Raw genomic sequence first — 72,089 nt, 5'->3', positions numbered from 1 at the left:
AAAAAAAAATAAAGATCAAAACAAAAATAGTATATAGTCATATATAATTTTACACTACTGTCATTATTTTTAATGTTTTCTTTACATTTTTTTGTTTATCATGACTACTTTCTTTCTTTTCATGGCCAACCTGTCAAGAAAATAATTTGGTTATCTTCAAATGTATATTTATAATAAGGTCATTTCTTACTGGGAGTCGAGTGGTAGCACAGGGGGTTAAACGCAGGTGGCGCAAAGCACAAGTACCGGCCCTTTAAGGATCCTGGTTCAAGCCTCCATCTCCCCACCTGCAGGGTAGTCACTTCACAAGGGGTGAAGCAGGTCTACAGGTGTCTATCTTTCTCTCCCTCTCTCTGTCTTCACCCCCTCTCTCCATTTCTCTCTGTCCTATCCAACAATGACATCAATAACAACAACAACAATAAAAAATGAGGACAACAAAAGGGAAAATAAATAAGTATAAAATTTTTTTAAAAGATCATTTCTTACCGATACTATGGTTACCACACTGGCTCAAAGTACCATCATTGTCTGTATGGATCATAACTATAGTATCTTCACTGGTTTACCTGCTCCATGTTCAGTAGAGTTTATGCTCTGTGAATTATTCAGAAAGATCCTGCTGAAATTTTACGCCTTTCCTATGCTCACAACCTTTCCATATCCTTTTGAACTTAGAGTAAATTATTGTCCTTAGTAGAATGTTGGATAATGCCTAATGTGACTCATTTATTACCTCTCTGACCTCTTTGCCTCACCACTCACTCATTCCACTTGTGCTACATTGGCTTCCTTCTGGATTCCTAAGTATATCCAGATTGCTTTCCCCTATTTATTTGTTAAGCTGTTTCTATTTCTAGGAAAACTCTTTTACAGTATAGTTGCATGACTAATTCTCTCACAGTGAAGAATTTTCTCAAAGAAGCATCTCCAGACTATACCCCTCTCCTTTGATCTGCTCTATTTTTTGTTCCCCCTGCAACATGCTTTTTTGTAATGTGTTGTGCAATGTAGTTGTTTTTCAAGTTTATTATTTATAATCTATTTCTCTTCTAGAAAATATAATTCATGGGACAAAGATGCCTGCATTTTGTTTTATATTTTAAAAAGATAAAAGAGCACTGTAAAAGATTGGCATAAAGAAGACACTCAAATATTTACTAAATCTATATTTTTATGCAATGAGTATTTTTATTATTAGTTATTTAGCAGTTTATGAAATTATATATCTTTTTTACCAGAGCATTACTTGTCTTTGGCTTATGGTGGTAAGGGAGATTGAACCTGGGACTTAGAAGCCTCAGGCTAAGAGTCTCTTTACATAGCCACTATGCTATCTACCCTACCCTATATATAATTTGTATCTAGCTGCTTTAATGAATACTCAGGATATGTGAAGGTACTGGGTAGCCACATCACAACAAGCTTGTTTTGTTGTTTCATAAAAATTCAAAGTAGGGTTGGAGACATAGCCCAGCCTGTTAAAGCATTAACTTGTATGCCTGATGTCCCAGGGGCCTCAGGTTCAGTCCCCAGTATATGCCAGAGCTTGACAATGTTCTGGTCCCTCTGCTCTCTCATAAATAAATGAATCATACTTTAAAATCGAGTAGTAGAATATGATTTTAAATTAAATTACAAGCCAAGGAGATAGTGGACTACAACACAAAATGAAGGACGAAAACCACATGATTGTCTCAACTGATACAGTAAAATAATTTGACAATATTTTCCCACCTTTCATGATTTAAAAAAAAACACTCAATAAACTAAAATTGAAAGACAGCTACCTCAAAATGGCAAATGCAGTGTCTGAAAAGACTGAAGCTAACATCATACCTAATAATTAAAAGCAGAAAGTATTTCCTCTAAGGTCAAGAATAAGAGAATAATGCTCACACTTGCCACTTCCATTCAACAGAGTATGACAAGACTTAGTTAGTAAGAGAAATTAGGGGAAGAAAATAAGGAAATAAATAAAAATGATGGCAGTATCCAATTTCGAATAGAAGATAACCTGATCTTATTTGTAGTAATCCTAAAATTTTCACACATGCACACACACAAAATTTGTTATCACTAATAAAATAATTCAGCAAAGCTGCAGGATACTAAATCAACACATACAAATCAGAGTATTTCTTTTTTAATTTTTTGATTAGTGATTTAATAATGATTAAAAAGATTGTAAGATGACAGGGGTACAATTCCACACAGTTTCCAAAATCAGAATTCTGTATCTCAACCATCCCCTCCACTGGAAACTTCCCTATTCCTTATCCTCTCTGGGAGTATGGACCAAAATTCTTTGTGGGGTAGAGAAGGTGCTTCTACTCTGAATATGGATGTTGGCAGGTCGATCCATACCCCCGGCCTGTTTCTATCATTCCTTAGTTAGGTAAGGCTCTGGACAGGTGAGGTTCTAGGACACACTGGTGAGGCCATCTGTCCAGGGAGGTCAAGATGGCATCACGTTAACATCTGCAACTTGGTGGCTGAAAGGCAGTAAGATAGAAAGCAATTTTTTTTAAATAAATAGGCACCTGAAGGTGGTAATAGGGCAAATAAAACTAAGGTTCTTCATGTGGGAGGAAGCTGGGAATTTGTTTTTAGACTTCCATGTGGCCCATGACTGGTAATTTTTTTCTTTTTTTCCCTTTATTGGGGGATTAAAGTTTTAATTCAACAGTAAATAAAATAGTTTTTACATGTATAACATTTCTTACTTTTCCACATAACAATACAACCCCCACTAAGTCCTCTGTCATCCTTTTTTAGGACCTGTACTTTTTCCCCCACCAGCCCCAGAGTTTTTACTCCAGTCCAGGTTCTGTTTAGAGTTTTCTCTTCTGATTTTGTTTTTCAGTTTCTGCCTGTGAGTGATATCATCCCATATTCATTCTTATGTTTCTGACTTATTGCATTTAACATGAATTCTTCAAACTCCATCCAAGATCGGCTGAAAACGATGAAATCACCATTTTTAATAGTAGTTTTCCATTGTGTATATAGATCACAACTTGCTCAGCCACTCATCTGTTGTTGGACACCTGGGTTGCTTCCAGGTTTTGGCTATTACAAATTGTGCTGCCATGAACATAAGTATACAATATCTTTTTGGATGAGTGTGGTGGGTTCCTTAGGATATATTCCCAGTAGAAGAATTGCAGGGTTGTAGGGTAGGTCCATTTCTAACCTTCTGAGAGTTCTCTCCATAGGAGTTGGACCAATTGACATTCCCACCAGCAGTGTTGTCCCCACAACCTCTCCAGCATTCATTGCTGCTGCCTTTTTTGATGTATAACATCCTCACAGGAGTAAAGTGGTATCTCATTGTTGTCTTTATTTTCGTTTCTCTCACAATCAGTGACTTGGAACATTATTTCATATGTTTCTCGGCCTTTTGGATCTCTTCTGTAGTGAATATTCTGTTCATGTCCTCTCCCCAAACTACATTATAAGGCCATCATAATAAATAAAAAAAAAAGCCTGGTACTGGAACAAAATTGGTACACAGATCAGTGGAACAGAACTGAAAACCCAGAAATAAACCCTCACACCTATGGACATCTAATTTTTGATAAGGGAGCCCGAAGTATTAAATGGAGTAAGAAGGTTCTTTTCAATAAATGGTTCTGGGAAAACTGTTGAAACATGAAGAAGAAAGAAACTGAACTATTTTATCACACCACAAACAAAAGTCAACTCCAGATGGATCAAATACCTTAATGTTAGATCAGAAACTATCAAATACTTAGAGGAAAAGATTGGTGGAACACTTTTGTACCTAAACTTCAGGAATTTTGATGATACAAAATCAACTGCAAGGAAGACTAAAATGAAAACAAATCAATAGGACTACATCAAATTGAAGAGCTTCTGTACAGCAAAAGGAACTGTTTTTAAGTATTTTTATTTACTTATCATTGGATAGAGACAGAAAGAAATTAAAGGGGAAGAAGACAGAGAGATACCTGCAGCTCTACTTCACCACTTGTGAAGCTTTCCCCCTACAGGCGGGGACCAGGGGCTTGAACCTGGAACCTTGTGCACTGTAATGTGTGCGCTTACCAGGTGTGCCACAGCATGCCCCCCCAAAAAACTATTACCCAAACAAAGAGACCCCTCACAGAATGGGAGAAGATCTTCACATGCCACACATCAGACAGGGGTCTAATAACCAAAATATATAAAGAGCTCAGCAAACTTAGCAACAAAAAAAACAAATGACTCATCCAGGAAAAGGACAGAGGATTTGAACAGAATATTCAGTACAGAAGAGCTCCAAAACGCCAAAAAACACATGAAAAATTGCTCCAGGTCACTGACTATCAGAGAAATGCAAACAAAGACAACAATGAGATACCACCTCACCCCTCTAAAAATGACATACATCAAAAATGACAAAAGCAACAATGTTGCTTTTGTTAAGTGACAAAAGTCAGAAAGATGAAGACGTATATGGGATAATCCCACTCATAAACAGAAGTTGAGAAAGAAAAACAGGAAGAGAAACTCAAAGCAGAATCTGACTGAGTTTGGAGTAGGGCACCAAAGTAAAAATCTCTGGGTGGAGGGTAAGGGTAGATGTTCAGCTTCAGTGTGGGAAGGGACACAGACCTTTGGTGGTGGGAATGCTCTTAATATAAATTCCTATTAACTTATAGTCTCACAAATCACTATTCAACTTATATGACAGGGTAAAAATGGATTGAATGTCTCAAACTTTTTGATGCATAGACCATGTTTCTTCAGTCTAAGCACTTAAGACTTCAAATTGGTAATCAGGTTGAATTTTAACAGTGGGTTCAAATTGTTAATACATTTTTAGTAATGACTTGTTCTTTGAAATATTAAATCTACTAAAAGCTTAGACCAGGGAGAACAGAAGCAACTGGTGGTGTTCCTTCATAAGATACAGCTATAAGTAAATAGCATAAAAGGACATAAATTATGGTGAGGTCTTATATGATACAGCAAATCCTAACAATGGGATTTTCAAAGTTAACCCAATTGCCAAATAATTTGAGTATAGCAATAACTATCTATTGCCTTCTTAAACCCTCAGGCCACAGGAACATTTTCCTTTCTCTATAAAGCCCACATTTCTACCAGGCCTGGAACCTCTAGGGTGGGGCTCACTTTCCTGCATGCTTCCCCCAATTCATGCAAACTGATACAGCATCTGCTGATCTCAACCCAATCAATGCAACCAGTACCACCTCAGCATGTTTCACTTCAGAATGTGTCCAGGGATTTCAGTTGTAGAATGTCAACTTTTCAGCTTCATTACTCTGGTGAGACCTTTCCTAGCTCATAGGACTCCTTAATTCCATTTCGGGTGGTGTACTTCTTAAGAGAACCTCAAAACCTAGGTATAGACCAGGGCCCATGAGATAGGGCATTTATACATGTATCCATAAGTTCAGGGAAATCATATACCTTGAAGCAAATGTGCACAATAGTTTGCAGTGAGTTAACAATTGTAGCAAGCAAGTAGAAAAACCTAAAATAGACACCATAAAGTACCTAATGAAATAGTTTCTACTTAGACCCAGATACCCTCCTCACCTACCTACTACTGCACATCCTTCAATCACTGCAAAGCTAACTGTGTCAGAAAAAGTAAGGATTACAAAAGCTGAATAAAGGCAAGAGACTGGCACACTTTATGATGACTTTTTAATCACTACCAGGCCACCCCATCACCTGGGGCTCTAGTCAGGGAATCCTGGATTTCCCACATAGACATGATGGGCTTAGACCTATAACAGATCCCTCTCAGCACTATCACTGTTCATCTCCATCAGAAACAACATAATGGACCTCTGTGTGGGCCACTATAGGACATTTCCCTCAATGTGGATCAACAATGGTAGGGAATAGTTCATTCTCTGAAGGGAAGTTGGACAACATACTCTACCTATCACCCGAGGCAGATGGGTCCTGAAATTAGTGCAGCCTGGAATGATCCTAGTCATGACCACAGAATGCCAGCTCAGATCTACAGGAATGCAGAGGTTACATAGTCTCCTAAGCTGAATATGGGCCCCAGATGAAATTGATGGGGTTTACGGTTAACAAAATTTATATACTTTTTGATTTGGGAGCTACTCTCTTCCCTGATCTAGCTTTCTGCCCTTTTTCCAACTATTTCACCATCTCCCCAGACAATAACTTAAGTCACCTGCATGATAGATATCAAAATCAGGCAAAAACTAGTAGGATCATGGGCCCCTTGGAATATAGCTAAAATAGACCTACTAACTTTTTCCAAAACAGAGACCCCAAATCTTCATCTGCACTATTCCAGTCTTTAGGTTCATGATTAGTCAACAATTTGTCCTGTTTTATATCTTAACTCTTTTCAGCCACCAGGTTCCAGATGCTACCATGATGCCACGCTGACTTCCCTGGGCAGACAACCCCACCAATGTGTCCTGGAGCCCCACCTCTGCATATCCCTGGGAATTTCCCTCACTAGGGAAAGAGAGAGACAGGCCGGGTGTATGGTTTGTTGAGTTTCTAAATAAATCCTGATCACATTTTGTCGAGTTTTCATTTCTTTTTTGTTAATAAAATTTCTTTTTATAAAACTTTTAATTAACTAACTAATTAATTAATTAATTGGATAGGGACAGAGAGAAATTGAGAGAGGAGGGTGAGACAGTGAGGGAGAGAGACAGACACCTGCAGCCATGCTTCACCACTTGTGAAGATTTCCCCCTGCAGGTGAGGACCAGGGTCTTGAATCTATGTCCTTGAGCACTGTAATGTGTGCACTTAACCAGGTCCACCATTGTCTGACCCTCTAAAATTTATTTTTAAATATATTTGTTTATTATTGAGACAGATTGAAATTGAGAGGGGAATATAGAGGAAGACACCTACAGCCCCACTTGTGAGGATTTACCCCTGCAGATGGGTACCAGGAGCTTGAACCTGGGTCCTTGTGCACTGTAATATGAGTGCTTAACACTACCTGTCCCTTTTTGTTGCACTTTCAAGTGATTTTCTTTTACCATGGAGAACAAACCTTATCTGGTGCTATTCCATAGCCACACCTCCAGAAGTCATTCTGTATGTCAGTTTTTCAATGTCTCTTCAGTTACAGTAGGTTTCATTTTTCATTAGCTAATTTCTTCCTGCATAACATCAAGTAAGTTGGCTCCAAGTGGACTGCACTCATGGTGCAGTCTCTCTGTGTCACGTCCTGCCACCTGCTGCATCCACTGGAAGCTCACTTCATAAAGTTCATGGGGCCCAGAAAGATGTAGCACCCCCAGTATTCACTTCCATATAGATTAGATAAATTTAACAAACATATTGAGAATTTTAAATTCCAAACAAAAAATAATATACATTCTTTATAAGTGCACATGAAACAATCTCAAAGATTGATCATATGTTGAAACACAAAGAAAACCTTAAAAATATGTGAATACTGAAATCATAAAATATATCTTTTAAGACCATGAGGTTGTAGAGGTTAAGAATTAGTCACACATTGAGTCAGGCAGTAGCACAGTCTGTTAAGCTCATGTGGTGCAAAGCACAGGGTCTAGTGTAAGGATCCTGGTTCAAACCCCCAGCTCCCCACCTGCAGGGAAGTCACTTCACAAGCGGTGAATCAGGTCTGCAGGTGTCTATCTTTCTCTCCCCCTCTCTTTCTTCCCCTCCTCTCTCCATTTCTGTTTGTCCTATCCAACAATGACGACATCAATAACAACAACAATAATAACTACAACAATAAAACTACTAGGGAAACAAAAGGGAATAAATAAATATTTTCAAAAAATAATTAGTCACACAAAGAAAAAAGGAAGACACCCAAAGTATAAGACTAAACAATGTACTTATGAAGAAAACCTGGTTTACCAAAGAAATTAGTAAAGAACTTAAAGTTACTTAGAGATGTTGTATTATACCAAAATAAAGGACTCTAGGGAGGGGGGAATGTTCAGGTTCTGGAATATGATAGTGGAGGAAGACCTAGATGGGGAGAGTTAGAGTGTTATATAGAGAATGAGAAATGTTACATATATCCCAGCTGCTGTATTTTACTGTTGACTATAAACCATTAATCCCTCCAGTAAAGAAAAAAAAATACTTAGAGAACAACAAAACTGAAGAAACCAACTACTAGACCTGTGGGATAAAGCAAAAGCTGTCACAATAGGGATATTTATAGCAATCAGGTTCACATTAACAAGCAGCAAAGACTTCAAATGAATTAAGAAGAGGAACAAAGAGACCCAAAAGTCAGTAGGAAATGAAACGGTCAAAATCAAAGCAAGAATTAATAGAAATAGAATGCAGAAATATGATCCAAAAGATTAATGAAAGAAGGAATTGGTTCTTTGAAAGGATAAGTAAGAATAGTGTGGATTGACCTGCCAATGCCCATGTTCAGCAGGGAAGCAATTATAGAAGCCAAACCTTCCACCTTCTGCACCCCATAATAACTTTGGGTCCATACTCCCAGAGGGTTAAAGAATAGGAAAGCTATCGGGGGAGGGGATGGGATACAGAGTTCTGGTGGTGGGAACTGTGTGGAATTGTACCTCTCTTATCCTATGGTTTTGTCAGTGTTTTCTTTTTTATAAATAAAATTTTTCAAAAAATGAATTGAGTGGTCCAGGAAATGGCGCAGTGGATAAAAGCATCGGACTCTCAAGCATGAGGTCCCGAGTTCAATCCCTGGAAGCACATGTATCAGAGTGATGTCTGGCTCTTTCTCTCTCCTCCTCTGTTTCTCATTAATAAATAAATAAAATATTTAAAAAAATGAATTGAAAATTTTAAAATTTCACAGAAAAAAATAAAATAAATAGGTAAACTACTGGCTAATCTCACAAAAACTGAAGAGAGCATGTTATGAAAAAAGCAACCAGGAATGAGAGAAGTGGAATTACAACCAAATATCTCTATGGAAATAAATTGGTCAACCTAGATGAAATGGATGCATTCCTAGTATCATACCTACCAAACTTAACTCAAGAGGAAGTAGATAGCTTGAACAGACCAATTAATAGTATATAAATTGAAACTAATAAAAATGTTCCTAAGAGTAAAAACCAGGTCTAAACAGCTCTACTATCAAATTCTGTAAGACTTTCAAAGATGAACTAACAACCATCCTCCAGAAATTCTTCCATAAAATTGAAGAGGGACATGCACTCCCAAACACATTCTAAAAGCAGAAAAAGTCTCTACCAAAAAAAAAAAAAAAAGAGAGAGAGAGAAAGAAAGAAAGAAAGAAAGAAAGAAAGGAAGAAAAAAAGAAAGAAAACTATAGGTCTATATCCCTAATGAACATTTATGCAAACATTGCCAATAAAATCTTGGCAATTTTAATACAACATATCAAGAGAATAATTTGCTAAGACCTAGTGAGAGTCATCGCTGGAAAGCAGGAATGATTCAACATTCACAAGACAATCAATGTAATTCACCATATCACATATGAACAACCACAAAAAAGATAAAATTTGTTAAGACTAGGAAAGCTATCAAGGGAGGGAATGGGATACAGAGTTCTGGTGGCGGGAATTGTGTGGAATTGTAGCCCTTTTATCCTATGGCTTTGTCAGTGTTTCCTTTTTATAAATAAAATAAAAAATAATAAAAAATGGGGAAAAACAAAATCACAAATAATTATTAAATTACTAATATATTTTATAAAATGATAAAATTTGCACAATAATATCAATTGACACTGAGAAGACATTTGACAGGATCTAACAACCATTCATAAAAAAGCTCTCCAGAAATTGGGAACAGAAGGATTATTCCTCAGCATGATGAAGACCATTTATGACAAATCCATAGCTAACGTCATTCTCAATGGAGAAGAGCTTGAAAACTTCCAGCATAAAATTGGGAACTTGACAAGGATGTCCATAATAATCACTATTATTAAAAATAGTCCTCAAGTTCCTTGATACTACAATCAGACAAGAAAAAATACATTAAAGGTATACATATTGAAAAGGAAGAAATAAAAATATCACTATTAGATGATGACATGATAATGTATCTAGAGAAGCCCAAAGACTTCACTAAAACTACTAGAAACAATAAAGTCAGTAAATATACAATAAATCAAATAAAATCACAATAAATACATATAAATTGGCAACATTTCTGTATACAAATAAGGATCTGGAGGAAATGGAAATGAAAGACTCAACCCCATTTATAATCAAACCCAAATGATAAAATACCTTTGGGTGAATCTGACAAAGGATGTGAAATACCTTTACAGGGAAAACAACAGGACATTGTTAAATAAATATAGAATGACACACAGAAATGTAAGAAAAACCTTTATTCCTGGATTAGAAGCATAAACATTAGTACAGTGACTATTCTGCTAAAAGCAATTTACAGTTTCAATGCAATTCCTTTCAAGATCCCAATGACATTTTTCAAGGAAATAGAACAACTTGTCCAAAAACTGTATGGAATAACACAAACAAACAACAACAACAACAAAAACCAAAGACTTCTACTTCTGAGAACGAAGGGGGAAAATGGAGGTGTCATACTCCCCAACTTCAGTTTATACTACAAAGCAATAATAATTAAAACAGTGTGGTACTAGAATAAAAATGGACAGTTGGGGGATTAGTAGTTTATAGTCAACAGTAAAATACAATAGTTTGTACATACATGCATAACATTTTCACATAACAATAGGTCCTCCTCTGCCATCATGTTTCAGGACCTGAAGACTCCTCCACCCCCACCCAGAGTCTTTTACTTTGGTCCAATACACCAACTCCAGTCTAGGTTCTGCTTTGTGTTTTGTCTTCTGATCTTGTTTTTCAACTTCTGTCTGTGAGTAGATCATCCCATATTCATCTTTTTGCTGCAGACTTATTTCATTTAACATGATTTCTTCAAGCTCCATCCAAGATGGGTTAAAGAAGGTGAACTCACCATTTTAATAGCTGAGTAGTATTCCATTGTGTATATACACCACAACTTGCTTAGCCACTCATCTGTTGTTAGGCATCTGCGTTTTTTTTTCTCCAGATTTTGGCTATTACAAATTGTGCTACTGTGAAAATGGGTATACACAAATCTTTTTGGATAGGTATGTTTGGTTACTTATGATATATTTCCAGGAGAGGAATTGCAGAGTCATAGGGTAGGTCCACTTCTAGCCTTCTGAGAGTTCTCTAGACTACTCTCCAGAGGGGTTGGACCAACTGATATTCCCACCAGCAGTACAGGAGGTTTCCTTTGACCCCACAACCTCTCCAGCATTTGTTGCTGCTACCTTTTCTTGTTTATGACATTCTCACAGGAATGAAGTGGTATCTCATTGTTGTTGTCTTTATTTGCATTTCTCTAACAATGATTTTTTTTCTACAGTCACATCTTCTCTTCCTTTCCAACTCACACATACACATATTACTACATCCAAATGTCCTTACCTCTTTTCTCTTCTCTCTGTGGGTCCTGATGGAGTTAGAGTTCAAAACCTTGTGTCATGTTCCCCCCCATCACTTCTCCCCCACTAGGATTATGGACCAAAATTCCTCTGGGGGCATGCAAAAAGTGGGAGCTCTGACTTCTGTAATTGCTTTTCCATTGGACACGGACACTGACAGGTCAATCAATACCCCCAGCCTTTTCCTGTCTTTTCCTAATATGGTAGGACTCTGGAGAGGTGAGGTTCCAGGACACATTGGTGAGGTCGTCTGCCCAGAGAAGTCAGGATGAAATCATGATAGCATCTGCAATTCGGTGGCTAAAGGCAGTAAGATATAAAATGGGACAAAATGATTAATGAACAGGAACCAAAAAGTAGGAATAGAGAAGATGAGGATAGAGATCTTAGGATGGAAATAAGTGTGGAAGTCTATGTTAGGCTTGTTTCTCAGGGCCCATCACTATGGTAGTTTTTCCTTGAGTTTAATAGCTAACATGGAGTTGGACAAAAATACTGTCTGAGAAGATGGTGTCAAGATAAGAAAAGGGCTAGAAAGTTATATTAGAGCAGAGAATAGCTCTCAATATTGAAGAAAATCATGAATGGAGGCAGGGTTGTAGTACACTGGGTTAAGCATACATAGTCCTGAGCTCAAGGACCCACATAAGGATCCAGGTTCAATCCCCCAACTACCCACCTGCAGGGGGGTCGCTTCATGAGCTGTGAAGCATGCCTTCAGGTGTCAATATTTATCCCCTTATCTCTACCTTCCTCACCCCCTCTCAATTTCTCTCTGTTCCATCCAATAAAATGGGAAAAAAAGGCAACCAGGAGCAGTGGATTTGTAGTGTCAGCACTAAGCCCTAGTGATAACCCTGGAGAAAAAAAAATTGTGAATAAAATGAACTGTTTATCCCATCCACCTGACTCAGGGCCCATATGTATTTATATTTAGCATGGGAGACTGTGTAATCTCTGAATCCCTGTTGGACCTGGAACTTTTGTGACAAGGAAACATTGTTTAGACCCATCACTGAGGGCAAAGAGAATCTAGAGAAAAGTAGGCCTTGTTTTGCTTACCACAGAGGGAAAAGGAATAAATGAAGCATAACCAGAATTTATAAAAGGTATGGCTTAGAAAGAAAACAAAGACAGGGACTTAGAATTAAATTAAAATGGCCATCAGCTTCCAGATAGATTCTTCTATCTTGACCCAAATGTTTCATGTGCTTCTTGTGTTCCTGATTAAATATTTAAAATATCCTTCCACCTTCTGAATCCCACAGTGACCTTGGGTCCATACTCCCAGAGAGTTAAAGAATAGGAAAGCTATCAGTGGAGGGGATGGGATACGGAGTTCTGGTTGTGGGAATTATGTGGAATTGTACCCTTCTTATCCTGTGGTCTTATCAGTGTTTCCATTTTATAAATAATTTTTTTTAAATTACCATGGTCATAGGCCCCTACGAACGTACCTACAATAGACTTCCTAGCTTCTAGCCACCCTAAAATTCCTATTCCAATATGCTCTATTCCTACTTGATGGTTCCTGTTCATTAAACATTTTGTCCTTATTTGTATCTTTACTGCATTTCAGACACCAAATTGCAGATGTTACTATGATTTCATTCTGAACTTCTTGTGCAGATGACCTCACCAGTATGTCAAAGCACCTCACCTCTCTAGAGCCCTACCCCACCAGGGAATGACAGAAACTGTCTGGGGCCTCTACAGGACCTTGCCCTCAATGTAGAACAGCAATGGTAGGGACTGCCCCATTCTCCAAAAAGAAGTTGGGTCAAACTACCATTCCACTTGAGGAAGACTGATCCTGAAATGAGTGCATCCTAGAATGTTCCTAGCTATGACCATGGAATATGAGCTCAGACTGACAGGGACGCAGAGTTTACACAGGCTCTTATGCTGAATATGAATAGACATGGGCCCTAGGTCAGATTGATGGGGTTTACAGCTGATGGTATTTATATACTTTCCTCATATTTGGTAGCTACTCTTTGCCTTAATCCAGATTTCTAGTCCTAGTCTCAACTCTGACACCATCTTCCCAAACAATACTTTTAGTCCACCTGCATGTTAGCTGTCAGGCTCAGGCAAAAATTACTAAGGTCATGGGCACCTTGGAACACACCTAAAACATACTTCCTACCTTCTTCCCACATGAAGACCCCTAATTTCATCTGCTCTATTCTTACATTTGGGTTCCTGTTTATTAAACAATTTTCCTGCTTTATATCTTAATATTTTTCAGCCACCAAGTTACAGATGCTACCATGATGCCATCCTGACTTCCCTGGGCAGACAACCTCTCCAAAGTGTCCTGGAGTCTCACCTCTCCAGAGCATTATGCCACTGGTGAAAGGCAGAAACAGGCCGGTGGTATGGATCAACCTGCCAAAGTCCATATTCAGTGGAGAAGCAATTACAGAAGCCAGACTTTCCAATTTCTGGGCTTCTTGAACCTTTATGTCTTTTATGTTGTCTAGACTAGGAAGTTCTCAGCTTTTATGTCCTGTAGAATGCTTTCTTCTCCTCTCTCTCTTTCTTCCTCTGGTAAGCCAATAATGTGTATATTATTTCTTTTGAAGTCATCCCATATGTCTCTGTTGTTGTTTTCAGTATCTCTTAATCTCTTTCTGATATCTCTTATTTCTTTCTTAGTTTTCTCTAATTCATCCTCAATCTAGCTAGTTCTATTTTCTTCCTCACTTTTTATATTCACTCTCCTCTCTGTTGTTTTCTGTAGCTCACTATTTTGTTGTCCTGTTACAATACTGTATTAGCTTGTTCAGCTTGTTGTGCTCTGAGCTTAGCTGTTTCAGCTTTCAACTCTTTAATAACCTTGAGATAATTAGTGTTTTATTCTAGAGTCTCATTTGCTTTCCCCCATTTCTGATGATATTACTTTCATACTCTTTCCTCACTCCTGTGAATAATGCCTCAATTAGTGTTTGGATCTTGTCCTCATTTTTTTTTTCTTTATAAATTAAATTTCTTTTTTTTAATTTTTCATTTATAAAAAGGAAACATTGACTAAACCATAGGATAAGAGGGGTACAAATTCACACAATTCCCACCACCAGAACTCTGTATCCCATCACCTCTCCTGATAGCTTTACTATTCTTTAACCCTCTGGGATTATGGACCCAAGGTCATTGTGGGATGCGGAAGGTGGAAGGTCTGGCTTCTGTAATTGCTTCCTTGCTGAACACGGGTATTGACTGGTCGATCCATACTCCCAGCCTGTCCCTCTCTTTCCCTAGCTGGGGAGGGCTCTGGGGAAGCAGAGCTCCAGGACAGATTGGTGGGGTTGTCTGTCAGGAAGTCTGGTCTGCATCTTGCTAGTATGTGGAACCTGGTGGCTGACAAGATAGTTAACATACAAAGCCAAACAAATTGTTGACAAATCATGGACCTAAAGGATGGAATAGTGCAGATGAAGAGTTGGGCGTCCCTCCATTTGGTAGATAGCTAATAGGCATATTTTAGTTATATTCCAAAAGGCCTGTGGCTATACTAGTGTTTATTTGTTTGTTTGTTTTGGTTTTTGCCTGAGCCTGAAATCTGATATGCAGGTATATCCTAATTATTGTCTGGGGAGGTGATGTCATGGCTGGCAGAAGGACGAGAAAGCTGGATCAGGGAAGAGAGTAGCTCCCACTTATGGGAAAGGTGTATAAATATTGTTGACTGCAAACCCCATCGATTTGATATGATCTGGAGCCCATATTCAGCATAGGAACCTATGTAACCTCTGGATCCCTGTAGGTCTGAGCTGGCATTCTGTGGTCATAAATATGGACATTCCAAGCTGCCCCAATATCAGGACCCATCTTCCTCAGGTGTATCACTTGTTCTCATTCTTATGTGCTTATGCCTTTGGGGGGTTTGATCTGGACTTTTGTCCTGGTTCATTTCTCCAATGTTACATCTTGCTTTAACCATTAATATGTTGTCTTATGAGGTCTCTTTCTCAGTACTATTCAATCCACTAATTGCCTGGCTTGACTTGTGTCTAAGTAAGGTACTTAAAGAGTTCACAGTTATGAAAATTAACAGTTGTTTCAGTGTTGTCTCAGTCCTTGAGGTGAAACATGGTGGCTGTCAAACCTTCTTTTGTTCTTTATCTTCTTGTAGGCTATGGGAACCTGAGAGTTTTTTAACTACAAGTGGATTTTTTTAGCTTAATTACTCACTCTTAACCTAGGGATAAATCAGGGTGGGAGAGATATCACAGTGGTTATGCAGAAAGATTCCCATGCTAAAGGTCCAAAGCCCCAGGCACAATTTGGCTTCTCTGGTAGCAGCTACAGCCAAACTGGGCAACACATTTAGACCTATGAGTTTCTAAACAAATCCTGTTTGTTTTCCATGAGTTCTGAGGCAATTATTCAATGTGTCTCTGAATTCATTAGGAAAACAATGTGGAAAGGCTGCCACTGTACAGCCCCACTTCCAGACCACTGGGAGTGTATGTCTCCTCCTGAGTTGCCTAATCAGGTCTCTGCCCTTGATGAAAGCACAGGACCTCCCCACTGTTCCTCCAGCCTCCAAAGGTCGGTAGCAATGGAGACTAGCAGTTGCATTTGGTGAGCCTTAGGGGGTCCTCTCCTCCAATCAGCAGTTTATTTGTTGATAAAACTCAGATAAGAGGTGGTGCCTCAATTGGCAAACTGACAGACTGTTACCAGTCACTCCCGAGTAGATATGAGCTTTTAGCCCTAGGTATCTCTCTTTAGGCCATGTTTGCACTCACCCGTGACTTGGTGGGTTCCCAAAGTATTCCAAGTCTTGTCTTGTTGTGTTCTCAGGTGATCTTCTTTGCTATTCCTACTTGACTAAGGAGAGGAAAGAGACACAGCTGTTGCTACTCTCTTTTTCTTTATTTTTATTTTTATATATCACAGATAGTTTTCTAAAGAAGAGATACACATTATCCACAGACATATGAAGAAATGTTCCACTTCACATCTCACACTTGTGATAATGGCCTAGATCAACACAATAGGAAATGAGGTTTGGAGAGTTTGTGGAGAAAAAGAGAGTCTGCTACACTGCTAGTGGGAATGAAAACTGGTGCAGCCCCTTAAACAAATAAAAATGGAAGTAACTTACGGTTAGCTATACCATTTTTAGGTATTTATCCAAAGGACATGAAAGGGCATATGCACCCTTTGTTCATAGCTGCATTATTCATAATAACCATAGGTAGAATCGGCCTCAATACCCATCAACAGAAGACTGGCTAAAGAAGTTATGGGGTATATACTCCATGGAATACTACTCTGCAATCAAGAAAGATGATATTCTGTATTTTTAGACAAAATAGATGGAAGTAGAGGTGATTATGCTTAGCAAAATAAGAGATGAATTCAGTCATATGTGGAATCTAAAGAACTGATACATATGAACTTGAAAAAATTAAAAAGGAAATAACAGAAGAAAATAAACTGTTTCTAAGACTGTGAAAATTATAGTAGTTGTCTTTGGGAGGTTGGATGGTGGGAACACAGCACTTTGATGGTAGGTGTGGACCTGTAATCTTACAGTTATGTACCACACTATTAATCACATATAAAAATTGGAAAATTAAAAAAATAATATATACCTCTAAGCTAAAGAAATTTCTAGACGAATATGCATTACAAAACTTAACAAATAGGAACTAGAAAAGTTTAATAGAACAATCACAGCCAATGAAATTGAAACAGTCTTCAAGTGTACTTCAACCATTAAAGTTGAGGCCTAAATGGTCTTACAAATGAATTCTACAATACTTTCAAGGAACAGATAATACCCATAAATTTTGATGGATCATTTATTTATTTATTTATCCTACTCTTGCTATTTTTATTTTTTTAATTTTTATTTAAAAATGGAAATATTGACAAGACCATAGGATAAGAGGGGTACAATTCCACACAATTCCCACCACCAGAACTCTGTATCCCATCCCCTCTCCTGATAGCTTTCCTATTCTTTAACCCCCTGGGAGTATGGACCCAGGGTCATTATGGGGTGCAGAAGGTGGAAGGTCTGGCTTCTGTAATTGCTTCCCTGCTGAACATGGGCATTAGCAAGTTGATCCGTACTCCTAGCCTGTCCCTCTCTTTCCCTAGTGGGACAGGGATCTGGGGAAGCGGGGCTCCAGGACACATCGGTGGGGTCGTCTGCCAAGGGAAGTCAAGCTGGCATCATGGTAGCATCTGGAACCTGGTGGCTGAAAAAGAGTTAAAGATATAAAGCAGAACAAATTGTTGATTAATCATGAACCTAAAGGCAAGACTATTACAGATGAAGATTTGGTGTCCCTGTTCTGGAAAAAGCTAGTAGGTCTATTTTAGGTATATTACAAGGGACCCATGACCCAACTAGTTTTTGCCTGCCCCTGACATCTAATATTTGTGTGGATCCAGGTTATTGTCTGGGAAGATGGTGGTCATACTTTGAAAAAGTACTAGAAAGATGCATCAGGGAAGAGAGTAGCTCCTAAATATGGGGAAAGTATATAAATATTGTTAACTGAAATCCCTATTGATTTGATCTGGGGCCCATATTCAGCATAGGAACCTATGTAACTTCTACATCCTTTTAGGTCTGAGCTGGCATTCTGTGGTCATGGCTAGGAACATTCCAGGCTAATTTCAGGACCCATCTTCCTCAGGTAGTAGGTAGAGTATGTTGTCCGACCTCCCTTCGGAGAATGGAATAGTTTCTACTATTGTTTATCCATATTGAGGGAAAGGTCCTATAGGGGCCCACAAAGGGGTCCATTATGTTGTTCCTCATGGAGATGACCAATGACAGAGGCCAGAGGGGTATGTTAGAGGTCTAAGCCCATCATGTCTGTATGGGAACCCCAGGACTCCTTGAATAGAGCCCCAGGTGATGGGGTGGCCTATAGTGACTAAAGAGTCATCATTAAAGTATGCCAGTCTCTTGCCCTTATTCAGCTTCTGTAGTCCTTACTTTGTCTGACAAGGTTAAGTTTGGAGTGGTTGAGGGACATGTAATAGGAAATAGGTGAGAAGGGTATATAGGTTTAAGTAGAAACTATTTCATTAGGTAATTTAAGGAGTCATTTTGGGTCTTTCTACTTGATTGCTTCATTTATTGACTTACTGCAAACTATTGAACTTTTGCTTTCAGGTATATATATTTCCCCCAATTTGTGGATACATGTGTACATAAGCCTTATCTTGTGGGCCCTGGTCTATACCTAGGTTTTGAGGTTCTGTTAAGAAGCACACCACCCGAAATGGAATTAAGGAGTCCTATGAGCTAGGAAAGGTCTCACCAGAGTAATGAAGCTGAAGAGTTGACATTCCACGTCTGACATCTCTGTTCCCCCTGGTCTAAGCTTTTAGATTTAATATTTCAAAGAACAAGTCATTACTAAAAATGTATTAACAATTTGAACCCACTGTTAAAATTCAACCTGATTACCAATTTGAAGTCTTAAGTGCTTAGACTGAAGAAACATGTACTCAGAGCCATGGTCTATGCATCAAAAAGTTTGAGGCATTCAATCCATTTTTCCTCCTCTCATATAAGTTTTTTAATTTAATTTTTTATTTATAAAAAGGAAACATTGACTAACCCATAGGATAATAGGGGTACAACTTCACATAATTCCCACCACCAGAATTCTGTATCCCATCCCCTCCCCTGATAGCTTTCCTATTCTTTAACCTTCTGGGAGTATGGACCCAAGGTCATTGTGGGATGCAGAAGGTTGAAGGTCTGGCTTCTGTAATTGCTTCCACCTCATATAAGTTGAATAGTGATTTGTGAGACTATAAGTTAATAGGAGTATATATTAAGACCATTCCCACCACCAAAGGTCTGTGTCCCTCCCCTCTCCTCCCAGTGAATCTAAGCATCTACCCTTACCCTCCACCCAGAGATTTTTACTTTGGTGCCCTACTCCAGACTCAGTCAGATTCTGATTTAAGTTTCTCTTCCTGTTCGTTCTCAGCTTCTGTTGATGAGTGGGATCATTCCATACACGTCTTTGTCTTTCTGACTTTTGTCATTTAACATAATTCTTTCTAGCTCCATCCAAGGTGGGTCAGAGAAGGTGGGTTCATTGTTCTTAATAGCTGTGTAGTATTCAATTTTGTAAATATACCACAGCTTTCTCAGTCATTCGTCTATTTGTTAAGCATCTGGGTTGCTTCCAGGTTTGGGCTATTAGGGATTGTGCTGCTATGAACATAGTTGTACATGCATTTTGCTTTGGGTGTTATGGAGTCCTCAGGGTATATACCTAGGAGAGAAATTACTGGGTCATATGGAAGATCCATCTCTAGTCTTTGAGGCTTCTCCGGACTGCTCTCCACAGAGATTGGATCAATTTACATTCCCACCAGAAATGCAGAAGCGTTCCTTTGTCCCCACAACCTCTCCAGCAATTGTTGCTGCTGTCCTTTTTGATGTGTGTCATTCTCACAGGGGTGAGATGGTATCTCATTGTTGTCTTTATTTGCATTTCTCTGACAATCAGTGACCTGGAGCAATTTTTCATGTGTTTCTTGGCCTTTTGGAGCTCTTCTGTACTAAATATTGTGTTCAAATCTTCTGCCCTTTTTTTTTTTTTGGATGGGGTCATTTGATTTTTTTTGTTTTTAAGTTTGGTGAGATCTTTGTATATTTTGGTTATTAGACCCTTGTTTGATGTATGCCATGTGAAGATCTCCCATTCTGTGAGGGGTCTTTTTGTTTGGGTGATGGTTTCTTTTGCTGTACAGAAGTTCTTCAATTTGATGTAGTACCATTGGTTTGTTTTTGTTTTAGTCTTCCTTGTAATTGGGTTTGTATCATCAAAGATGTCCTTGAAGTTTATTAGTTTTTATTACTTATTTAATAATATTTTACAAGACTGTGGGATAATAGGGGTACAATTCCACACAATTCCCACCACGAGAGTTCTGCATCCCATACCCCGCATTGGAAGCTTTCCTATTCTTTATCCCTCTGGGAGTATGGACCAAATACCTATATGTATAACACAAGGTGGAAGGCTTGGCCTCTGTAATTGCTTCTCTGCTGGACGTGGGTGTTGACAGTTTGATTTATACCCCCAGCCAGTTTCTATCTTTCCCTAGTGGGGTAGGGTTTTGGGGAGATGGGTTTCCAGGACACATTGAATGCCATACTTTAATTTTTTTCTTTATTTATGGGAAAGATAGGAGGAGAGAGAAAGAACCAGACATCACTCTGGCACATGCACTGTCGGGGATCAAACTCGGCACCTAATGCTTGCGAGTTCAAAGCTTTACCACTGCACCACCTCCTGGACCACACGAATGCCATACTTTTTAAGCGTTACAAATCTATCATGCCACAGGTTACTCCCTACCACTTTCTATGAAGTCCAAATCATCCTGATATCAAAAGCAGACATAGATAGAATAATAACAAAAATTTTAAATACAGACCAATATTTCTGATGAATATACATGTTAAGATAGTGAACAAAATTCTAGCCAATATAGCAGTGCATTAAAAAGATTGTCCATCATGACCAAGTGAGATTTATCCCAGGAACTCAAGGCTAATTCTAGAGGAAGGACCGATGTGAAGGGCCACATTCTGGAACAGCTGGAACAGAACCCCTATATAGTGCTTGGTGACTTTCAAGCACGCAAGGCCTGATTGCTTGATAAAAAGTTACTTCATTGGAGTTTCTTGATATGAGAAGGATAGCTGCCCATTGGTTGGCATGAGAAACTTGGCCTTGACATTCAAACAGCACAAATGGCAAATCTATGAACAACTGAGTGACTTGTTTCTGTCCTTTTCCAGTTATAATTGGACATTTCAGATCATCTTTACACTCCCAGGCCCAAAGTCATAACTCACCACTGCACATGAGATAGGAATTCTCTACTTTCAAATATCTAGTGAAACATGCATTTACCTCACTTTTTAAAAATTGCCTTGAAAGGAGTATGTTTTCAGCTACTACAGAGTTTCATGCCTTTTAAATGTTCACTTTTCCTGAAGAGAGTTAATATGTCACACAGAATCAGTAACACTCCCCACTTGCTTGGAGAAAGCTCCATGAGCAGTGAAGTAGTGCTGCATGTGTCTCTGTCTTTCCCTTTCTAACCCCCCATACCCTGTTAATTTCTCTCTGTCAAATAAATAAGTAAATAAATAAAATATTAAAAACACTTATCCATGTATAATAACTCCCTTGCACAAAAAAATCTAACTCACAAATCCATAGAGGTTGTTAACAGATGCAAAGACAAAAGAGGATAAAATTCTCCTCGGTGATCATTTTCCAACTAAGCTTCCCCCAGGGCAGGTGTAGCCTATTCTTTAATCTCTATGATTCATGCCAAGATGCTTGCTCCACAACTTTTCCTCCACTACTTGTAAAGCAATCTCTGTCTCCATCGGCTCTGGAAAAGTTGCATTCCTCTGTGCCTCAAAATAAATCCATTACTGAGGTCACAGTCATAGCACATGGTACCATCACTCAAAGTGAGTGCTAGCAGAGGGATCATAACCCAAGTTCCCCCTACAGCATGCTCAGCAAAGGAGGGGGTGAAATACCTCATGGCATAGCTGAGATGGATGTTTGCAAGTGTTTCCAGATGGGACATATCTCTTCCACTTGAGCTCATCTGAATGCCAGTGATCTTGCCCAATAGATTTGTCATCAACCTATGTTAAAAATATTTGGTCTTGGGGAATTATGAGACAACAGAACTTGAAAAACATTAACAACATAGTGTAGCCCTTTCAAAACTCCCTTAGGAGATCATAGCAAATGATATTCATGTACATGATGGGAACAGCATTTTCATGATTCCTGAATGTTCCATATTTAGTAGATTTATTTTCATCTAACACATTTAAAATTCCAGTGTGAGTATTTTGTCTAGAAAGAAGATTAGCCAACATTCCAGTATAGAAAAAATGGCATAGGTAACTCAACTTGAAATATTCAAAGAATTGCCTAGAGAAAAATTTAGCAGTGTGCAGCAGTGTATGGCATTTAGGGTGTGAGAGAAGACTCCACCATTCTTGTTCAGCTGTTTCTCCAGTCGGGGTCTCACAGTCTCCCGTGTGATTTCACTGCTCTCAGTGGATTTTATTATCCCCCCCCTTTCAGCTTCAGTAAGAGAGCATAAGGAGTAATCTAGATTTCTGTTCTTGTGTGAGAATATGGGTATTCATTTTTTTCTTTCTGGCTTATCTCACCTACATGGTTCCTTCAACCTCTATCCAAATTGAGCTGCAGGGGAAACACAAAGTAGAACATGGATACACAAACTAGGTTTGGTGTATTGCACCAAAGTAAAGGAGTCTGGGATGGGGTAGGGGTTGTCTTCCAGGCCCTGGTGCATGATAGTGGAAGAGAACCAAGTCAGGGGGTGAGAGAGTTTTGGATAAAACTGAAAAATTTTATACATGTATCAACTGTATCTACTATAAACCATTAATCACCATAATTTTAAAAATGAGCCAGAGCAATAGGATAAAAAGTGACACATCAAAGCTCTGCTTCACTATCCATGGAACTTCCCCTTGTGATGTTCATGGTGCTCCCTGTTTGGGGGCTCAGACAGGGTCCTAGCACATAGAGAAGTGTGCATTCTCCTGGGTGAGCTATCGCCTGAGCAAATACCACTCATATCTTCTCTCTCTCTCTCTCTCTCTCTCTCTCTCTCTCTCTCTCTCTCTCTCTCTTTCTCCTGATGGAGCTAGAATTCAGAGGCCTCTTGTCTTCAACCTATCACTTCTCCCTCACTGGGACTATGGATCAAGGTTGTTTTGGGGGTGCAGAAGGTAGGAGTTATGACTTCTTTAATTGTTTATCCACTGAACATGGGCATTGGCAGGTAGATCCATATCCCCAGCCTGTTTCTATCTTTCCATAATGGGCCAGAGCTCTAGAGTTGTGAGGATCCAGTATACATTGGTGAGGTCATCTGCCCAGAGAAGTTGGGATGGAGTCATGGTAGCATCTGTAACTTGGTATCTGAAAGGTGCCATGACCTAAATTGAGAAAAAATGGTTAATGAACAGGAACCAAAAATTAGGATTAGAGCAAATGAGATTAGGGATTTTAGAGTAGACGAAAGCTAGGAAGTCCATTTTAGGCATTCCGGGGGGCATATACCTATGGTAGCTTTGCTTGAGTTTGATAGCTAGCCCGAAGTTGGATAAGAATATTGTCTGGGGAAATTGTTTTAGAGTAGATAAAAGGGCTAGAAAGTTGGATTAGGTCAGTGAGTATCTCCCTTCCTTGGAAAAAAAATCTGTGGATAAAATTAACAATTTACCTCCATCCACCTGATGGAGGTAAATTTATATTTAGCACTAGAGCCTGTGTAACCTTTAAATCCCTATTGGTCTGAGCTCACAGCTCAAGGTCACATCTGGGAGCATAGAAGGCTGCACTTATTTCAGGACCAGTCTTTCTCTGGTGGCAAAGCAGGATACCCCAGCATCCCTTCAGTGACTATGTCTATCCCTACCATCACTGCTTTATGGTAAGGACAAGGTCCAGGAAGGGCCCACAATATGCTGTTACTGATGGAAGTGACCAATAATGGTTCCTCATGCTGTTTTCCATAGTGGCTGTACCAATTTACATTCCCACCAGCAGTGTATTGGAGTTTCTCTCTCCATATCCTCTCCAACATTTATCTTCTCTTGCTTCTGTAAGGTGGAATTGCAATATGATTTTAATTTGCATTTCTCTGATAACAGGTTAGAACATTTCCACACATGTCTGGGGCCATGTGTATCTCTTCTTTAGAGAGCCATCTATTCATATCTTCTGCCCACTTTTTAAATATTTTTATTTATAAAATGGAAACACTGACAAAACCATAGGATAAGAAGGGTACAATTCCACACAATTCCCACAAGAACTCTGTATCCCATCACTTCCCTTGATAGCTTTCCCATTTTTTAACCCTCTGGGAATATGAACCCAGGATCCTTATTGAATGCAGAAAGTGGAAGGTCTGGCTTCTGTAACTGCTTCTCTGCTGAACATGCGCATTGATTGGTAGATCATACTCCCAGCCTGTCTCTCTCTTTTCCTAGTGTGGCAGGGATCTAAGGAGGACACATTAGTGGGAGTGTCTGCCCAGGGAAGTCCAGTTGGCATCATGGTAGCATCTAGAACCTGGTGGCTGAAACAGTTAAGTTATAAAGCAGAACAAATGAACAAACTGTTGACTTATCATGAACCTAAAGGCTGGAATATTGTAGATGAAGATTTGGGGGCCTCCATTTTGGAAAAAGCTAGTAGATCTATTTTAGGCGTATTCCAAGGGGCCCATGACCTTACTAGTTGTTTTTTTCTGTTGTTGTTGTTGTTGTTGTTGTTTTGTTTTGCCTCCAGGGTTATTGCTGGGGCTCAGTGCCTGCACTATGGATTCACTGCTCCAGGAGGCTATTTTCCCCATTTTGTTGCCCTTTTGTTTATCGTTGTTGTTATTATTGTTATTGCTGCTGTTATTTTTGTTGGATAGGACAGGGAAATCGAGAGAGGAGGGGAAGACAGAGAGAGGAAGAGAAAGATAGATACCTGCAGACCTGCTTCACCGCTTGTGACGCGACCCCCCCCGGCAGGTGGGGAGCCGGGGGCTAGAGACTTTACTAGTTTTTGCCCGAGCCTGACATCTGGTATGCCGGGGGATCCAAGTTATTGTTTGGGGAGATGATGTGATATCTGGGAAAATGGATATAAATCTGGATTAAGGAAGAGAGCAGCTCCCAAATATGGGAAAAGTGTATAAATATTGTTGACTGTATACACCATCGATTTTATCTGGGGCCCATATTTAGCACAGGAACCTATGTAACCTCTGCATCCCTGCAGGTCTGAGCTCGCATTCTGTGTTCACAAGTAGGAACATTCCAGGTTGCATCAATTTCAAGACCCATCTACCATCCAGCCTCCCTTCGGAGAATGGAACAGTCTCTATCATTGTTGATCCATATTGAGGGCCAGATCCTAAGGGGGGGGGCTACAAAGTTTTAATAGTTCCACTATGATATATCTAGTGCTGTTGTTGTTTTTTCTTGTATTAAGGCACCTGGGTGTTTGCTCTGCTTTCGGGAAGTTTATGTTCTGACAGTTGCCTATGTGAGGAAAATTCTCAGCTATAATTTCTCTGAATATAGCCTCTTCACCGTGTCCTCTTCCTCAGGAATCCTTACCACTCTTATATTAAACCTTTTGATTGAGTCTGCTATTTCACAGAAGGATGCTTCATTTTTTCTAAACCTTTCTTCTCCACCATCTTTAAATTGAAAGAGTGGACTAATTATATCTTCTAGTTTAGATATTCTTTCCTATGTCTGAGTGAGTCTATTTCCAAAGCGTGATACTTGGGTTTGTACTGTACTCAAAGTGTCTTTCAAATCCTGCAAATCTATCTGAATTTTTTTCCTTCATGCTTCCTAACTGGTTGGTAAATTTTGTTTGAAGTTATTTATTTTATGTTTTTGGTTGCTTATATTACTTTGTTTGCAGTTCTTCCTTTGTGTTTCCTAATTCCTTAATAAAACAGACTTTTAATTCCTGAGTATAGTTTTCAATACTGTGCTTGGAATCTTGGAGAGACCTCACAATGAATTTCCTATAATCTTCCTCTGATAGTGCCTCTATATTTGAAATTTCCTGGAGTCATTTCATCTCTTTCTTTTGGTGTAGTTATATTCTGCAATTTATTTGTGAAGTTTCTCTGTTGTTCAGGCATTTATTATGTTTGTTGTTGCAGAGCCATCAGGTGGTGCTATTTTATGACTTATTTAAGTATTAGATGGTCAGGGGGGTTAGGGTTGGGATTATGTTCCTTATTATCCTCTTAAGCTGCCTGTTTTAAATTCTATATAGAGTGTGTGTTTGGCTTCTCTGTAAGATTTGATACTATGTGGCACTTGTGTCTGAAGAAGCAGGGATCAGTTTACCATTAAGCTGTCAGCTATTGCCTATTGCCTTATCACTGCGAACTGCTGCAAACCAACCTCCAAATGTCTGTCTTAGTTTGGGGAGGAAGACCAAACTGAACTGGCAAATGCCTGGCTATTGTTGTTTGGCCCCACCACCAGTTTAGCCTACTCTTCCCCCTGAGATCATGGGCCAAACCTCAGAGGTTATCTCCTTTCACACTCAGCACGGTACCCACCCTTGACTGTTGTTGATGATAAAAATGATGCTGTTTGTTGGCCGAGCTCCCAACCTCTGGGTGTTTGGTTCCAGTCCTGTGCCCCCTCTCATTCCATCCACACACACCAAAACCCACCTGAGGTCTCAGTGTCTGTGCAAGTCCCACCTGAAATCCACTGAGGTTTGTGGGTTTGGTAGTTACCACTATTTGTTGTTTTGGAAAGAAAGTCTTTGCTGTTCAGTGTTAGCCCATAGCCATGCCTCCCATACATGAGTTTACTTGCTTCATTTCATATTGGGTGGATCTTGAAGAAACCATGTTAAATGAGACAATCCATAAAAAGAATAAATATGGCATAATCTCACTCATGAACAGAAGTGGAGAAAAAAGAATAGAAAGGGGTTAGGTGCATTTCACCATAGTAAAGGACTCTGGTGGCAGGGGATGACGACACTGAAGTCCTTGTGAATCTTGGGGAAGGAGTACCTAGGCTATGGATGAGAGTATTTTACAGTAAACTGGGTAATTTTAAACATGTGTCAACAACTGTATTTACTGTAAACCATTAATTACCCCAATAAAATAGTTGTCTTGAAAAAAGGAAAAAATTGCTACCAGACGTAGGGATTCATACAACTAGCACTGAGTCCCAGTCATAATCCTGGTGGTAGAGAAATGAAAAGAAAAGTTATTATTTGGAATGGAAAGGACACAGACTGTCTGGAACACATTAAATAAACATAGACTTTGCACCATTCATCAAGAGGATGGAAACATTTGACATATGGGGAGGAAAATTGGGACCTATGTTTATAGTGTTGTTTATATGTTTACTTTTGCTTTCCTATATAGAAACAGGGAGTGAGAGAGAGACAGAGAAAGAGAGAGAGAGAGAGAGAGAGAGAGAGAGAGAGAGAGAGAGAGAGAGCCAACACAGCAACAAAGGTTCCTTCAGTGTGAAAGAAGCCAGGTTGGAACCTGGATCGTGCACAAGGCAAAGTAACACACAGGTCCAGTCAGTCACTTCACAAGCCAAGAATTATGACCTTTGAAAGGAGGAAATCTGTGAAATAAAACCAGTGCTCTCCACAGTTTGCTGCCTGGGTGCATGTTCAAATGGCAGCACAAGAAGATGGACTCCAAGAAAAGGGAAGATGCTCTCTAAGGTGATGAAAATGAAGTTTGCAGTGGTGGAAATTCTTGAAGTTTGCAATTGGTACTAGTTGGGGACAGTTGGGGGTTTTCTAGGCTGAGGGCAAGTTTCTCAGAATCCTTGAATGGAGTAAGTGTTGTAGGGCTCAGTGCAGAGACCTTGTGAACATTTTGGGCTTTCAGTGCAGATCACAGCCTGACCTGGCATTTGGAATAAAATACTCTGCCATGGAACTAAGTTCAGAATTGATAGTTACCTGCCCTCACAAAGAATGACATAACCAGAACGATGCAATTGTAATTTCACTAGATGCCAGAGCAGAACAGTATGACATTTATGAAATATGACTCAGTTCACATTTCAAATGATGAATCACTCACAATATTCTTGACACATTAAAAAAAGACTAGAAGCTTGAAGGAACAAAGATGAATGAAATGCAATCAGGAAAAGCTACAATTAAAAAGCCTACCTCAAGATTTCTACACTACTGGAATTCACAGAAAATTCAAAGGGAAGGGGCCAGGCATTGGTGCACTCCGTTGAGTGTACATATTCCCATGCAAAAGAATCCCAGTTCAGTGACTGGGTAGGTGACACAGTGGATAAAGCATTTGATGCTCAAGCATGAGGTTCCGAGTTCAATCCCCGGCAGCACATGTACTAGATAGAAGTCTGATCTTACACTCTCTCTCCTCCTATGTTTCTCACTAATAAATAAAATATTTTTTTAAAAGAAGAATCCCAGTTCAAGGCCCCAGGCCCCACCTGCAGTGAAGCAGTGCTGCTGGTGTCTCTCTTTCTATCTTCCTCCTTCTCTCTCCCACCACCACTACAATACCTATAGCAACTTAATCATGAGTCTCAGAGTAACATATTCAAGTTCACATAGCTAGCAGGGCAAAAGAAAGTGAAAGCCAGAGCATGTTCCCCACTCTGCCTGTATCAAGGGTCACTGTGGTGCAAAACCTCTTCCATACATAAGAGGTTAGAAAATAGGCTTCTTATTTTCTATGGTATAAAGTTAAATGAAAGCAGATTAAATTTTATTTGACATAAGATGGTTTATACTCATGTCTGATGCATCTCATCAACAGGGAGAAGGAAAATGAGAGAGTGGGAAGAGTGCCAACATACAATCAAATCCAATCCCTGTTGCCCCCCCCCCCCTTCTCTTTTTCTGTTAGCCTGACTTGAGGTGCTGAATTTATACTATTGCCTCATGAGGTCTCCCTGTTTTTTTTTTAATTTTTTATTTATAAAAAGGAAACACTGACAAAACCATAGGATAAGAGGGGTATGACTCCATACAATTCCCACCACCAGAACTCCGTATCCCATCCCCTCCCCTGATAACTTTTCTATTCTTTATCCCTCTGGGAGTATGAACTCAGGATCATTATGGGGTGCAGAAGGTGGAAGGTCTGGCTTCTGTAATTGCTTCCCCACTGAACATGGGCATTGACAGGTCTATCCATATTCCCAGTTGGTCTCACTCTTTCCTTAGTGGTGCAGTGCTCTGGGGAAGTAAGGCTCCAGAACACATTGGTGGGGTCATCTGCCCAGGGAAACCTGGTTGGCATAATGGTAGCATCTGGAACCTAGTGGCTGAAAAAAGAGTTAACATGTAAAGCCAAACAAATTGTTGACTAATCATGAACCTAAAGGCTGGAAAAGTTCAGCTGTAGAGTTGGGACAGGGGATTCTCTGATTTGTAGATAGTTAGTAGGCCTATTTTAGTTATATTCCTTTGGAATATAACTAACATCTGATATGCAGGTGGATCCAAGTTATTGTCTGGGGAGATGGTGTCATGGCTGGAGAAAGGACTAGAAATCTGGATCAGGGAAGAGATCAGCTCCCAAATATGGGAAAGTTGTATAAATATTGTTGACTGTAAACCCCACCAATTTGATCTGATCCAGGGCCCATATTCAGCTTAGGAACCTATGTGACCTCTGCATCCCTCTAGATCTGAGCTCACATTCTGTGTTCATAAGTAGGAATATTCCAAGCTGCCCCAATTTCAAGACTCATCTTCCTCAGGTGGAACATAGAGTATGTTGTCCAGCCTCCCTTTGGAGGATGGAACATTCTCTACCGTTGTTGATCCACGATGAGGGCAAATTTTTGGGTTTTGCGATTTAAGCATACTGGTGACAGGTGGCTGCAATGAAATAACATGGTTTGGCACTCTCATCCATGTATTTATCCCATGCATGGATACACATGTTGGGCTTCGTACATGCTTTTTAATGGGGAGCAGTGCCCAAATATAGAGGAGGCTTTGTGGATCCTCACCAGTTGATAACATTGCAGTGGCAGATACAAGCAGGATTTATATGCAGTTCATTTATTCTGCATCTATCACCGTTATTCCCAGCAAAATAATGCTCAGACCTCACTTAGTGAAGCTGAAAAACTCAAGAGTCTTTACGAAAGATGGAAATCCAACGTCTCCTGCAAAGATGTCTCTATTAGTCAGGAATCTACAAAGCATACAGAGATCCTCAAAATAATTCTACAAGGCTAAAGATCTCTCCAACTTTCCTTCCCCAAAATGGACAGGAACCACAACAAGGGGACAGTGAACACCAGCTTCACCAGCTGATGACACTCCTTCCTCTCCCATCTAACCAACATGCGTTTCAAGAATCTACAGGTGAGAAAAGGCATCCAGAAGCCGTGTCCCACCTCTGTACTCAACTCACTTGGCTGAGTCACCTCTGCCTTTTCTATTTTGTCCTGAGAGATACAACAGCATCTTGTTAAACAGCAGAGTATTATTCATAGAATATACCTCCCAGAACTTCTTTTTCTTGTCAGGTGTTGATGGGCATCTGGGTTGCTTCCTTTCCATGGCTATCGTGGATTATGTAGTTAGGAACAGACAGCCCTTCAAATTAGTGTCTTCATGTATTTTGGATATATACCAATGACTGGCATTTATGGTTCATAAAGTATTTCCTTGTGAGAACTCTCCATTTTGTTAATGTTATTGGTTTTAGCGGTTTACAGTATAGTGTTTAACACATAGACACAGCCTCTCAGGTCCCCTTGATTGATGTCTAGTTGACACCCCAGGACCCCAAAGTCTCTTCTTGCTATCTCTGTCCCACCTTTCTTGGGGTCCTTTTTTTGGTGCAATACAACCCATGCAGTCCAGGTTTCACTCTATATCCTCCCTTTCTGTCCTTTCTTTTTGAGTTCCTACTATGTGAGATCATTAGCTATTGTTCTTTCTCTTCCTGGCTTGTCTCACTCAACATAATGCCTTTGAGCTCTGACCAAGATATTTCAAGGAAGATGACCTTGTCATTTTTCCAGTTGCGTAGTACTCCATTGTTTATATGAAGCAGAACTCCTTTAACCATTCATCTGCCTCTAGCATCTGGAATTATTCCAAGTTCGAGCTTTTACAAGTATGCTGCTGAAGACAGGGCTATGGAGCGGCAGAGCTGTGTTTCTCGCCTCTCCTCTCTCGGGTCAACTAGGAATACCAAAGGAGACCACCTGGGCCTGAAACAGGACAGGACTGGTACGACTTCAGGAACCAGCCACATCACCGGTTAGTGCAAACACGTGTGGCTAGGGGACAGAGAGGAGCTTAGGGAGAGATTAAGTGGCTGGTAACAGTCTGACAGTTTACTAGTTGAGGCACCACCTCCAGTCTGTTTCACCAACAAGGGGACCGCCAAAGGAAAGTGAGAACTCCCCTGAGACTCACCAAATGCAACTGTGAGTCTCCACTATTACTTCCTCAGAATCTGAAGCAGCTGCACGGAGGCCCTGTGCTGACACCAGGGGACAGAGAAACTCAGAAGAAGATCAATACCTCATTGGCACAGTTTCTTGGGCTGTGAACGTCTCTTTGCATAACCACTGGATTATCTCTGCCTCACCATGCTTTATCTCTTGGTCAGGAGTCAGTGATTAAGCCAAGAAGCCTACTTATATTTTAAAAGCCTTCAGGGTTCCATAGCCTACAGGGAAGAAAAAGAAAAAAAAAAGCTTTTAAGCCACTGTACTCCAACTCAGGGATTAAAATAGTACTGTGAACCCTTTAATTACCTTACTTAGACACAAGACAATCTAGGCAAGAATGATCAGTAATTTGAAAAGTATTCAGAGAGAGAATTTATAACACACTATATAAAATGGTTAAACCAACAAGAAAAAAATGTTGGAGAAATGAACCAGGACAAGAGTCCAGCTAAAAGTCCCCCAAATGTTGAAGGACAAAATAATGAGGTCAACATCCAAACAGTAGTTAAGGAAATAATCACAGGAGTGAGTAAAGAGTTTGAAATAAATATAGAAACAACCGATGAGACTCTGGAAGAAAACACTAATTTTCTCAAGGTTATTAGAGAACTGAAAGCTGAAATAGCTGAACTAAGAACACAACTAGTTGAACAAGCTAAAGCAGTATCAGGACAGAGTAACAAAATGGATGAACTCCAGAAAAAAGTAGAGGGGAGAGAGAATAGAATAAATGAGGCTGAAGACAGAATTAGCAAGACCAAAGACAAATTAGAGACAACTAAAAAGAAGTAAGAGATCTCAAAAAGAGATTAAGAGATACTAAAAACAACAACAGAGACCTATGGGATGACTTCAAAAGAAATAATGTACGCATTACTGGCTTACCAGAGGAAGAATGGGAGGGAGGGGAAGAAAGCATTCTTTAAGACATAATTGCTAAGAACTTCTCTAGTCTAGACAACACAAAAGACATAAAGGTTCAAGAAGCCCAGAGGGTCCCAAACAGAATTAACCCAGACATAAAACCAAGACATATCCAAGACACATCATATTTAGAATGGAAAGGAATAAGGATAATGAAAGGATCCTGAAAGCTGCAAGAGAAAAACAAAGAATCACCTACAGAGGAAAACCCATAAGTTTAGCAGCAGACTTCTCCACACAAACACTACAGGCAGAAGAGAATAGCAAGATATCCATCACATACTCAATGAGAAAGGCTTTCAACCAAGACTACTGTATCCTGCCTGACTGTCATTCAGACTAGAAGGAGGCATAAAAACCTTCTCAGATAAGCAACAGTTGAAAAAATCGACTATCACCAAGCCAGCCCTGAAAGAAGTTCTGAAAGGTCTCCTATAAACAGTCATACCACTATAAATATGCCATATATCGTAACACTCTAAAACTCTACAAGAATGGTGTTAAAATATCTTCAATGTTTGATATCAATAAATGTCAATGGCCTGAATTCACCTAATAAAAGACACAGAGTAGAAATATGGATCAGAAAACACAACCCAACAATATGCTGTCTACAGGAAACCCACCTAACTCAACAACAAACACGGACTCAAAGTGAAAGGATGGAAAACTATCATACAAGTCAATGACCCACAAAAAAGGGCAGGAACAGCTATTCTCATATCTGACATGATAGTCTTTAAAATAAATAAAATTAAAAAGATAGGGATGGACATTACTTAATGATCAGAGGATCACTCAATCAAGAGGACTTAACAATTAATTACATCTAGACACCCAAATAGAAGCAATCTAAATACATCAAACATCTACTGAAAGAGCTACAGCAATATATTAACAGCAACACAGTCATACTAAGGGCTTCAACACCCCACTCTCTAAACTCTACAGATCATCCAGTGTTGGTATGCTTCTAAATTCTGCTTCTAAGACCCCTTCTGTTTCATTGGTTTAATCGCCCCCGCTTAACACTGTATTCTATTTACATAACCACTGTTAACTAAGCACCGCCATGCCTCCAGGGCGTTGGTTTAATCCTCATTGTTTTGCAAACTTTTTCCTTCTACCCACCCCCTATCCTACATACATCCTCTTCGGACCTGACTCTTCCACCTCAGGATAGATAAGGACAAGATTGTGATTAGAGCAACAAATGCTGGAGAGGCTGTGGGGACAGAGGAACCCTTTTGCATTGCTGGTGGGAATGTAAATTGGTACAGCATCTGTGGAGAGCAGTCTAGAAAACTCTCAGAAGGCTAGACATGGACCTTCCATATGATCCAGTAATTCCTCTCCTGGGATTATACCCCAAGGACTCCATAACACCCAACCAAAAAGAAGTATGTACTCCTATGTTCATAGCAGCACAATTCATAATAGCTAAAACCTGGAAGCAACCCAGGTGCCCAACAACAGACGAGTAGTTGAGAAAGCTGTGGTATATATACACAATGGAATACTATGCAGCTATCAAGAACAATGAACCCACCTTCTCTGACCCATCTTGGACAGAGCTAGAAGGAATTATGTTAAGTGAACTAAGTCAGAAAGATAAAGATGAGTATGGGATGATCCCACTCATCAACAGAAGTTGAGTAAGAAGATCTGAAAGAGAAACTAAAAGCAGGACCTGACTAAATTGTAAGTAGGGCACCAAAGTAAAAACCCTGTGGTGAGGGGTAGACATGCAGCTTCCTGGGCCAGTGGGGGGGTGTGAGTGGGTGGGAGGGATGGGTCACAGTCTTTTGGTAGTGGGAATGGTGTTTATGTACACTCCTAGTAAAGTGTAGTCATATAAATCACTAGTTAATTAATATGAGAGGGGGAAATTAATTGTATGTCTTGAAGTTTTTAAAACACAGACTGAATCTTTTTAATATATAGGCTGTGTAATTGATATGCAGACTCTCTCAAAAGTCTAGACCAAGTAGATCAGAAGCAGCCAATAGCACAGCTATATACAAAACACTGGGTACTGTACAGCAAACCCTAACAAAAGGACTTTTCAAAGTTAACCCAATTACCAAATAATGTGATGATAACATTAACTATCCATTGTCTTTTTGAACCCTAAGACAGCAGGAACCTCACATCTCCACTATAGAGCCTCTACTTCCCCCAGTCCTGGAACCTTTGGATAGGGCCCACTTTCCCGTATGCCTCTCCCAATCCATATCAAATAATATTTCATCTGCCAATCGCAACCTGATCAACACAATGATTGCCACCTCAACATGCTTCAGCTCAGACTGTGTCCAGAGACTTCACGTGTGGAATGACAACCCTTCTGTTGGGGCCTGCTTGGCCCCGATCTAGGCCCAGCAGACACTCCGTAAGCCTGGCTCGAGTTTTGCTGACGGTCACTAACTTCCTCAGAATGACACAGCGTTTCCTGTAGGCCGTGCCTGAATTCACCTCTGCCCTCCAGCTGATGATGCGTAAAGAGCATAGGCCCCACCTACAGTGACGCCACCTCACACCATCTCTAACGTCATCTCACCCTACCTTTCCATCCCTGCCTCTACCCCCTGCTTATAAAAAATGGTCTTTTCCTCAATAAAGTGAGTCACTGACTTGACAGAACTCCCGACTTGGTGTCTTCTCTTTTCTCAAGTTGCCGACACTCTCCCTCCCGCTCAGCCCCAGAAAGGGGGTCCGGCTGGTCCAGATCTCTCCTCCTCACGACTACCTGTTTGGGAGAACCAGACACCCTTCAGCTTCATTACTCGGTCACCAGGTTCCAGATGCCATCAGGATGCCGGCCAGGCTTCCCTGGACTGAAGACCCCACCAATGTGTCCTGGAGCTCCGCTTCCCCAGAGACCCACCCTACTAGGGAAAGAGAGAGGCAGACTGGGAGCATGGACTGACCAGTCAACGCCCATGTTCAGTGGGGAAGCAATTACAGAAGCCAGACCTTCCACCTTCTGCAACCCACAATGACCCTGGGTCCATGCTCCCAGAGGGATAGAGAATGGGAAAGCTATCAGGGAAGGAGGTGGGATATGGAGATTGGGTGGTGGGAATTGTGTGGAGTTGTACCCCTCCTACCCTATGGATTTATTAATTTATCCTTTCTTAAATTAAATAAATAAATAAATAAATAAAAAGAAAATGGGAGGTGGGTATAGAAAAAAAAGTGAAAAAAAAAAGATTGTGATTAGAGATAGCTTAGATTGCTCTGCATTCCACATGAATAAAGAACGAACTGCGTACCACTCAGCAATGAGTCCCTGGTTGTCTCTCTCTCCTGCCCTCGAAGCTAGCCCAACAATCCAGGCAGAAAATCAATAAAGAAATGAGGGATTTAAGTGAGGAGATAGAGAAACTATAACTGTTGGAAATTTTCAGAGTCATTCATCCCAAGAAACTGGAATACACATTCTACTCAAGTCCAAATGGGCCATTCTCAAGGATAGACCATATGTTAGGCCACAAAGACAGCATCAGCAAATTTAAGAGCATTAAAATCATACCAAACATCTTCTTAGACCACAGTGGAATTAAACTAACACTTAACAATCAACAAAAGATTAGCAGTAGTCACAAAATGTGGAAGCTCAACAGTACACTAAGCAGCAACTACTGGGTCAAAGAGGAAATAAATGAAGAAATCAAAATGTTTCAAGAGTTCAATGAAAATGAAGCTACAATACAGCCAAATATTTGGGACATAGCTAAGGCAGTACTGACAGGGAAGTTCATAGCCACACAAGCACACATTAGGAAACAAGAAAAAAGCAGAAATAAACAGCCTGATTGCACATCTTAAAGACCTAGAAGAAGAAGAACAAAGGAACCCTAAAGCAACCAGAAAGACAGAAATAACTAAAGTTATGGCAGAAACGAAGAACACTGAAAATAAGAAAACCATACAAAAGACCAAGGAAAGTAAATGTTGATTCTTTGAAAGAGTGAACAAAGTTGACAAACCTTTAGCCAGACTCACAAAACAAAAAAGGGAGAAGACCCAAATAAATCGGATAGTAAATGAAAGAGGTGATATCACAACAGACACCACAGAAATTCAACATATCATACAAGGCTTCTATGAACAACTATATGCCACCAAGCTAGAGAACCTAGAAGAAATGGAAGATTTCCTAGATACCTACAAACTTCCAAAATTAAGTAAAGAGGAACTAGATAACATGAACAGGCCCATCACAGCTAATGAAATTAAAACAGTTATCAAAAACCTTCCCAAGAATAAAAGTCCTGGACCAGATGCTTTTTCAAATGAATTCTACAAAACTTTCAACAAAGAGTTAATACCTTTACTTTTAAAAGTCTTCCAGAAGATTGAGGACAATGGAATACTCCCTTTCAGCTTCTATGAAGCCAAAATCACTTTGATACCAACAGCAGACAGGGTCACAACCAAAAAAGGAAACTACAGACCAATATCTCTGATGAACATAGATGCTAAAATACTGAACCAAATTCTAGCCCACCAGGTACAGCAGTATATTAATAAGACTGTTCATCATGACCAAGTGGGGTTTATCCCATGGATGCAAGGTTGGTTTAATATACTTAAATCAATCAATGTGATCCACCACATTAACAAAATCAAGACAAAAATCCTCATTGTCATATCAATAGATGCAGAGAAAACTTTTGACAAAATACAACATCCCTTTATGATCAAAAGATTACAAAAATGGGAATAGATGGAAAATTCCTCAAGATAGTGGAGTCTATATATAGCAAACCTACAGCTAACATCATACTCCATGGTGAAAAAGGGGAAGCATTTCCCCTCAGATCACATGGCTAGGCAGGGATGCCCCCTCTCTCCATTACTATTCAACATAGTGTTGGATATTCTTTCCATAGCAATCAGGCAGGAGCAAGGAATTAAAGGCATACAGATTGGAAGAGAAGAAGTCAAACTCTCCCTATTTGCAGATGACATGATAGTATACATATAAAAACCTAAAGTATCCGGCAAGAAGCTTTTGGAAATCATCAGGCAATACAGTAAGGTGTCAGGCTACGAAATTAACATACAAAAGTCAGTGGCATTCCTCTATGCAAACACTAAGTTAGAAGAAGTTGAAATCCAGAAATCAATTTCTTTTACTATAGCAACAGAAACAATAAAACATCTAGGAACAAACCTAAACAAAGCAGTGAAAGACTTGTATATTGAAAATTATGACTCACTACTCTAGGAAATAGAATAAGACACAAATAAGTAGAAAGGTATTCCATGTTCATGGGTTGGAAGAATTAACATCATCAAAATGAATATACTACCCAGGTCCAAGTACAAATTTAATGCTATCCCCATCAAGATCTCAACCACATTTTTAGGAGAATAGAACAAATGCTACAAATGTTTATCTGGAACCAGGAAAGACCTAGAATTGCCAAAACAATCTTGAGAAGAACAGAACTGGAGGCATAGTACTCCCAGATCTCAAATTGTATTATAGAGCCACTGTCATCAAAACTGCTTGGTACTGGAATATGAATAGACACACTGACCAGTGAAATAGAATTGAGAGCCTGGAAGTAATCCCCCACACCTATGGACATCAAATCTTTGATGAAGGTGCCCAGACTATTAAATGGGGAAAAGCAGATTCTCTTTGTTGGAAAAAAATGGTTTGAAACATGCAGAGGAATGAAACTGAACCACTATATTTCACCAAATACAAAAGTAAATTCCAAGTGGATCAAGGACTTGGATGTTAGACCAGAAACTATCAGATACTTTGAGGAACATACTGGCAGAACTCTTTTCCACATAAATTTTAAAGACATATTCAATGAAATGAATCCAATTACAAAAAAGATTAAGGCAAGCATAAACTCATGGGACTGTATCAAATTAATAAGCTTCTGCACAGCAAAAGAAACCAATACCCACACAAAGAGACCCCTCACAGAATGGGAGGAGATCTTTACATGCCATACATCAGTCAAGAGGTTAATAACCAGAATAAATAAAGAGCTTGCCAAACTCAGTAACAAGAAAATAAAGAACCCCATCCCAAAATGGGGGGAGGACATGGACAGAATGTTCACCACAGAAGAGATCCAAAAGGACGAGAAACACATGAAAAAATGTTCCAAGTCTTTGATTGTCAGAGAAATGCAAATAAAGACAACAGTGAGATACCACTTCCTTCCTGTGACAATTTTCATACATCAGAAAAGGTAACAGCAGCAAATGCTGGAGAGGTTGTGGGCTCAAAGGAACCCTCCTGCACTGCTGGTGGGACTGTAAATTGGTCCAGCCTCTGTGGAGAACAGTCTGGAGAACTCTCAGAAGGCCAGAAATGGACCTACCCTGTGATCTGCAATTCCTCTCCTGGGGATATATCCTAAGGAACTCAACACACCCATCCAAAAAGGTCTGTGTACACGTATATTCTTAGCAGCACAATTTGTAATAGCCAAAACCTGGAAGCAACCCAGGTGTCCAACAACAGATGAGTGGCTGAGCAAGTTATAGTATATATACACAATGGAATACTACTCAGCTATAAAAAATGGTGACTTCACAGTTTTCAGCTGATCTTAGATGGAACTTGAAAAATTCATGTTAAGTGAAATAAGTCAGAAATAGAAGGATGAATATGGGATGATATCACTCTCAGGCAGAAGTTGAAAAAAAAGATCAGAAGAGAAAACACAAGTAGAACCTCAACTGGAATTGGAGTATTGCACCAAAGTGATAGACTCTGGGGTGCGGGGGGCGGGGGATACAGGTCCAAGAAGGATGACAGAGGACCTAGTGGGGTTGTATTGTTATATGGAAAACTGAGAAATGTTATGCATGTACAAACTATTGTATTTACTGTTGGATGTAAAACATTCCTCAATAAAGAAATTAAAAACAGTATGCTGCTTCCTTTAATGATGGCTCTTTTAGTCATTCACTGCCAGACCACCACATCATCCAGGGCCCTAGTCAGGGAAGCCTGGCATTCCCACAAAGATATGATAGGCTTAGGCATCTAGCGGATCTCTCTATCCACCATCGCTGGACATCTCCATCCACAACAGACAGCATCATGGACCCTTTGTGGGCCTCTTCAGGACCTTGCCCTCAAGGTGAAACAACAATGGTAGGGAAGGGATAGTGGGTTAACATAGTCTGCCACTTGAGGAAAACTGGTCCTGAATTGAGTGCGGCCTAGAGTGTTGCTAGCTGTAACCACAGAATGTGAGCTCAGACTTACAGAGATGCAGAGGTTACACTGGTTCCTGTCCTTAATATGGGCCCCAGATCAGATCGACCGGGTTTACAGTTAACGGTACTTACATACTTTCCCCATATTTGGGATCTACTCTCTGCCCTGATCCAGCTTTCTAGTCCTATCTCCAACTCTGACACCATCTCTCCAGACAATACCTTTAGCCCACCTGCATGTTGGCTGTCAGGCTTGGCACAAATGAGTAAAGCCATAGGCCCCTTGGAATATGCCTAAAATAGATTCCTAGATCCTTCCCACATGAAGACCCCAAATCTCATCTGCTATATTTTTACCTACAGGTTCCTGATTATTAAACACTTTGTTCTGCTTTATATCTTAGTGCCTTTCAGCCACCAAGTTGCAGATACTAATAGGATGCCAACCTGACTTCCCTGGGCAGATGACCTCACCAAAGTGTCCTGGGACACCACTGCTCCAGAGTCTGCTCCCACTAGGGACAGATAGAAAAAGACTGGGGGTTTAGCTCGACCTTCCACATTCAGTTGCAGGCACCTCCAGCACCAGGAACTAAACGTGGGATTGCAGGCATGTGATCCTGCATTCTACCAATGAACTACTTCTCAGTCTGCCAGGATTTCATTTTTCATCTTTACATAGAATTATTAACCATTCCTTCCTGGTTATATACAGGTGGTTTCTGTAAACACTACCCTACACATAGACGGGGAAGATGTCGTGATCGTTATGCAAAATGACTCTCATGCCTGAGGCTCTGAGATCTCATGTTCAATCTCCTGCAGCACCATAGGCCAGAGCTGAGGAATGCTCTGGGGAACAAACAAGCAATCAAAGACTACATTAAGCACAATTAAATGCCAGTATCTCATCATGAAATGAATTTCTTCCACTTGACGTATGTTGTGAACATCTCAGACAAAATGCTTAGGCTTTTCCAGCTCATCCATTTGCTTTTGATTTCATACATTTTGGGAAAATATGCTGCATTACTTTTAAAAATATATTTATTTATTTAATATTAGATAGAGACAGAGAAAACTTGTGAGGGGGAGATAAAGAGGGACAGAGAGTGTGGTCAAGAAGGTGGCACAGTGGATAAAGCATTGGACTCTCAAGCATGAGGTCCTGAGTTCTATCCCTGGCAGCACATTTACCAGAGTGATGTCTGGTTCTTTCTCTCTCCTGCTATGTTTCTCATTAATAAATAAATAAAATCTTTAAAAAAACAAAAGAGGGACAGAGACAGAGAGATATCTGGATCCCTGATTCACCATTCATGAAGCTTTCCCACTGCAGGTGTGGATCAGGGGTTTGAACTTGGGTCCTTGTGCACTGTTGATATGAGTGCTTAACTAAGTGTGCCACCACCTTGGCCCCCTACATTCTGCATTACTTACATGCACTGATATTGGTTCAGAAAATACTAAAAAAAAACATCAGTGTTGTTCACCCATTTACCATTAGCATGGATATTCATTTGTTCTACATTTACATTTGTGTCCTCTTACTTCAACTTTATGATATGAGTTTGATAATTTCTCAAAATCAGTTACTGTTGCAACAGTAGGCTCTCTGAGTGAAAATGACCATTTTACCATCATTTCATTGCTTTATTATTTTTTGAAATCTGTGCACATTTTATTACAGAAAAATCTTGCATAATTCACTTTCTCCAGTGAGTTCAGGCAAGATTCTTATGGTATCAAGATCTCCTGGATTAATGATGGCTAGTGTGCAGACTATGGTCGTTTCCTCATGCTGTGCCTAACTAAAAATTATGCCACTCTAGTGATTGGCATAATTTTGGTCAACATGGCTCAATACCCAATTTGTGATTTCCTCACGGCTGGACAATTGTTGGCAAGGATGGCCAGTTTTGCTTTGCCTGGTCATCTTCAGAGTCAGCTTGAATCCCAGCATGCACTTCCCACTATTCATAACCAGTTGGAGCCTGGAGTTGATAGACCTTTTTGTGTTCTTCATGGTCACATTGCCCTGCCTTCACTGGGGGACAGCCCCCAACCAAGAGCAACCTCCTAGTAAATCAGGGAGAAAGAAATTTGATGTAATGTTTTCAATTAATAAAAAATAGTATTCACTTCTTCTGAACATCCAGACTTCTATTGGGCATAGTTTGCGAGGTATTTGAACATGTCTGGTCTTTTGTCATGAACAACATAATCAGCATTCCAAAAGTCTCATTGAGCCCTAGGAACCCAGTTGTAACTCATTTGGAGTCTCTCCCCCTCTCATCTCCATACTGTACCCTGACACTAACCACATGCTTTTAGCCGCCAGAATTTTATCTTTTCAGGAGGGTCATACAAAGACAGCCATTCCTCAAGTTTTGGAGCTGCTCTTTGCCCTCAGCCAGCTTTCTATCACTACTCTCACCTCTGACAACATCTTTCCAAATAACCCTTTTAGTTCACCTTCATGTTAGCTATCAAACTCAGGGAAAAATCATTAAAGTCATGGGGCCCTTGGAACATACCTAGAATAGACTTTTTACTTTCTTTCTTTCCTTTTCTTTCTTTCTTCCTCCCTTTCCTTCCTTCCTTCCTTCCTTCCTCCCTTCCTTCCTTCCTTCCTTCTTTCATTCCTTCCTTTCTTCTTTCCTTCCTTCCTTCCTTCTTTCCTTCTTTCTTTCTTTCTTTCTTTCTTTCTCTCTTTTGTCTTGCCTCCTGGGATACTGCTGGGGCTCAGTGCCTGCACTATGAATCCACTGCTCCTAGAGGCCATTTTTCCCAATTTGTTGCCCTTGTTGTTATCATTATTATTGATGTTGTCATTGCTGATGTTGGATAGGACAGAGAGAAATCGAGAGAAGAGGGGAGGAGATGGTGGAGAGAAAGATAGACACCTGATACTTGCTTCACCGCTTGTGAAACAACCCTCATGCAGGTGGGTGACTGGGGACTTGAACAGGGATGCTTATACCGATCCATGTGCTTTGGGCCATGTGCGCTTAAGCTGCTGTGCTACTGCATGGCCCCTCTAGTTTCTTCCCACATGAAGACCACTAGTTTCTTTCTTTTTTAAAAAAACAATTTATTTACTTATTTATTTATTTATCTATTTATTATTGGATAGAATCAGTGAGAAATTGAGAGGGGCAGGGGAGATAGAGAGGGAAAGAGAGAGACACCTTCAGCCCTGCTTCACCACTCATGAAACTTTCCCCCTGCAGGTGGAGACCAGGGGCTTGAACCTGGGGTCCTTGTACACTGCAGTATGTGCGCTTAACCAAGTGCACCACCACCTGGTCCCAAAGGCCTCTAATTTTACTGGCTCTAGTTCTACCTTTGGGTTCCTGTTTATTAAAATATTTGTCCTATTTGATATATTTTTAATTTTTTATAAAATGGAAATATTGGCAAGACTATAAGATAAGAGAGATATATTTCGACACAATTCCTACCCCTCAGAACTCTGTACCCAGTACCCTTGATAGGTTCCCTTTTCTTTAACCCTCTGGTTTATATGAGGTGCAGAAGGTGGGAGGTCTGGCTTCGGTAATTGCTTCTCTGCTGAGTATGGGTGTTCCGGGTCGATCCATACTCCCAGGCTGTCTCTCTATTCCCTAGTGGGGCAGGGATGTAGGATGGAGGGGATCCAGGACACACTGGTGGGGTCTTCTGCCTAGGGATGTCCGGTTGACATCATGGTAGCATCTGGAGCCTGGTGGCTGAAAAAGAGGTAAGATATAAAGCAGAACAAGTTGTTTACTAATCATGAACCTAAAGGGGTCTCCATTTTGCAAAAAGCTAGCACGTCTACTTTAGGTATATTCCAAAGGGCCCATGATCCTACTAGTTTGGACCTAAGCCTGACAACTAACATGTATGTGGACCCAGGTTCTTTTCTGGGACGGTGGTATCATAGTTGGAAAAAGGACTAGAAAGCTGGATCAGGGAAGAGAGTAGCTCTCAAATATGGGGAAAGTGTGTAAATATTGTTCATTGGAAACACCATCAATTTGCTCTGGGGCCCATATTCAGCACGGGAGCCTATGTAACCTCTGCATTCCCGCTTTATATCTTACTAGTTTGGCTTCTAGCTACCAAGATGTTCCCAAACTGACTACCTTGGGCAGAAGACCTCACCAATGTGTCCCAATGTCTCACCTCTCCAGAGTACTACCCCACTAGAGAAAGACAGAAACAAGTTGTGGGTGTGGATTGACCTACTAACGCCCATGTCCAGAAAGAATCAGTGACAGGAAGCAGAACTTTACCTTCAGCACTGAAAAAAGAATTTTGGTCCATTCTCCCAGAGGGATAAATAGGGAAGTCTGCAAGGCAGCGGTTTGGATACAGAACTCTGGTGGTGGGAAATGTATGGAATTATGCCCCCATCATCTCACAATCTTGTAAATAATAACTGAATCACTCATAAAAATAAATAAAAATAATAAATGATGCTTTTTGGTTTTTCATTTATTCCTGAAAACACTCATTAAGTGACAAACACTCATTGTTAAGACAATAGGAAAGAATTAACTCCTTCATGGTGGTGCTGGGGATTGAGCACGCACGCACCCTCAGAACCTTTAGGCACGACAGCCTTTAGTATAAACACTATGCTATCTCCCCACACCATACATAGCCATTTCTCAACGAATGTAGGGAAACTGGTTCTTAATCCTGCAGGGACCTGCCTCAGACTTGTCCCACCCCACGTAGTACAGAACCAGGAATTCTTGTCTTCCATTCCTTACCCTCAAATGATCTGTGTAGCTCTCTGAGGATGTTGACTCTACCAACATTGAAAACAATAATTTTAGTGGAAAAAATCATTTTATTGGTGGCTAATGTTTTACAGTACAGTCATTGACACAACGTATGATTTTTTTCATCAGCCTGTGACAGGCGTTTACAAAAGTTTGTCACCCCCAACACTAATAATAATGTCTTTGGCCACCAGCATGCCCCAGACCCCAATGCCTCTCTCTTACTCCTTCTGCAGAGTCCTTAGCTTTGGTGCAGTATACAAGACCCAGTCCAAGTTTCACTGGGTGATTCCCCCCCTCCTTTCTAGTTTTCTAATTCCACTTATAAGTGAGGTAATATGCTATTTGTTCCCCTCTCTTTGCCTTATCTTTTGTAGCAGGACACCTAAAGTTGCACTCAAGAAGAGGCAAAAAGATGACTTCATCATTATCAACAGGTGAGTAGTATTCCACTGTGTATTCTACTACAGTGCTTTTGAGTTTTTCCTAAACTGTTGAAGGCATCACTAGAGCACTCTTTGTCCCATTGAAGTTTTCAGCTGCAGGACAATATAATTTGTTGATGGGCATTGGGATTGTATCAGGCTTTTGGCATGTGAACAGGGCTGTTGTCAACAGTCCCATGCAGACTTTGTTATGAGCATATTGACCCTTCTCATGCACATGTCAACAACTTCAAAAGAAGTGAGATCACACCTTGGGGAGGGACCTGGTGTGTGCCTCTTCTCTAGACCTTGTTGTCCCTGTTCCTCCATGTGTCCCTGCTGCATGAAGAGGTCACATGCTTGGATTGCACATTGCACACTCTCTCTCAGTGTCTGATGAAAAGGAAGTTTCTTTGCTTGTCATTATGGCAACTCTCTTCACCCACAGCATTCTTAATCTTCTTCTTCTTCTTTTTGCCACGAAGGTAAACCCACGGTCTCTGTGCCTACAACACAAATACACTGCTCCTAGTGGCCAGTTGTCTGCTTCTTTCTTTTTGGGTGGAGACAGGAGAAAATAGAGAAGGAAGCAGAAGGGAGAGGGAGAGAGAAAGACACATGGAGCCCTGCTCCACCATTTGTGAAGCTTGTCCCGTTGAAGGTGGGAACTGGGATTTGGGCCCAGGTGCTCCTGCAAGGTGACAGGTGCACTACTGGTGAACTCCCACCTGGCCCCTCTTCTTCCTGTTTCTTATTTCACATGGCTAGGCATATAGATTCTTTTTCATTTCCTGAAAACTGTTAAATCTTGTACATGTCAACAACTCCAAAGTGAGAGGAGCCACACACAATAAGGGAGGAGGCCTGACAAGCGACGAGTGTATCATCTTCAGCTGAGAGCCCCATTCCTGCTGGGGCTGCTGAAGTGCCCATGCGCGCAAGAATCGGGGAGGATGTGTGAAGAGCACAGTCACATTGGAGTGTGTGATATTCTGCAGACTCAGATCTCTGCTGCGGTGCCCATGTTAGGAGAAAAGCACTTGTGAAACGGAATCATTCACAACTGGGACCCGGGGTAGTGGAGGATGGATGTTGGACACCTCCCTTGTTTGTCCGGGGTCCCCTCTCCTCTGGGGAACAGATGCAGGCCTTGGGGCAGCATCCCAAGTGCTAGATTTCTGACACCATCTGTGTCTCCACAACCTGAGATGCCCTCTATGCAGGAAGCCTGACTGCATGTGATGAGGTGGAGTCTCTGCATGTGAGGCTGAAGCAGTTTGTTCAGTCATAGGTTGTGGCAGTAGAGGCTCAGTGCTGGAGAGGTCGCCATACCTGGGGCATCCACAAGCTCTTCCCCCTTACACACACAAGGCTTGGGAAGAGGCCTGTGCATACTGCCTTAAACATCTTCACGCATAAGCCATATCTGCTCTGCCCTGGTCTGGGCAAGGCAGGACAGCGATCTTACCACTCTTACTTGAAGGAGAAAAGTGAGGCCTGGAGACGTGATGAGGCTGGGAAGGCAGGGCCAGAAGGCTGGGCCACCTCACAGTCCACCTAGCTCCATCCTGTGTTGTGAGACGTAGACCTCTGTGGACAACAAGGAGAGCAGGCCAGATCTAGGCCACTAGTCCAGATCATGGCAGGGCTAGGCCACACACCTCTGAAACATCACTGCACTTCTCTGAGACTGTTTGGCCAGGGTTACAGTAGGAATAGACCAGCATGGGGGTGATGGTGGCAGTGTGTGTGTGTGTGTGTGTGTGTGTGTGTGTGTGTGTGTGTGTGTGTGTGTGTCAGAAAGAGAGACAGACAGAGAGAGAAAGAGAGAGTGAGGGGGGAGAGAGATATCTACCTTTCCCCTCAATCTATATCCTCTCCTGCTACCACCTGCCTCCTGATGAGCAGGGATCCATAATCTACCCACATCTCCCAGGGCTCTCTCTCCAGCTCTTCGCAGTCCTCCTCTGCAAGCTCTCCACCCCTGACCACCCTGCCCTCAGCATGCTTCCTTGTAGAGTCTGTGGGCTGAGGGTGGGGGTGATGTGGAGGAGAAGGAGGCTGACATGGGAGAAGGGTGGCCCCCTGGGAGAAAGAATGGAGGAGAGAGGACTGCAGACTCCAGACCAGGAAGAGACGCCCTTCTCAGAAGCCTGTTTCTGAGGCTGCTTGCTTCTTCCCTCCAGGTGAGCTCCTGCACCCCCAGTAACCTCTGAACATAGTGCTCAAACTCACACTGTGCGGGGTGTCCCCACTCTCCTCCAGAAAGGCATCTGCCAGCCCTGCACACAAGGGGGCCTTGAGGGTTCCACAGTGTGAGACTGCTCACTCATCTTTCATCAGTCAGGCCTGCGGCCCCAGGAACCTTGAAATCCCTCCTCGTCTCCAAATCAGGCTGGAAACTTGCATGTAAGAGGACTTACATTCTATCGGAAACAGAGTGTCCATATGAACACACACGGAGTCCACAAGGAGGTTGCAGGCATCCTGAAGGGCAAAGGGATGCACACAGCAGTCCCCGGCACCCTGCTCTAAGAAGGACTCCTCAGCAGCTGCAAGGCTCTGCTCGCCCTGGCTTGAAACTTGGTGATTCTGGAGCAAGGGCCCCAAAAATAACAGAGTTGGGGGGTAGGGTCAGTCAAAATCCAGGAGGGCCGAGAGGGGGACTCTCCCCTGGAGTAGCAGAGGGGTCAAGGTCACATTTCAGGCCCCTACTCTACCTCCTACCCCTGCCTTAGAGTCTTTTGGAGTCTAGAGGGTGAAAGCTGTGCAGAACTGTGGCTCTCACTGTGCGGTGCAAGAGAATCCTTACCTAGCAGCAAAGCCACCTGAGCTCACAGTATTTCTATTCACCCTCACCCAGCAGGTGGAAAAGCAGCCCCACCCCTGCAGCGTGAAAGTGGTGTTGAAGACTCTGGGCTTGGCCTTGCCCCACTGGGAAGTCCTCCCTCTGGCTGCTGGGGTGAGAAGTCACTGGGGGGCCTACCTCCCTGTGCAAGGACCCCATCCCTCCAAAGATGCTCTAAATTTGTTCCGGTGAGCAGAGATGTGTTCTGAGACAACACCTCCCGAGATGCATAGAGGAGGCTGGGGCCTGTGCACAGTATCCTCGGTAGGAGAGACAGTGGCACCAACAGCCAGGGCTCTGTGCCTTCCCATCTCCCACCAAGGAGTTTTTGCTGGCATCTCTCTGGTGTCTGGCTGTGTGGCAGTCATGTGACAACAACGGCCCCGGAACTGGCCAAGTTCTGGGGTCCAGCCTCAGCATCATGTCCAATCTCCCAGTCTGGTCTGCACTGGCCTCCCCAGTGCCTGGGATCCCCATGCACGCCCAGGTGAAGGAGGAAACGCCCCTGGGAACTTTACAACTTTAATGCAACACTGATCCCCAAACCACCAAAGCACACGAAAAACACACAGTGGGAGCAAAAAGGGCACAGTTGGAGGCTTCGCTGGCACGTCATTTCTGATGGCCTGCTTTTGCAGTGCTCCGGTGGGAGGGGTGGGTGGCTGCTGAGTCAGCTAGTAAGATGGCTGAAGGTCCTCAGTGGTGTCTGTGAACACAAGACAGACGTGACAATGGAAACAGCAATGCACGTGGACCCCAGAGTGACAGAGAGAGCAGGTGTCTCTCCACACTCCCTGGATTCTGTTCTCATCATTCTTGCCTTCCCTCCTAAGGCCCCCTGTTCAGACCTGACCCTCCCCTCAGAATCTGCTCTGGGGGACTGCTCATCTTACTGGATCCAGAAGAAGTCAGCACCGATGGTGGTGGCATGCCTCCTCTGGGCGGTGGAGCTGGTGCTGGGGCCATCCAGGATGCCGGCGCCGAACCCACCACTGGTGCCACCAGTGGCATCAGCTCTCCAGTTGGCATTCCCACTGGCGCGGTTGCTATTCAGGATGTACTGGTGGTATCTGGTCCAGAAAGCAAAGGGGATCCTGGCCCAGGCATCGCCAAAGTCTCCATCCTCGTCCCAGGTCAGGAGCTCGACCTGGATGTCATCCCAGCTCCACCGTCCAGCCAGAGCCTCCTCCCCAATATTCAGCTGGGCCCTCATCCGGGCCCTGGCTTGCTGCTCAGTCATGCCCACATCCATCATCTTGAAAGCCTCCTCCACGGCCTCCAAGTACTGAGCCTTCCAATCCCGTGGGTCTCGGTTCTGATTCTGTGGTGGGATGAAAGCAGTCCCGATGACAGTGCCACACCTGGCCCCCCCTCTTCCTGCTACACACGCTCTGCTCTGCTCTGCTCTGCTCTGCTCTGCTCTGCTCTGCTCACAGGGACACACGCAGAGACACTGGCTGAGGGGCTCTGACTCCTCTCTGCCAAGCCTGGGGATCTGCTCCCACACACTCACACTACCCACATCTGGGAACCTGGGCAGCAAACTTAGGGCACTGAGTGAGCCTTGCTCTCTTCCCTGGTGGGCAAAGGGCTTTTCCCAGGAGACAAAGCCACCAAGTGCCCACCCCAGGGCGTGGCCCCAGGCAGACTCTTTCCCTTACCTGGGCGATGAATTTCAAGACCTTCATCTTGCTGGTCTTGTGGCAAACTCGCAGCCCCCACAGGAACACATACTCAGGTGGGCTGCTCTTAGGGATCCTTTTATATTCCAAGTACCTTCGTGGGAAGAGGACACCAATGCTTGCTGCCAGCCAGGCAGATGGCAGGCTGCACTTCTGTTTCCCAGGAGACCCCTTCCCAGCCCCTCACCCCACCCAGAGTCACAGCTTAGCTCCTCTCAGTGTACGCACCTGGGCCCTGCATCCTAGGACTCCCCCTAGGCTTTCCGAGCCCACTGCCAAGACAGTCACTGCCTTGGGCCACATCTTGACTAGAACCCACATGGACACACGTGTACTTGTGTGTGTGTGTGTGTGTGTGTGTGTGTGAGTGTGTGTGTGAGTGTGTGTGTGTGTGTGTGTGTGTGCTCCCACAGGAAAGCCACAAGTCTTGTGCCCCTTGTCAGTGAACCCAGACTCTTGGTTGAGATGGTGTAAAGAGAGCAGCCACTCAGCAGGTCCCCTGCCATAACAGTAGCCCAATACACTGTCCCCTCTGAAGCCTGGCTGAGTCCTGGTTGAAGAATCACTGTCAAAGGAAGAGATAGCAACCAAGGGCAGCATACCCAGATCTGGGCCTGCTGCAAAAGTACGCCTGTTTGTGTGTACATGCATGTGCACATGTGTGGGTGGCTGGTGCGAGTGTACAGGGACCCTGCAAGGACGGAGGATGATGACTGGCCCTGGCTCACCTCGACATCTGGGACTGCTTTGCAGACTTCCTCTCTGAGCACAGGCTCCCAAGACCCAGCAAGGGGAGCTTCTCACTGGACCCACAGGGCAGGTAACATGGCCAGCCCCTGCTCACTGTGATGGCTACTCCCTTCCCCAGAGGCTTCCAGGAATCCCCTCCCCCAGGACACACAGGGGGTCCCACTGACCAGTACACCTAGGGCCAAATGGGGGTACCCTCAGGCTGAAGCTCAGGGAGGGAGTCTGTCTTTCTTGGTCATGGCAGCACAGTGCATGGAACAGTGAGACTGAGCCCATACTTACTTCTGCTTCACAAACTCTTCTGTGATGAGCTTCCTCAGATCCCCAAGGAGCAGGTGCCTCACCCTGTGGACATGGGAAGGAAGCCATGACGAGGGGCCCTGGCAGTGCCCTCGTGTGGACAGGATCCCTCCACAGCGAGACTGAGGGCATCCCCCTCAATAAGCTGGACACCTCGGCATCCCGCAGAACCCAGAGGGTTGGGGGTCAGCAAAGACCTAGGGAGGGCATGGAGCTGCCTTTCAGGGGATGGGGGCTTGAGGGGACTGGGAGTTCAGGACTGACTTACATGCAGCAGATAGATGCTCTGCCATCCACTGGGCCCAGGCTCCCAGTGTGGACACAGGAGCCGCGGACATGCACTCCCCGGGCCACATTTGCCTAAGGGCAACAGTGAGGGGCTGCAGCCCAGGACCCAGTCCTACCCAGGACGCAGTCCCATCTTGCGGAGGGCCTCCCAGAGGATGGCTGCAAGAGGAGAGGAAGTGAAGGTACTCAGCACGGGAAGGGGAGACTGTGGCCACCCCAGTCCTGCTGCAGCCATTCACAGCCACTCACCCTCACTGGCACAGTTGCCATTCATGAAGATGACTCCCAGAATCACCAAGAGGAGGCTCAGCCTGGAAGTGTCCTTGGTCCTAGATGTGCAGACATAGGGATGCCAGGCTGCAGTGCTTTTCCTGGGGCCCTCTAGCCAGCTCACCACATAGCAGGCCTCTGAGTGCTGAGACTCCTGGGCCCTTCCCCCCTCTCCCCAACGCAAACCCGCCCGCTAAGAACTAAGATTTTGTGACCTGCTTCACACAATATTTCATCCTGCCCAAGATTGTCACCTGCTCTTTGAATGTGGGCACTAAACACTTCCTCCCAGGTGGGGCTAAAAGGGGAGCAGATGCATCCTGAGGCTGGTCCCACCTTCCCTGTCCTATGAAGGCAAGAGAGTGACACTCTGTGGAAGCTCTGCCCAGGAACACTCTGCCAGACTGGGAGCCAGAACTGAAGACTGGGGTGAGGAGGAGGAGATTACAAGAAGACACCTGCTTCCCAGGAAAGCCTGGGAGGCTGATGGGAGGGGGTAAGTTCCATGGCATGGTGAAACCCCCACAGAACAGAGGCTTTGTCCTGAAGGTGACCCTCCTATGCCTCTTCACCCTGCTCATCGCGTGGCACTGATCATTGGGGTGGGGGCTGTTCTAAACCCATATCCTCAGTGCCTTTTCTCTGAGGGCATGTGAAGGCTTCAAAGAAAAGGCCACAACTGAGGAAGGTTGCGCGTGCGTGCAAGCGCGCACACACACACACACACACACACACACACACACACACACACACAGACCCTCCCTGCCTCACTTTCCCAGGAGTCGTGCTGAAGAATCCCGAGTGCAGACAAGAATGTACAGGTGTTCTTCTTTGTCAGTCTCCTTCAGGTGGATCCCAAATTTCTGTATGTTGGTGGAGAGAAGGCAGAATGGGAAGGTCAGAAGGAGTGTCCTGCATGGAGTCACTTGGTTTCTTGATAGGACTTTTCCTGAGTAGAGCATCCAGTGTCCTGAAGGAGGGTAAGAGGGGGTTCCAAAGTGGGGGGGGGTAGAGTCAGTGGGGGTGGGTGGGTGGCAGAACCCTTCCCCGTGGCAGCTCCAGCAGAACCAATGATACCCACTTCCCCAGAGGAAAGACACTCAAAGAGCATGAGGAGCGGCCCCAAGAAGAGAGTCTGTGGTGGAAGCTCCTAGGCAGATGGGCCTGGGAAGGCTTGTGGAGCAGTCAGTACTGACACTGGGCTTGGGAGGGCTGTGGGGTGCAAAGCTTCCCTGCAATCCTCCTTCCTCAGGACCGCTTCCCCAGCCTTTCCCTCATCCCACCCACCCCCACGCCCCCGTTGCACACCTTCTCTAGAGTGTAGGCTGCTCTCTCAGTGATCTCGGGGAAATGGTCATCATATTCTCGGATGACATCCTTCAGCATATCTGCAGGGGGCAGCAGGGGAGAAACTGGGTGAGCCACAGTGCTTCAGCCTTCACCTGCAGTAGTAGTCTGCAGGTAGCACAGGTAAGGACCCCTGCTGTGTACACGAGTCCCACAGCCTGGACCCGGCTGGCAGGGAAAAGGGCATGTGATGGGGGTTCTCAGAGAGGGATGGGTAAGCGGCCACTGGGAGCACACCTGAGCGCTTGATGGGGATCTTCTTGTAGTCTTTAATCATCAGGTACTTCACCAACTTGTTTGCCTGGGGAAGGAGAACCACACAGGGTGTTCAAGGCTGAGTGAGCTCAAGGAATTGGCCCTAGAGTGAGGAGAGGAGGGAGACTTCTTACCCTGTCTTGCAGAAGGGCCACATTTCGGGTTGGCAGGCACAGGACATGCCTGGAGGGCGCCTGGGTCCTCATAGCCAATGGGGGCCATGGAGCCCTCTGTGCCAGAGCTGCCAGAGGGGCCTCAGAGGTTCTCCAGCCTGGCGGTATCACAGGAGGCTCCCTATCCTCCTCGCTGTTTTCAGTGTCACTATTTAGGTGCTTTGACTGTGGTGGGAGATGAGAGAGAGAGAGAGAGAGAGAGAGAGAGAGAGAGAGAGGGATATGGAGAGAAAGAGAGAGAGAAACACACCAGAGTCTTCCATGCTCACCATTTCAAAGGGACTGACATACATCTCAAGCAGAGCCAGGCACCGGGAGACCAGAGCTGTGTGCAGACTGGGTGGCAGGAACTGAGCGCCCAGTGCCACACACTGAGTCCCTGGTGTCCCATCTGGCCTGAGTCGAGGGGCTTCCTGAGTAAAAACATGCTGAACAAGGACAGGAGCAGGTGGGAAAGGGTGAGAGGGAGGGCGGGGGAGGGGGACACTGTACAGGAGCAGGCTGGGGGATGCGACAGTGAGGAAAGTGAGGGGCCAGGGGAGCTTGGAGAAGAAGGGAGGTCTCTCCCCTTCTTAGTCCTCTTGCCTCCCTTGCTGATCCAGGGTTCAGCACTGTGCTGAGTGGAGGAAGCAGCACCCGCCTGCTGGGGGAGGCCAGGGGCCATCAGGGCTTTGGCAGAGGCTGCTTCTGCCACCTTCTGGGGCTCCATCCACCAAGTCTTGGCGAGAGCCTTCCTGGACCTGGACCTGGTGGCCTTGGGCCCGGATGCTGGTCCTTCCCAGGCACGTGATGCCGGGGGCACCGCGGAGGCTGCACTGGGGCCCTGGGTGGCAGCCTCTTGGACCAGGGTGGGTCTCTTGGGCCGTGGAAAGCCCACACCACTGACACCTGGGGGTCGGTTGAAATCAGACACATCACTCTGGCTCAGAAAGGCCGCCAGGGGTCTGGTGGCAGCCCTCTCACTGGTCCATGGAGCTTGAGAGAAAGCACGGACCGTGCAAGGGCCAGTGCCCGCAGCCTGCACCTGCGGGGCCTGGGGTGCCTTCTGGGGCTGCGTGCAGGAGGCTGCAGGAGTGTCGAGGGCCACCACCTGCCCACTGACCAGCATCTGGGACATGTGCACACAGGCCAGGGCTGTCCCTGGGGTGGCTCCCTGAGGCTGAACAGCAGTGCGGTCAGTGGGGTCCGGGGCAGAGGCTGTGCCCTGGGTCCTGGGGCGGGCACAGTCTGAGCCCCAGTCTGGGGTCATCAGCTGCTCGCTGACCACCTGGTGGAAGGTGGCCCGGGCAGCCTCGGCCATGGCCTGAGTGGCCCGGCTGGAGGCGGCAGTGCGGGCTACGTTGGCAGCACGTTCCTCCGCCTCGTTGGCCAGAGTTTCTGGATCCAGCTGCAAGGCCTAGATCAGAGTCTGGGCCAGCCCAGGGTCCAGTTCCCAGGGCTCAGCCTGCAAGGCCAAAGAGAAAGGAGTGGGGGAGCCGACAAGAAGGTTGCAGCTCATCACACACTCACACAAACTCCCCTTGCTGGCCAGCACCCTGCCAGCAGCTAGCCCTGATCACCCCCAGGCTCTCCCAGCACTTTCTGTCAGAAATTGCTGGGCAATAGGGTGCGGAGGTTGACCTCTGGAGAAGTTGGGTCTCCCCTATACCTTCCAACACACTCCACCCGCCTCTGCTCTTCTGCTGCTCCAGGGAGTAGGAGGTGCCAGGGGCCAGCAGGTGGCCATGAAGGGGCCTCACGGAGCACTCACCTCTAACAGGCGCAGGCCTGCACCCAAGCTACCAAGGTTGTGGGGGAGGCGCATGTGGAAGTTGAGGAAGCTCTCATACTCTCCTAAGGCACAGAGTTCTTCGCAGTCCTGCCCTCCAACCACCTGGTCCTCCGGCAGAACTCCATGGCTATCTGGATCCATTTCTTCAGTTTTGCAGCTCTGGGGATCCCTGCAGCCCTCTGCCATGCCCTGGGTCCCAAGGAGAAGAGAACTCCACCTGAGGGGGAGGAGGAAGGGAGAGGACTCTTCTGGATGAGGGGGCGGGATCAGGTGGGACCGAGGGGGCGGGGTCTCTCAGAGGTGGGGGTTGCAGTCTCCAAGTTACTTGGCAATGCTGGACCAGGTGGGGGTGGGGGGCCATGGAATAATCTCTCTCTCTCTCTCTCTCTCTCTTTGTGTGTGTGTGTGTGTGTGTGTGTAAGAGGGGGTTGCAGAGCCTGGTGAGGGTAGCTGCTGTCAGAGACAGTGCCTTAGGAGTAGGTGTCTGAGGAGAACCCCACCGCCCTCAGGGGACTTTAGCCTGGGCAGTCCCCCAGCCCGGTGACCAGTGGCCAGCGCAGAATAGGGAGGACTGGCTGGTGGGTCTGGGTCTGAAGAGACTCTGGAGGACACCTAGATAGAGGGCTGGATCTGGGGCTGGAGCATGGGACCAGGATGACAAGGGGCAGTTGACAGGAGAGGACTGGGAATACTGGGGCAGCCGGAAGGAAGTGCTGGGAAACAGAGTCCCTGGGACCTTTTGGCTTTGTCAGGGGTGTGTGTGGGGGGGTGGGGGAGCGCTTCTCAGCTGATCTGGGGTTGCTGGGCTGACGGAAGGGTCAGCGCTGGGATGGGTGCGTGGGGGGGGCACAGGGCTCAGACCCAGGTCTCCACCCCAGCGCTGGAACTCAAGGAGACATGGGAGGGACTGGGGAGGCTCTCAGCAAAGTCAGCAAGGAGCACACAGATCCACTCCAGGGGTCCTGAGAGTAATGCTGAGATCCAAGAGCCTAGGTCTGGTGGCAGGGAGGAGTGAGGGCTCTGCTCTATCCCCGGGGCCAAACTGAAGTTCAGTTCTGGGTGCTTGGGCTTTGTTCCGCTCCGGTCTGGGGTGGGTTAGGGCGGGAAGGGTGCCGCCTGCCCCCTGCCTTCTCCTGGTGACCTCTGGGTCTCGCCTGGGGCTGAAGTCTTACCTTCCCCGGGCTCCAGCGGTGTCTGTCCTCCACGCCTAGAACCCGGCAATCGCACCCTCGCCCACAGCTGCCAGTACAGCAGCTCCCACCACCCCGCCCCTTTTCTCTGCGCACCCCCCACCTCCCCCCCCACACTTCCTTGCCCTGGCAGCTCCGACTGAGCATGCGCAGACCCCATCCAGCCTCCTGTTCCCTTTCTCAATAAAGTGCTTTCTACCAGGTGCTCTTTGAGCTTTAGCGATTCCAGGATTGGGTGGGCGAGCTGGCAGTCAATTGCTCACTCTCCCCTTCTCGACAAATCCCCTTCACCCTTTCTCTGACACCAGGGGCACACGCTGACCCCAATTATGCACAAGGCACCTGGACCCTGCCCTACCCTGAACTCCTCCAGGCTGCTCAGCAATGTGCTCTGCCCCTCTTCCCCAGCATGACCCCCAAGGGTCACAAGAGACATGGAGGTCTCTTAACTGCAGCAAGGGAAATGGCAATGGAGCCAGAGGGAGGATGGCAGTCCCCTGCTTGTCTCCCTCTCCATGCTCCCCATGCACACCTGGAACATCTGCTTAGTAGGAATTCTCATGACACGTTATTTTTAACAGCTAAATAGCATTCCATTGTGTATATGTACCACCACTGATCTGTTGTTGCACATCTGATTTACTTCCACCTTTTGGCTATTAGGAATATTGCTACTAGAAACATAGCTACACACATATTTTGGATGAGTGTGTCTGACTCCTTAAGATATATCCCTAGGAAAGGAATTACTGGGTCATAAGGAAGGTCCCTTTCTAGTCTGGTGAGTTTGACTAAATTACATTCCCACCAGCAGTGCAGGAGTATTTCTTGTCCCCACAACCTCTTCCACTTTTGTTGTTGCTGTTGTTTCTGATGTATGACATTCTGACATGGGTAAAGTGGTATCTCATTCTTGTATTTATTTGCATTTCTCTGACAATCCTGACTTAGAGCATTTTTTTCATGTGCCTTTTTTTGCCTTTTGTGTCTATTCTGTAATGTATTTTCTGTTTATATTCTCTCCTCACTGTTGAGTTGGGTCATTTGCTTTTTTATTGCTATGTTTTGTGAGTTCTTTACATATTTTTCTTTACATATGTTTTCTGAGTTCTTTACATATTTAGTTTATTAGCCTCCTGTCTGATGTAAAGATCTTCTCCCATTCTGTGAGGAGTCTCTTTGTGTGATGGTTCCTTTTGCTGTGCAGAAGCTTTTCAATTTGATGTAGTCCCTTTGGTTTATTTTTGTTTTAGTCTTCCTTGCAATGGGGTCTGTATCATTACAGATGTCCATGAAATTTAGATGGGAAAGAAAATTACACCAATATTTTCCTCTAAGTATTTGATGTTTCTGGCCTAACATCAATTTCCTTGCTTTAGTTGGAGTTGACTTTCGTTTCTGGTGATATGTAGTGGTTCATTTTCATTCTTCTGTATGTTTCAACCCAATTTTCTCAATGCCATTTATTATTTAATAGTTTGAGGGCCCTTATCTAAAATTAGATGTCCATAGGTGTGGGTGGTCTTCCAGATTCTTTTATCTCTCGATGATAGGGGAAAATCAAAGGTTCCTGGTCACACAAATTATGGGTCCTGGTATAACCTGGGCTCAGGGTCCTCTGGTCATCCTCCCTAACATTTACCCCTCTGTGAGTATGGACCAAAATTCTTTACTGAGTGCAGGAGGAAAGAGTTCTGGCTTCTATACTTGTTTCTCCACTTGATATGGACGTTGGCTGGTGGATCCATATCCCCAGCCTGTTTCTTTCTTAGTAGGGTAGGGCTCTAGCAAGATGAGATTCTGGGGCACTTTGGATCATCTGCCTGGTGAGATCAGGATGGGATTATATAGCATCTGAAACTTGGTGACTAAAAGGCAGTAAGATATAAAGCAGGAGAAAATGTTTAATAAACATACATCAAAGAGTAGAATTAGAGCCAATGGGAGTGGAAAGAAGCTAAGATGCCTATTATAGGTATGTTCTAGAAGCTTAGGATGTTAATAATCTTTGCTTGAGCTTGATAGGCAACATGAATATGGATGACAAATATTGTCTGGAAGGATGGCATCAGAGTGGAGGATAGAACTGAAATCTGGGTTAGGGCAGAGAGTGGCTTCCAAATTTGAAAAGAATATATAACTACAATTAACTGGTTACCACATCAGTATGTCCCAGGACCTATGTGTATTTATATTTAGCACTGGATCCTGTAAAACCTCTGGTTCCCTGTCAGCCTGAGCTCACAGTCCATAGTTGATATGTTTTATCATTGTTGAATTTTACTCTTGTTTTGTATAGTATTTATTTTTATTGGTTATTTAACAGCAGATTTCAGGATTGTATGATTACAGCATATAGTTCCATAATTCACTCACCACCATGGCTCTGTGTTCAGCCTCCAACAATAACAACTATAGTAGTTGTCACAAAGTTTTGTAGACAACTTAGCTATTCTTTTTCTTTTTTTCTATCTCCCCCATCTGCTCTACAGCAAGTCCATATGTCTTTACATTCCACATGTGAGCAAAACCATTTGGTGGTTCTCTTCATTTCCTCAATTAAGTTCAAGCCCTAGTTCCTACCTGCAAGAGGAAAGCTTCATGAGCAGGGCTACAGACCTCTCTTTCTCTTTCCCCTCCACCTCTCAAATTCTCTCTGTCCTATTGAATAAAATAAATATTAAACAAAACAAAAAAATAGAAAAAGAAAACTGTCTATTCACGTTCTTTGTAGTAGACCAACTGCCCAATATCAAGTGAATGAATAAGAAAATTGTGATGTGTATACATTGTGGACTACTACTCAACTTTAGAATGGTTAAGATATTCTCTTTTGCTAAAGCATAGATGAAACCAGAGGGGATCATAGTAAGTGAACCAAGTCAGAAGGAGAAAGACAAATACTAGATAAATCTCACTCAGGTGTGTAATTTGAAACAGAAGGAAGAGAACAGACAGAGTGAATAATGTACAAGACCTTGGCCTATATCTTCAGATTTGTTGTCATAAGAGCAGGGAAGAAAGTGGATGTAAGATGTGGGATCCCAATGTCCTGGACTGAGGAGAAAGGATAATTTTGTGGTAGGCAGTATAAGCAAGCACACACTTAGTGGTAGATATGAAACTGTCCCACTGAGACAAAAGCCCTGTAAAATATATTCTCATTAAATCAAATATAAATAAAAATTCAAAACAATCTTCTCTGGATGTCAATATAATAAAACATTTTTGTTTGTATATTTTTTTACAGGAAATGTGGTACATAACTTTAAAAACAATGACATGCATACACAAGATAGGATTAAATGAATGGGAATTCAAGAAAAATCAAAGTAATTGAAGAAACAGACTCACAATTTTAGCATTCAATAAAAGAAGAAAAAAAGGAGAATTTCACCAGATAATAAAAATACATGAAAATAGCACAATGAATACTATCCTGTCATCTGCAAATAGTGACAATTTGACTTCACGTCCAACCTGTATCCCTTTAATTGCTTTCTCTTGCCTAACTGCTATAGCTAGAGCTTTCCACACGTTGTTGAATAGTAATGGTGATAGTGGGTGGTTGTTTCTAGTACCCAATATAAGTGGAAATGCTTAAATGTTTTCAGTATCTCACCATTGGGTCTGGTGCAGGTTTTAGGTTTACTGCAAATAGTTTCAACTAGATTTAGAAATTTTCCAACTGCTCCCATTTTTTTGTAGTGTTTTGGTCATGAAAGGATGTTGGATCATGTCATAGACTTTCTCTGCATCTGTTGAGATAAGTATATGATTTTTGGTTTTACTTTTGTTGATGTGGATTTACATATACTTAATCAGCCTAGTATCCCTGGGAAAAATCCCCCTACTTGGTCATGATGTAAAATCTTCTTAATGTACTACTATATCTGGTTTGTTAGAACTTTATTCACTAAAAAAAGAAAGAAAAGTACACTATTTTAGTATCTATGTTCATCAGAGATATAAATAGAAAACCCTAAAGTATCCAGCAGGAAGCTCCTGGAAAATATTAACTAATATAGTAAGGTGGCAGGATACAAAATTAATATACAAAAATCAATGGCATTCCTCTATGCAACTACTTCTTCTTCTAGCATTTGCCTATGCAACTACTAAGTCAGAAGAAATAGAAATTCAGAATTCATTTACATTTACTATAGCAGCAAAAACAGTCAAATCTTTCCTTCACTCTTTACCAGGTTACTTTTTGTTTTCTTGTTGAATTGTATGAGTTGTTATAGATGTTTGGTATCAACTGCTTGTCAGATGTGTTATGTTCGGATATCTTCTCCCAAGAAGGTATCTGCCTATTTATCCTTGTGTAGGTTGCTCTCAATGTGTAGAGGCTTTATTTATTTATTTGGTATAATCCCATTAATGTAATAATTGTAGTTTCATTTGTCCGTGTGGTTATGTCTCCAAACACATCCGTGATATTAAGGTCCTCAAGTGTTTCATCGATGCCTTTTTCTGTGCATTATATAGTTTCAGGTCTATGAGCCAAGTCTTTGGTTCTTTTTGATTTAATTTTGGTGTGTTGTGTTAAGTGATGTCTGGTTTCATTTTTCTACACATGGCTGTCCAACTTTCCCAATCCTATTTGTTGAAGTGTCCTTTGTTTCACCTGTTGACAAGTTTTTGTCCCTTTATCATAAATCAGGTGCCCATACATCTGTGACTTTCCCTGAGGGCTCTCCTGTTCCATTGGTCGACTGTCTCTTTTGTTCCAACAATACATAGTTTTAATTAGTAATATTTTGTGGTATGGACTGAAACCAGGGAGCATGGTCCTGCCATTTTTCCCTATGTTCCTTCAGGAGTTCTTTGTCTAATCGTAGTTTTAATGGTTCCACAAATTTTTGTTAGGTTGTTCAATTTCCTTGAAGTGCATCATTGAGATTTTGATAGGGATTGTATTGATCTATAGATTTCTTCTGCTAAAATGGTCATTCCAATGATATTTAGTCTTTCAAACTATTTTTCAGTGTCACCTACTCTTTCATTGAATGATGCCCTACAGTTTTTGTTAAAAATCCTTCAGCCCTTTTCATAGATTCACTCCATGGTATTTTATCTTTTGGGGCTCAAATTTAAATGGTCTTTATTCCCTCAATGTCCCTTGCTCTGACTCCTCATTTGTGTACAGAAGTGCCACAGATTGATGTGCACTGATTTTTGTATTTTGCTACTTTAAGGAATTTTTGATATTTCCAGTAGATTTTTGGTGTTTGGGAGATCTCTAGCTATATTATCATATCATGTACAAACAGTGATGATTTAATTTCCTTTAATCACTTAAATTTGGCAAATAATGGTTTATAAGAAAGTCATTCACACATCATGTACTGGGTACCTACTCCAGAGTCCTTAGCTTTGCACCAATATGTCCAGCCAGTCCAAGATTCAACCTCCTTCTTATTTTGCTTCTTATGTGCCACCGATAAGTGTGATCATCCTGTATTCATTCTTCTCCTTCTGGCACATTTCTATCCTCCACTCTGATGCCATCCTTCCAGACAATATTTGTCATCCATATTCATGTTGCCTATCAAGCTCAAGCAAAGATTATTAACATCCTAAGCTTCTAGAACATACCTATAATAGGCATCTTAGCTTCTTTCCACTCCCATTGGCTCTAATTCTACTCTTTGATGTATGTTTATTAAACATTTTCTCCTGCTTTATATCTTACTGCCTTTTAGTCACCAAGTTTCAGATGCTATATAATCCCATCCTGATCTCACCAGGCAGATGATCCAAAGTGCCCCAGAATCTCATCTTGCTAGAGCCCTACCCTACTAAGAAAGAAACAGGCTGGGGATATGGATCCACCAGCCAACGTCCATATCAAGTGGAGAAACAAGTATAGAAGCCAGAACTCTTTCCTCCTGCACTCAGTAAAGAATTTTGGTCCATACTCACAGAGGGGTAAATGTTAGGGAGGATGACCAGAGGACCCTGAGCCCAGGTTATACCAGGACCCATAATTTGTGTGACCAGGAACCTTTGATTTTCCCCTATCATCGAGAGATAAAAGAATCTGGAAGACCACCCACACCTATGGACATCTAATTTTAGATAAGGGCCCTCAAACTATTAAATAATAAATGGCATTGAGAAAATTGGGTTGAAACATACAGAAGAATGAAAATGAACCACTACATATCACCAGAAACGAAAGTCAACTCCAACTAAAGCAAGGAAATTGATGTTAGGCCAGAAACATCAAATACTTAGAGGAAAATATTGGTGTAATTTTCTTTCCCATCTAAATTTCATGGACATCTGTAATGATACAGACCCCATTGCAAGGAAGACTAAAACAAAAATAAACCAAAGGGACTACATCAAATTGAAAAGCTTCTGCACAGCAAAAGGAACCATCACACAAAGAGACTCCTCACAGAATGGGAGAAGATCTTTACATCAGACAGGAGGCTAATAAACTAAATATGTAAAGAACTCAGAAAACATATGTAAAGAAAAATATGTAAAGAACTCACAAAACATAGCAATAAAAAAGCAAATGACCCAACTCAACAGTGAGGAGAGAATATAAACAGAAAATACATTACAGAATAGACACAAAAGGCAAAAAAAGGCACATGAAAAAAATGCTCTAAGTCAGGATTGTCAGAGAAATGCAAATAAATACAAGAATGAGATACCACTTTACCCATGTCAGAATGTCATACATCAGAAACAACAGCAACAACAAAAGTGGAAGAGGTTGTGGGGACAAGAAATACTCCTGCACTGCTGGTGGGAATGTAATTTAGTCAAACTCACCAGACTAGAAAGGGACCTTCCTTATGACCCAGTAATTCCTTTCCTAGGGATATATCTTAAGGAGTCAGACACACTCATCCAAAATATGTGTGTAGCTATGTTTCTAGTAGCAATATTCCTAATAGCCAAAAGGTGGAAGTAAATCAGATGTGCAACAACAGATCAGTGGTGGTACATATACACAATGGAATGCTATTTAGCTGTTAAAAATAACGTGTCATGAGAATTCCTACTAAGCAGATGTTCCAGGTGTGCATGGGGAGCATGGAGAGGGAGACAAGCAGGGGACTGCCATCCTCCCTCTGGCTCCATTGCCATTTCCCTTGCTGCAGTTAAGAGACCTCCATGTCTCTTGTGACCCTTGGGGGTCATGCTGGGGAAGAGGGGCAGAGCACATTGCTGAGCAGCCTGGAGGAGTTCAGGGTAGGGCAGGGTCCAGGTGCCTTGTGCATAATTGGGGTCAGCGTGTGCCCCTGGTGTCAGAGAAAGGGTGAAGGGGATTTGTCGAGAAGGGGAGAGTGAGCAATTGACTGCCAGCTCGCCCACCCAATCCTGGAATCGCTAAAGCTCAAAGAGCACCTGGTAGAAAGCACTTTATTGAGAAAGGGAACAGGAGGCTGGATGGGGTCTGCGCATGCTCAGTCGGAGCTGCCAGGGCAAGGAAGTGTGGGGGGGGAGGTGGGGGGTGCGCAGAGAAAAGGGGCGGGGTGGTGGGAGCTGCTGTACTGGCAGCTGTGGGCGAGGGTGCGATTGCCGGGTTCTAGGCGTGGAGGACAGACACCGCTGGAGCCCGGGGAAGGTAAGACTTCAGCCCCAGGCGAGACCCAGAGGTCACCAGGAGAAGGCAGGGGGCAGGCGGCACCCTTCCCGCCCTAACCCACCCCAGACCGGAGCGGAACAAAGCCCAAGCACCCAGAACTGAACTTCAGTTTGGCCCCGGGGATAGAGCAGAGCCCTCACTCCTCCCTGCCACCAGACCTAGGCTCTTGGATCTCAGCATTACTCTCAGGACCCCTGGAGTGGATCTGTGTGCTCCTTGCTGACTTTGCTGAGAGCCTCCCCAGTCCCTCCCATGTCTCCTTGAGTTCCAGCGCTGGGGTGGAGACCTGGGTCTGAGCCCTGTGCCCCCCCCACGCACCCATCCCAGCGCTGACCCTTCCGTCAGCCCAGCAACCCCAGATCAGCTGAGAAGCGCTCCCCCACCCCCCCACACACACCCCTGACAAAGCCAAAAGGTCCCAGGGACTCTGTTTCCCAGCACTTCCTTCCGGCTGCCCCAGTATTCCCAGTCCTCTCCTGTCAACTGCCCCTTGTCATCCTGGTCCCATGCTCCAGCCCCAGATCCAGCCCTCTATCTAGGTGTCCTCCAGAGTCTCTTCAGACCCAGACCCACCAGCCAGTCCTCCCTATTCTGCGCTGGCCACTGGTCACCGGGCTGGGGGACTGCCCAGGCTAAAGTCCCCTGAGGGCGGTGGGGTTCTCCTCAGACACCTACTCCTAAGGCACTGTCTCTGACAGCAGCTACCCTCACCAGGCTCTGCAACCCCCTCTTACACACACACACACACACACACACAAAGAGAGAGAGAGAGAGAGAGAGAGATTATTCCATGGCCCCCCACCCCCACCTGGTCCAGCATTGCCAAGTAACTTGGAGACTGCAACCCCCACCTCTGAGAGACCCCGCCCCCTCGGTCCCACCTGATCCCGCCCCCTCATCCAGAAGAGTCCTCTCCCTTCCTCCTCCCCCTCAGGTGGAGTTCTCTTCTCCTTGGGACCCAGGGCATGGCAGAGGGCTGCAGGGATCCCCAGAGCTGCAAAACTGAAGAAATGGATCCAGATAGCCATGGAGTTCTGCCGGAGGACCAGGTGGTTGGAGGGCAGGACTGCGAAGAACTCTGTGCCTTAGGAGAGTATGAGAGCTTCCTCAACTTCCACATGCGCCTCCCCCACAACCTTGGTAGCTTGGGTGCAGGCCTGCGCCTGTTAGAGGTGAGTGCTCCGTGAGGCCCCTTCATGGCCACCTGCTGGCCCCTGGCACCTCCTACTCCCTGGAGCAGCAGAAGAGCAGAGGCGGGTGGAGTGTGTTGGAAGGTATAGGGGAGACCCAACTTCTCCAGAGGTCAACCTCCGCACCCTATTGCCCAGCAATTTCTGACAGAAAGTGCTGGGAGAGCCTGGGGGTGATCAGGGCTAGCTGCTGGCAGGGTGCTGGCCAGCAAGGGGAGTTTGTGTGAGTGTGTGATGAGCTGCAACCTTCTTGTCGGCTCCCCCACTCCTTTCTCTTTGGCCTTGCAGGCTGAGCCCTGGGAACTGGACCCTGGGCTGGCCCAGACTCTGATCTAGGCCTTGCAGCTGGATCCAGAAACTCTGGCCAACGAGGCGGAGGAACGTGCTGCCAACGTAGCCCGCACTGCCGCCTCCAGCCGGGCCACTCAGGCCATGGCCGAGGCTGCCCGGGCCACCTTCCACCAGGTGGTCAGCGAGCAGCTGATGACCCCAGACTGGGGCTCAGACTGTGCCCGCCCCAGGACCCAGGGCACAGCCTCTGCCCCGGACCCCACTGACCGCACTGCTGTTCAGCCTCAGGGAGCCACCCCAGGGACAGCCCTGGCCTGTGTGCACATGTCCCAGATGCTGGTCAGTGGGCAGGTGGTGGCCCTCGACACTCCTGCAGCCTCCTGCACGCAGCCCCAGAAGGCACCCCAGGCCCCGCAGGTGCAGGCTGCGGGCACTGGCCCTTGCACGGTCCGTGCTTTCTCTCAAGCTCCATGGACCAGTGAGAGGGCTGCCACCAGACCCCTGGCGGCCTTTCTGAGCCAGAGTGATGTGTCTGATTTCAACCGACCCCCAGGTGTCAGTGGTGTGGGCTTTCCACGGCCCAAGAGACCCACCCTGGTCCAAGAGGCTGCCACCCAGGGCCCCAGTGCAGCCTCCGCGGTGCCCCCGGCATCACGTGCCTGGGAAGGACCAGCATCCGGGCCCAAGGCCACCAGGTCCAGGTCCAGGAAGGCTCTCGCCAAGACTTGGTGGATGGAGCCCCAGAAGGTGGCAGAAGCAGCCTCTGCCAAAGCCCTGATGGCCCCTGGCCTCCCCCAGCAGGCGGGTGCTGCTTCCTCCACTCAGCACAGTGCTGAACCCTGGATCAGCAAGGGAGGCAAGAGGACTAAGAAGGGGAGAGACCTCCCTTCTTCTCCAAGCTCCCCTGGCCCCTCACTTTCCTCACTGTCGCATCCCCCAGCCTGCTCCTGTACAGTGTCCCCCTCCCCCGCCCTCCCTCTCACCCTTTCCCACCTGCTCCTGTCCTTGTTCAGCATGTTTTTACTCAGGAAGCCCCTCGACTCAGGCCAGATGGGACACCAGGGACTCAGTGTGTGGCACTGGGCGCTCAGTTCCTGCCACCCAGTCTGCACACAGCTCTGGTCTCCCGGTGCCTGGCTCTGCTTGAGATGTATGTCAGTCCCTTTGAAATGGTGAGCATGGAAGACTCTGGTGTGTTTCTCTCTCTCTTTCTCTCCATATCCCTCTCTCTCTCTCTCTCTCTCTCTCTCTCTCTCTCTCTCATCTCCCACCACAGTCAAAGCACCTAAATAGTGACACTGAAAACAGCGAGGAGGATAGGGAGCCTCCTGTGATACCGCCAGGCTGGAGAACCTCTGAGGCCCCTCTGGCAGCTCTGGCACAGAGGGCTCCATGGCCCCCATTGGCTATGAGGACCCAGGCGCCCTCCAGGCATGTCCTGTGCCTGCCAACCCGAAATGTGGCCCTTCTGCAAGACAGGGTAAGAAGTCTCCCTCCTCTCCTCACTCTAGGGCCAATTCCTTGAGCTCACTCAGCCTTGAACACCCTGTGTGGTTCTCCTTCCCCAGGCAAACAAGTTGGTGAAGTACCTGATGATTAAAGACTACAAGAAGATCCCCATCAAGCGCTCAGGTGTGCTCCCAGTGGCCGCTTACCCATCCCTCTCTGAGAACCCCCATCACATGCCCTTTTCCCTGCCAGCCGGGTCCAGGCTGTGGGACTCGTGTACACAGCAGGGGTCCTTACCTGTGCTACCTGCAGACTACTACTGCAGGTGAAGGCTGAAGCACTGTGGCTCACCCAGTTTCTCCCCTGCTGCCCCCTGCAGATATGCTGAAGGATGTCATCCGAGAATATGATGACCATTTCCCCGAGATCACTGAGAGAGCAGCCTACACTCTAGAGAAGGTGTGCAACGGGGGCGTGGGGGTGGGTGGGATGAGGGAAAGGCTGGGGAAGCGGTCCTGAGGAAGGAGGATTGCAGGGAAGCTTTGCACCCCACAGCCCTCCCAAGCCCAGTGTCAGTACTGACTGCTCCACAAGCCTTCCCAGGCCCATCTGCCTAGGAGCTTCCACCACAGACTCTCTTCTTGGGGCCGCTCCTCATGCTCTTTGAGTGTCTTTCCTCTGGGGAAGTGGGTATCATTGGTTCTGCTGGAGCTGCCACGGGGAAGGGTTCTGCCACCCACCCACCCCCACTGACTCTACCCCCCCCCACTTTGGAACCCCCTCTTACCCTCCTTCAGGACACTGGATGCTCTACTCAGGAAAAGTCCTATCAAGAAACCAAGTGACTCCATGCAGGACACTCCTTCTGACCTTCCCATTCTGCCTTCTCTCCACCAACATACAGAAATTTGGGATCCACCTGAAGGAGACTGACAAAGAAGAACACCTGTACATTCTTGTCTGCACTCGGGATTCTTCAGCACGACTCCTGGGAAAGTGAGGCAGGGAGGGTCTGTGTGTGTGTGTGTGTGTGTGTGTGTGTGTGTGTGTGTGTGTGCGCGCTTGCACGCACGCGCAACCTTCCTCAGTTGTGGCCTTTTCTTTGAAGCCTTCACATGCCCTCAGAGAAAAGGCACTGAGGATATGGGTTTAGAACAGCCCCCACCCCAATGATCAGTGCCACGCGATGAGCAGGGTGAAGAGGCATAGGAGGGTCACCTTCAGGACAAAGCCTCTGTTCTGTGGGGGTTTCACCATGCCATGGAACTTACCCCCTCCCATCAGCCTCCCAGGCTTTCCTGGGAAGCAGGTGTCTTCTTGTAATCTCCTCCTCCTCACCCCAGTCTTCAGTTCTGGCTCCCAGTCTGGCAGAGTGTTCCTGGGCAGAGCTTCCACAGAGTGTCACTCTCTTGCCTTCATAGGACAGGGAAGGTGGGACCAGCCTCAGGATGCATCTGCTCCCCTTTTAGCCCCACCTGGGAGGAAGTGTTTAGTGCCCACATTCAAAGAGCAGGTGACAATCTTGGGCAGGATGAAATATTGTGTGAAGCAGGTCACAAAATCTTAGTTCTTAGCGGGCGGGTTTGCGTTGGGGAGAGGGGGGAAGGGCCCAGGAGTCTCAGCACTCAGAGGCCTGCTATGTGGTGAGCTGGCTAGAGGGCCCCAGGAAAAGCACTGCAGCCTGGCATCCCTATGTCTGCACATCTAGGACCAAGGACACTTCCAGGCTGAGCCTCCTCTTGGTGATTCTGGGAGTCATCTTCATGAATGGCAACTGTGCCAGTGAGGGTGAGTGGCTGTGAATGGCTGCAGCAGGACTGGGGTGGCCACAGTCTCCCCTTCCCGTGCTGAGTACCTTCACTTCCTCTCCTCTTGCAGCCATCCTCTGGGAGGCCCTCCGCAAGATGGGACTGCGTCCTGGGTAGGACTGGGTCCTGGGCTGCAGCCCCTCACTGTTGCCCTTAGGCAAATGTGGCCCGGGGAGTGCATGTCCGCGGCTCCTGTGTCCACACTGGGAGCCTGGGCCCAGTGGATGGCAGAGCATCTATCTGCTGCATGTAAGTCAGTCCTGAACTCCCAGTCCCCTCAAGCCCCCATCCCCTGAAAGGCAGCTCCATGCCCTCCCTAGGTCTTTGCTGACCCCCAACCCTCTGGGTTCTGCGGGATGCCGAGGTGTCCAGCTTATTGAGGGGGATGCCCTCAGTCTCGCTGTGGAGGGATCCTGTCCACACGAGGGCACTGCCAGGGCCCCTCGTCATGGCTTCCTTCCCATGTCCACAGGGTGAGGCACCTGCTCCTTGGGGATCTGAGGAAGCTCATCACAGAAGAGTTTGTGAAGCAGAAGTAAGTATGGGCTCAGTCTCACTGTTCCATGCACTGTGCTGCCATGACCAAGAAAGACAGACTCCCTCCCTGAGCTTCAGCCTGAGGGTACCCCCATTTGGCCCTAGGTGTACTGGTCAGTGGGACCCCCTGTGTGTCCTGGGGGAGGGGATTCCTGGAAGCCTCTGGGGAAGGGAGTAGCCATCACAGTGAGCAGGGGCTGGCCATGTTACCTGCCCTGTGGGTCCAGTGAGAAGCTCCCCTTGCTGGGTCTTGGGAGCCTGTGCTCAGAGAGGAAGTCTGCAAAGCAGTCCCAGATGTCGAGGTGAGCCAGGGCCAGTCATCATCCTCCGTCCTTGCAGGGTCCCTGTACACTCGCACCAGCCACCCACACATGTGCACATGCATGTACACACAAACAGGCGTACTTTTGCAGCAGGCCCAGATCTGGGTATGCTGCCCTTGGTTGCTATCTCTTCCTTTGACAGTGATTCTTCAACCAGGACTCAGCCAGGCTTCAGAGGGGACAGTGTATTGGGCTACTGTTATGGCAGGGGACCTGCTGAGTGGCTGCTCTCTTTACACCATCTCAACCAAGAGTCTGGGTTCACTGACAAGGGGCACAAGACTTGTGGCTTTCCTGTGGGAGCACACACACACACACACACACACACTCACACACACACTCACACACACACACACACACACACACACACAAGTACACGTGTGTCCATGTGGGTTCTAGTCAAGATGTGGCCCAAGGCAGTGACTGTCTTGGCAGTGGGCTCGGAAAGCCTAGGGGGAGTCCTAGGATGCAGGGCCCAGGTGCGTACACTGAGAGGAGCTAAGCTGTGACTCTGGGTGGGGTGAGGGGCTGGGAAGGGGTCTCCTGGGAAACAGAAGTGCAGCCTGCCATCTGCCTGGCTGGCAGCAAGCATTGGTGTCCTCTTCCCACGAAGGTACTTGGAATATAAAAGGATCCCTAAGAGCAGCCCACCTGAGTATGTGTTCCTGTGGGGGCTGCGAGTTTGCCACAAGACCAGCAAGATGAAGGTCTTGAAATTCATCGCCCAGGTAAGGGAAAGAGTCTGCCTGGGGCCACGCCCTGGGGTGGGCACTTGGTGGCTTTGTCTCCTGGGAAAAGCCCTTTGCCCACCAGGGAAGAGAGCAAGGCTCACTCAGTGCCCTAAGTTTGCTGCCCAGGTTCCCAGATGTGGGTAGTGTGAGTGTGTGGGAGCAGATCCCCAGGCTTGGCAGAGAGGAGTCAGAGCCCCTCAGCCAGTGTCTCTGCGTGTGTCCCTGTGAGCAGAGCAGAGCAGAGCAGAGCAGAGCAGAGCAGAGCAGAGCGTGTGTAGCAGGAAGAGGGGGGGCCAGGTGTGGCACTGTCATCGGGACTGCTTTCATCCCACCACAGAATCAGAACCGAGACCCACGGGATTGGAAGGCTCAGTACTTGGAGGCCGTGGAGGAGGCTTTCAAGATGATGGATGTGGGCATGACTGAGCAGCAAGCCAGGGCCCGGATGAGGGCCCAGCTGAATATTGGGGAGGAGGCTCTGGCTGGACGGTGGAGCTGGGATGACATCCAGGTCGAGCTCCTGACCTGGGACGAGGATGGAGACTTTGGCGATGCCTGGGCCAGGATCCCCTTTGCTTTCTGGACCAGATACCACCAGTACATCCTGAATAGCAACCGCGCCAGTGGGAATGCCAACTGGAGAGCTGATGCCACTGGTGGCACCAGTGGTGGGTTCGGCGCCGGCATCCTGGATGGCCCCAGCACCAGCTCCACCGCCCAGAGGAGGCATGCCACCACCATCGGTGCTGACTTCTTCTGGATCCAGTAAGATGAGCAGTCCCCCAGAGCAGATTCTGAGGGGAGGGTCAGGTCTGAACAGGGGGCCTTAGGAGGGAAGGCAAGAATGATGAGAACAGAATCCAGGGAGTGTGGAGAGACACCTGCTCTCTCTGTCACTCTGGGGTCCACGTGCATTGCTGTTTCCATTGTCACGTCTGTCTTGTGTTCACAGACACCACTGAGGACCTTCAGCCATCTTACTAGCTGACTCAGCAGCCACCCACCCCTCCCACCGGAGCACTGCAAAAGCAGGCCATCAGAAATGACGTGCCAGCGAAGCCTCCAACTGTGCCCTTTTTGCTCCCACTGTGTGTTTTTCGTGTGCTTTGGTGGTTTGGGGATCAGTGTTGCATTAAAGTTGTAAAGTTCCCAGGGGCGTTTCCTCCTTCACCTGGGCGTGCATGGGGATCCCAGGCACTGGGGAGGCCAGTGCAGACCAGACTGGGAGATTGGACATGATGCTGAGGCTGGACCCCAGAACTTGGCCAGTTCCGGGGCCGTTGTTGTCACATGACTGCCACACAGCCAGACACCAGAGAGATGCCAGCAAAAACTCCTTGGTGGGAGATGGGAAGGCACAGAGCCCTGGCTGTTGGTGCCACTGTCTCTCCTACCGAGGATACTGTGCACAGGCCCCAGCCTCCTCTATGCATCTCGGGAGGTGTTGTCTCAGAACACATCTCTGCTCACCGGAACAAATTTAGAGCATCTTTGGAGGGATGGGGTCCTTGCACAGGGAGGTAGGCCCCCCAGTGACTTCTCACCCCAGCAGCCAGAGGGAGGACTTCCCAGTGGGGCAAGGCCAAGCCCAGAGTCTTCAACACCACTTTCACGCTGCAGGGGTGGGGCTGCTTTTCCACCTGCTGGGTGAGGGTGAATAGAAATACTGTGAGCTCAGGTGGCTTTGCTGCTAGGTAAGGATTCTCTTGCACCGCACAGTGAGAGCCACAGTTCTGCACAGCTTTCACCCTCTAGACTCCAAAAGACTCTAAGGCAGGGGTAGGAGGTAGAGTAGGGGCCTGAAATGTGACCTTGACCCCTCTGCTACTCCAGGGGAGAGTCCCCCTCTCGGCCCTCCTGGATTTTGACTGACCCTACCCCCCAACTCTGTTATTTTTGGGGCCCTTGCTCCAGAATCACCAAGTTTCAAGCCAGGGCGAGCAGAGCCTTGCAGCTGCTGAGGAGTCCTTCTTAGAGCAGGGTGCCGGGGACTGCTGTGTGCATCCCTTTGCCCTTCAGGATGCCTGCAACCTCCTTGTGGACTCCGTGTGTGTTCATATGGACACTCTGTTTCCGATAGAATGTAAGTCCTCTTACATGCAAGTTTCCAGCCTGATTTGGAGACGAGGAGGGATTTCAAGGTTCCTGGGGCCGCAGGCCTGACTGATGAAAGATGAGTGAGCAGTCTCACACTGTGGAACCCTCAAGGCCCCCTTGTGTGCAGGGCTGGCAGATGCCTTTCTGGAGGAGAGTGGGGACACCCCGCACAGTGTGAGTTTGAGCACTATGTTCAGAGGTTACTGGGGGTGCAGGAGCTCACCTGGAGGGAAGAAGCAAGCAGCCTCAGAAACAGGCTTCTGAGAAGGGCGTCTCTTCCTGGTCTGGAGTCTGCAGTCCTCTCTCCTCCATTCT

The 72,089-nt window shown here is 44.9% G+C and overlaps 2 protein-coding genes and 2 non-coding genes across 4 annotated transcripts; 2 read left to right on the top strand and 2 right to left on the bottom strand.

Moving 5' to 3' along the window:
- Positions 1-48,596: 48,596 nt before the first annotated feature.
- On the bottom strand, positions 48,597-55,780 carry LOC132535799 (melanoma-associated antigen D4-like). Its single transcript, XM_060183027.1, is given in 12 exon segments — positions 48,597-49,028; positions 49,369-49,483; positions 50,422-50,484; positions 50,844-50,886; positions 50,977-51,056; positions 51,769-51,860; positions 52,306-52,385; positions 52,582-52,645; positions 52,734-52,939; positions 53,343-54,216; positions 54,523-54,760; positions 55,716-55,780. Coding segments are annotated over 11 exon segments (2,256 nt in total). The 5' UTR covers positions 54,730-54,760; positions 55,716-55,780.
- Positions 49,783-49,908, bottom strand: LOC132536086 (small nucleolar RNA SNORA11). Its single transcript, XR_009547765.1, has one exon. It is a non-coding gene; the product is annotated as a small nucleolar RNA SNORA11 (small nucleolar RNA).
- Positions 55,781-63,262: 7,482 nt separating the features above from the next.
- On the top strand, positions 63,263-70,446 carry LOC103128291 (melanoma-associated antigen D4-like). The gene is given in 12 exon segments (XM_060183026.1): positions 63,263-63,327; positions 64,283-64,520; positions 64,827-65,700; positions 66,104-66,309; positions 66,398-66,461; positions 66,658-66,737; positions 67,183-67,274; positions 67,987-68,066; positions 68,157-68,199; positions 68,559-68,621; positions 69,560-69,674; positions 70,015-70,446. Coding segments are annotated over 11 exon segments (2,256 nt in total). The 5' UTR covers positions 63,263-63,327; positions 64,283-64,313.
- Positions 69,135-69,260, top strand: LOC132536085 (small nucleolar RNA SNORA11). The gene has a single exon (XR_009547764.1). It is a non-coding gene; the product is annotated as a small nucleolar RNA SNORA11 (small nucleolar RNA).
- Positions 70,447-72,089: the final 1,643 nt, after the last annotated feature.

Source organism: Erinaceus europaeus, chromosome X, assembly GCF_950295315.1.
Source record: "Erinaceus europaeus chromosome X, mEriEur2.1, whole genome shotgun sequence".
Classification (NCBI taxonomy): domain Eukaryota; kingdom Metazoa; phylum Chordata; class Mammalia; order Eulipotyphla; family Erinaceidae; genus Erinaceus; species Erinaceus europaeus.
The sequence above is the reverse complement of the archived record's forward strand: the minus strand, read 5'-3'. Positions and strand labels throughout refer to the sequence as shown.